This window comes from Triticum urartu, chromosome 2A, assembly GCF_056163025.1.
Source record: "Triticum urartu cultivar PI428250 chromosome 2A, HENAU_Tu73, whole genome shotgun sequence".
NCBI lineage: Eukaryota > Viridiplantae > Streptophyta > Magnoliopsida > Poales > Poaceae > Triticum > Triticum urartu.
In genome coordinates, this window is record NC_141874.1 from 512482314 (window position 1) to 512554402 (window position 72089).

Here is a 72089-nt window from a genome sequence, read left to right on the forward strand (position 1 = left end):
GAAATCCGAGATAGGATCCATGTATGAAAACGAAGTGTGGACTTTGACTGACTTGCCCGATGATCGGTGAGCCATAGAAAATAAATGGATCTTTAAGAAGAAGACAGACGCGGATGGTAATGTGACCATCTATAAAGCTCGGCTTGTCGCTAAGGGTTATCGAAAAGTTCAAGGGGTTGACTACGATGAGACTTTCTCACCAGTAGCGAAGCTGAAGTCCGTCCGAATCATGTTAGAAATTGCCGCATTCTATGATTATGAGATATGGCAAATGGACGTCAAAACGACATTCCTTAATGGTTTCCTTAAGGAAGAGTATATGATGTAGCCGGAAGGTTTTGTCGATCCTAAGAATGCTGACAAGGTGTGCAAGCTCCAACGCTCGATTTATGGGCTAGTGCAAGCATCTTGGAGTTGGAACATTCGTTTTGATGAGATGATCAAAGCGTTTGGGTTTACGCAGACTTATGGAGAAGCCTGCATTTACAAGAAAGTGAGTGGGAGCTCTGTAGCATTTATCATATTATATGTGGATGACATACTGTTGATGGGAAATGATATAGAATTCTTGGAAAGCATAAAGGCCTACTTGAACAAGTGTTTTTCAATGAAGGACCTTGGAGAAGTTGCTTATATATTAGGCATCAAGATCTATAGAGATAGATCGAGACGCCTCATTGGTCTTTCACAAAGTACGTACCTTGACAAGATATTGAAGAAGTTCAAAATGGATCAGTCAAAGAAGGGGTTCTTGCCTGTATTGCAAGGTACAAGATTGAGCATGGCTCAATGCCCGACCACGGCAGAAGATAGAGAAAAGATGAGTGTCGTCCCCTATGCCTCGGCCATAGGGTCTATCATGTATGCTATGCTGTGTACCAGACCTGATATAAACCTTGCCGTAAGTTTGGTAGGAAGGTACCAAAGTAATCCCGGCATGGAACACTGGACAGCGGTCAAGAATATCCTAAAGTACCTGAAAAGGACTAAGGATATGTTTCTCGTTTATGGAGGTGGCGAAGAGCTCGTCGTAAAGGGTTACGTCGATGCTAGCTTCGACACAGATCCGGATGACTCTAAGTCACAAACCGGATACGTGTATATTTTGAATGGTGGGGCAGTAAGCTGGTGCAGTTGCAAGCAAAGCGTTGTGGCGGGATCTACATGTGAAGCGGAGTACATGGCAGCCTCGGAGGCAGCGCAAGAAGCAGTCTGGGTGAAGGAGTTCATTACCGACCTAGGAGTCATACCCAATGTGTCGGGCCCGATGACTCTCTTCCGTGACAACACTGGAGCTATTGCCCTTGCCAAGGAGCCCAGGTTTCACAGGAAGACCAGGCATATCAAGCGTCGCTTCAACTCCATTCATGAAAGTGTTCAAAATGGAGACATAGAGATTTGTAAAGTACATACGGACCTGAATGTAGCAGATTCGTTGACTAAACCTCTCCCTAGAACAAAACATGATCAACACCAGAACTGCATGGGTGTTCGATTCATCACAATGTAACTAGAATATTGACTCTAGTGCAGGTGGGAGACTGATGGAAATATGCCCTAGAGGCAATAATAAAATGGTTATTATTATATTTCATTGTTCATGATAATTGTCTATTGTTCATGCTATAATTGTGTTATCCAGAAATCGTAATACATGTGTGAATACATATACCACAACACGTCCCTAGTGAGCCTCTAGTTGACTAGCTCGTTGATCAAAAGATAGTCATGGTTTCCTGACTATGGACATTGGATGTCATTGATAACGGGATCACATCATTAGGAGAATGATGTGATGGACAAGACCCAATCCTAAGCATAGCTCAAAGATCGTGTAGTTCGTTTGCTGTAGCTTTTCTGAATGTCAAGTATCATTTCCTTAGACCATGAGATTGTGCAACTCCCGGATACCGTAGGAGTGCCTTGGGTGTGCCAAACGTCACAACATAACTGGGTGACTATAAAGGTACATTACAGGTATCTCCGAAAGTGTCTGTTGGGTTGGCACGAATCGAGACTGGGATTTGTCACTCCGTATGATGGAGAGGTATCTCTGGGCCCACTCGGTAATGCATCATCATAATGAGCTCAATGTGATCAAGTGGTTGATCACGGGATCATGCATTATGGTACGAGTAAAGTGACTTGCCAGTAACGAGATTGAACAAGGTATTGGGATACCGACGATCGAGTCTCGGGCAAGTAACATACCGATTGACAAAGGGAATTGTATACTGATTGATTGAATCCTCGACATTGTGGTTCATCCGATGAGATCATCGTGGAGCATGTGGGAGCCAACATGGGTATCCAGATCCCTCTGTTGGTTATTGACCGGAGAGTCGTCTCGGTCATGTCTTCATGTCTCCCGAACCCGTAGGGTCTACACACTTAAGGTTCGGTGATGCTAGGGTTGTTAGGAAGACTTGTATGTGATTACCGAATGTTGTTCGGAGTCCCGGATGAGATCCCAGACATCACGAGGAGTTCCGGAATGGTCCGGAGGTAAAGATTTATATATGGGAAGTTGTCATACGGTCGCCGGAAAGGTTCGGGGGCATATCGGTATTGTACGGGGGCCACCGGAGGGGTTCCGGGGGTCCACCGAGAGGGGCCACCTCTTCCGGAGGGCCTTATGGGCTGTATGGAGAAGGGAACCAGCCCAAGTGGGCTGGGGCGCCACACCCCCTAGGGCCCATGCGCCTAGGGTTGGGGGAAAACCCTAAGGGGGGCGCCCCCTTGCTTGGGGGGCAAGCCCCCTCCTCTTGGTCGCCGCCCCCCTCTAGATCTCATCTAGAGGGGGGCGGCCCCCTTCCCCTATAAATAGAGGGGTGAGGGGAGGGCTGCAGACAACATCCAAGGCGTAGCCCCTCCCCTCCCCAACACCTCTCCTCCTCCATAAGAGCTTGGCGAAGCCCTGCCGGAGTACTTCAGCTTCACCACCACCACGCCGTCGTGCTGCTGTTGAAGCCCTCTTCCTCAACCTCTCCCTCCTCCTTGCTGGATCAAGGTGCGGGAGACGTCCTCGCTCCGTACGTGTGTTGAACACGGAGGTGTCGACCCCCCCTCATGTCGAAGTTATCAGGGAGGGGGTATATCGACCCCCCTGCATGAACAAAAAAATATTCTATGAATAAAAAAACAACATATTCTATGAACAAAAAAACATCATATTCCATCCACATCCATGCATACATATTAACAAACAAACATCTATATATGATCATCTATGAACAAAAAACATCATATTCAATGAAAAAATCATCATATATATGAACAAAAAAATTATGCAAAAGCAGGACAGATCATCATATATATACACACACACACACACATACATATCATCGTACACTATACATATAATCTCTAGAAAAAAATATCATATATATATCGAAAAGAAGGACAGAGAGGAGGAGGCCGGCCGGACCGCACGGGGGTGCGGCATGGTCGGGGCAGGCCGATGGCGCGGGGCGGCGTCATGGCAGGGGCATGGGGCGGCCGACGTCGAGGTAGGGCCGGGGCACGGGGCGGCCGACGACGTCGAGGCAGGGGGCACGGGGCGACGACAATGAGGAGCGGGCGTCAACGGAGATGGAGACCTCGGGGCTGCGACGGTAACGTCGGGGTAGGGGCGCGGCGTCGAGGAGCAGCAGCAGCCTGACGGCGTTGATGAGCTCGGCGTCGTCGGGGGGCAACTGGTAGATGAAAACTGAAATTTTCCAAGTGTTTGCTATATATACATGAAGCATTGGTCCCGGTTCGTGGCACAAACTGGGACCAATGCACTCCTTTAGTCCCGGTTGGTGCCACCAACCGGGACTAAAGGTCAATTTTCAGCAGCCCAAAGGGCGGGACTAAAGGGGGGCATTGGTCCCGGTTGGTACCACGAACCGGTACCAATGCACCCCTTTCGCCCCGGTTGGTGCTACCAACCGGGACCAGAGGCCTTATGCTGCCCGCGACCAAAAGTTTAGTCCCACCTCGCTAGTTGAGAGGGGCTTGGAGTGGTTTATAAGCCCCACTGTCGCTGCCCTCTCGAGCCCCTCTCAAATGCAGGCTTATAGGCCTAAACACATTGTATCTGCCTGTGGGCCTATTGGTCTTCTGCGACTGCGGGCCTAAATCCTAGCCCATGGTTGGGTTTCTAGTCGTGTTCAGGCCGTGGTGGCCCAGTAGGTGGCATTTTTATATTTTTCCAGTTTTTTGTTTTGTTTTTTGCTTTATTTATTTTCTTTTGTTTCTACTTACAGTTTTTCAGTGATTCCTTTTGCCGTTAGGTCACAAAAATTATAAACTTTCAATTAGTGCCATTAGTTTTCAAATTTGAATAGTTTAATTTGAATTTTTTTAAATTTGTGTGAATCACTAGTTTGTGAATAACTTTACTATAAAAATAGATTTTTTAGTGATTCTTTTTTCCTGCTATTTAATATTACTTTGTTTTATCATTACATTCAATTTGGTAATTTTAGGTTATTTTAAATATCTATTTTAATCAAAAACAAATTTTGTTATTTTAGTTTGCTATTAAAGTTTCTAACAAAAAATTTCTTTATGAAAATTCCTTTTGCTTTTAATGTTTTGAACAGAAAATACTTTGATAATTTTAGTTGCATAAATTTTATATAATTTTAGTTTCAAAAATACTAGAGGTTTATAAAAGCTTTTTAGTTGATTCCTTTTGCTATTTGAGTTTTATAAAAGATTTTTAGTTGATTATTTTTGCTATTGAAGAATATTATAGTTTTGTTTTAGTTGATCACAACAGAATATTTTAATTGATTATTTTTAGTTCATTCTTTTTGCTATTAGTTCATTCTTTGAGCTAAATGACCCTGAAATTGAAAAGCACTTCAAATGAACTGTGAAAAGATATAAAGTTGGCATGGTATCATAATTTCACCCACATAGCATGTGCTAAAAAGTTGAGAGGGTTACGACAAAAACAGGATGCACTTCGTGTACGAGATGGATAATCTCTTTCGAAGTATGAGGGTTTCGGACGAAAACTCATCTGTTACAAAGGGATTTCATTTTTTGAACTTATTTGAACTCCAGACTTTTTGTGTGTTCAAAATGCACCATTCAAAGCGACATCATCGATTTTCAACCCTTTCTGACTTCATTTGGTATTTCTCATGCATTTACTGATTTTTAAAGCTAAATGACCCTAAAATTGAAAAGCACTACAAATGAACTCTGAAAGGTTGAAAGTTGGCATGGTATCATCATTTTACCCGCATAGCATGTTATAAAAAGTTGAGAGGGTTACGGCAAAAACTGGATGCACTTCATGTACAAAATGGACAATCTCTTTCGAAGTATCAGGGTTTCACACGAAAACTCATCTGTTATGAAGGTATTTCATTTTTGAACTTGTTTGAACTCCAGACTTTTTGTGTGTTCAAAATGAACCATTCAAAGCCACATCATTAATTTTCAACCCATTCTGACTTCATTTGGTATTTCTCATGCATTTACTGATTTTTAAGCTAAATGACCCTGAAATTGAAAAGCGCTACAAATGAACTTTGAAAAGGTTCAAAGTTGGCATGGTATCATCATTTCACCCACATAGCATGTGCTAGAAAGTTGAGAGGGTTACATAAAAAATTGGATGCAGTTCGTGTAGAAGACGGACAATCTCTTTCGAAGTATCACAGTTCTAGACGAAAACTCATCTGTTACAAAGGTATTTCATTTTTTTGAACTTATTTGATCTCTAGACTTTTTTTGTGTTCAAAACGAACCATTCAAAGCCACATCATCAATTTTCAACCCTTTCTGACTTCATCTGGTATTTTTCATGCATTTACTGATTTTTAAGCTAAATGACCCTGAAATTGAAAAGCACTACAAATGAACTCTAAAAAGGTTGAAAGTTGGCATGGTATCATCATTTCAACCACATATCAGGTGCTAAAAAGTTGAGAGGGTTATGGCAAAAACCAGATGCACTTCATGTACAAAACGGACAATGTCTTTTGAAGTATCAGGGTTTCGGACGAAAACTCAGCTGTTACAAAAGGCATTTCATTTCTTCACATGTAACCGTAGTGATATTCTAGATCAACGGCATCATCATAATAGTTGTGGAGAGAAAGTCTTCACTTTTTCTTCACTTGTGTCCTTTGCTTATTGCGCCGTAACCATGGATAATCTTCATCGTTTAACAGGGTGCTTGGGTCAACCTTGACTTTGAAGGGAGGAATTTCATGAAAGTTTTCATAATCTTCAGACATGTCTGTCTTGCCCTCCAATTCCACGATGTATCTTTTTCCTGAAAGAACTATGTGGCGCTTTGGCTCATCGTATGATGTATTCGCTTCCTTATCTTTCCTTTTTCTCGGTTTGGTAGACATGTCCTTCACATAGAAAACCTGCGCCACATCATTGGCTAGGACGAATGGTTCATCTTTGTACCGAAGATTGTTCAGATATACTGTTGTCATTCCGTACTATGGGTCTACCTGTACCCCGCTTCCTGACAGATTGACCCATTTGCATTGAAACAAAGGGACCTTAAAATCGTGTCCATAGTCAAGTTCCCATATGTTCACTATGTAACCATAATATGTGTCCTTTCCCCTCTTGGTTGCTGCATCAAAGCGGACACCGCTATTTTGGTTGGTGCTCTTTTGATCTTGGGCGATCGTGTAAAACGTATTCCCATTTATCTCGTACCATTTGCAAGTCAATACAGTCGAAGATGGTACCCTGGCTAGCGAGTACAGCTCATTAGAAACAATGTTGTCACCCCTAAGACGTGTTTGCAACCAACTGCCGAAAGTCTTGGTGTGTTCACATGTAATCCAGTCATCACACTACTCCGGGTGTTTGGAGTGCAGAATGTTCTTGTGTTCATCGACATATGGGGTCACCAAGGTAGAATTCTGTAGAACTGTGTAGTGTGCTTGAGACCAAGAATGCCCGTCCCTACATATTATTGAGTCCCCTCCTAGCGTGACTTTTCCAGTCAGTCTCCCCTCATACCGCGATTGAGGGAGACCAATCGTCTTAAGGTCAGGAATGAAGTCAACACAAAACCCAATGACATCCTCTGTTTGATGGCCCATGGAGATGCTTCCTTCTGGCCTAGCGCTGTTACGGACATATTTCTTTAGGACTCCCATGAACCTCTCAAAGGGTAACATATTGTGTAGAAATACAGGGCCCAGAATGACAATCTCATCGAGTAGATGAACTAGGACGTGCGTCATGATATGAAGAAGGATAGTAGGAACACCAGCTCGAAACTAACAAGACATCACACCACATCACTCCTTAACATTGGTAGGATTTCTGGATCAATCACCTTCTGAGAGATTGCATTGAGGAATGCACATAGCTTCACAATGGCTAATCGAATGTTTTCCGGTAGAAGCCCCCTCAATGCAACCAGAAGCAGATGCGTCATAATCACGTGGCAGTCATGAGACTTTAGGTTCTGGAACTTTTTCTCTGGCATATTTATTATTCCCTTTATATTCGACGAGAAGCCAGACGGGACCTTCATACTAAGCAGGCATTCAAAGTATATTTCCTTCTCTTTTTTGGTAAGAGCGTAGCTGGCAGGACCTTCATACTGCTTTGGAGGCATGCCGTCTTTTTGGTGCACACGTTGTAGGTCCTCCCATGCCTCCAGTGTATCTTTTGTCTTCCCATACACGCCCAAGAAGCCTAGCAGGTTCACACAAAGATTCTTCGTCACGTGCATCACATCGATTGAAGAGCGGCCCTCTAGGTCTTTCCAGTAGGGTAGGTCCTAAAATATAGATTTCTTCTTCCACATGGGTGCGCGTCCCTCAACGTCATTCGAAACAGATAGTCCACCGGGACCCTTTCCAAAGATTACTTGTAAATCATTGACCATAGCAAGTATGTGATCATCGGTACGGATGGCGGGATTCTTCCGGTGATCCGCCTCGTCTTTGAAATTCTTGCCTTTCTTTCGACATTGATGGTTGGTCAGAAGAAATCGATGATGCCCTAGGTACACATTCTTCCTGCATTTGTCCAGGTATATACTTTTGGTGTCATCTAAACAGTGCGTGCATGCATGGTATCCCTTGTTTGTTTGTCCTGAAAGGTTACTAAGAGGCAGGCCAATCATTGATGGTTACAAACAGCAACACATGTAGGTCAAATTCCTGCTATTTGTGCTCATCCCACACACGTACACCATTTCCATTCCACAGCTGTCGTGGAATTGTCACGACAGATGTCCTAGAGTGAGGACTTAGTCGTGGAGCCATCGCGATGAGGTTAGCTTAAAGGGGTTAATCAGGACAAAGGACACAAGAATTTTATACTGGTTCGGCCCCTTACGGTGAAGGTAAAAGCCTAATCCAGTTAGAGGTGGTATTACTAGGGTTTCGATGAGCAGGGAGTGAATACGCTTGACCCGGCTCTTGATCTGTTGTTTTCTTGTCCTTAAACCGTCGCCGGGTTGTCCCTTTATATACACAGTTTGATGCCTAGACGGTTCACAGATTCCCAGCCGGCTCATACACAAGTCTGGCTCGGTATCTGTCGTGGAACTGTCACGGCAGATGTCCTTAGTGTCAGGACTTAGTCGCGAGGCCAACGCATCTATGTGTTAGCTTGAGAGGGGTTGAGCGGGACGAGAGACGCGATGTTTTACCTAGGTTCGGCCCCTCACGGTGGAGGTAAAAGCCTACATCCTGCTTCATTGATATTGATGATCATGATCACGGTTACAAGAGTGCTCTATCTCGAGAGCTATTGTCTAAACCTAACTTGTCCAACCTATGGAACTTGTGAATCTTGTCCCCTTTTGAAGAGCCCTGCCCCTCCTTATATATGTTGGAGGGGCGGATTACATGTAGAGTCCTATTAGGATTAGGACTAATCTATCTTAATACAAACCGGATACAAGTCCAGGTCTTAGCTCCTTGTAAGATAATGTTCCTCATGCCTTTCCTCTTAAACCGGCCCACCATTAACATAAACTGGCATGCTGGGCCTTGGGCCTTGTCATCCGTCCGGAACACGCGCCGGGTCACCAATGAGTCTTCAGGCTCGTGAATCGTCATACTAGTGAACCGCCAGACACGTAAACCGCCAGACATGTAAACCGCCAATCACGTAAACCGCCAATCCTCTGGAGGTTTACCAATGAAACACCTAGTCCGGCCGGGTTATACTTCCGGCCGGTTTACGCCACGGGGTATATCCCCGACAGTATCTACTCTTTCCTATCTTTCAATACAAGTCATCCTCCTATGGCGGTGTACATTTATAGGCCCTAGTCCGCCTTTGGGCTTTAGGCCTTCTTACTAAGTCTCCTTCGTAAGTTGCCATCTTCGATGTCTTCATGGGCTTCAATACTGATGAATCATCATGATCATAACCGGGCCCCTCCTGGGCGGTTTATACTCAATAGTTATATCCCCAACATTAGGCCCCAGGTTGATTTGAACTTGTTCATGTCAATCTTCAACACTTAGGAAAATTCCTTGTCCATCACCTTCGCGAAGACTTGTTACTCTCCGTGATGTCATCTTCTGAGATCATGATAAGTTGCCATGACGTCACCTATCATTAAATTATATACAAATCCAAAACTCATTTATGAACCTTTATCTTTAATGATTCTCCGACAATCGAGGTGTCGGCCCTGTCACATATCCAATTTTGAGCTCCTCCATTCCTGTGCATTCCACTTATCCAACTCACCTTATAAATAGGGCCAGGGGTCCCTTTCACTTTCCCCCCTTGCCTCTTCGTTTCCATCTTCCTTGCAACGTGATCTTCTCGAGCTCAGCCGCCGCCGTCGACCTTCTCCTATTCATCACCCTTGGCCGCTGCATGAACCTGATTCGGTCCAGATCTCGCTCGCCTGCCTTCGCCACTCCAGTAGCCTCGGTAAGTTCCTCCTCCTTCCCCCTCGTAGATCTCATTAGGGTCCGTACGAGTTCATATAGGTTCGGCGTTGTTCTTCACCATAGCCGTGGTATTTGATCCAAACTTGTTATCTTCCCTACGCGGTAGTGATTATAGCTCTTTTTTCCTTGTCAGAGCACCTCTTTTTGAGTAAAAAATCTAATCTGGCTCACACGAACTACCTCAGCACCAATATTTAGGCGTGAATATATTGTCATTTCCTATCATGCGGTAGATCCAAAATTATAAGACCAGTCTATGAAACCTATTTTTCACCACTTAGCAAATTTTCCGTTTTCAGATCTATTCTTTCAATATCTGTGTAGGAGGTTTAACTAAAATTATAACCCGCTAGGCACCATTAGTCCCCTCTTAAACCACCAATTGCTCATCTCTGTAACTTGATAACCTCGGTCTCCGGTTTAAACACTTATGCATACCTCAACACTTTTTGTCTCTTAACCTTTGACGGATTAACCTTGAATTTTTAAACCAGCACAAATCTTCTTTCAGATCGTTTGAATCAAATGGCCAAGTACTTTTATTCCTGTAACTGGGTTCAGTCCCGGGTTACAGAAGAAGAACTGAACGGATATGTTGCCACTGGCGCTTTAGCCAAAAAAGAAGACATCCACTGGAGAGTCCCTGGTCCTGAGAATCCACCTGAACCCAAGGAAGGGAAGTGATCATTTTTGTTGACCACCCGAGTCGAGGATTCAGCCCTCCCAGATCAAAATTCTTCCGCGATGTGCTTCATTTCCTTCAACTCCACCCTCAAGATATTGGACCTAACTCTGTTTCCAATATCTGCAATTTTCAAGTGTTTTGTGAAGCTTATCTGCAAGAGGAGCCCACAGTCAAATTGTTCAGAGATTTCTACTACTTAAACCGCCGTACCGAATTTGTGGACGGGCCCAATACTGAACTTGGCGGGGTTCCAATACAAAAGAGAAAAGATGTCAGCTTCCCTCATGCTAATCATCATAGCCATCCCAAAGACTGGAATCAAACTTGGTTCTATTGCCAAGATACATCTCCAGCTGGTGAGAATCCTCTGCCGGGTTATCGTGCTCACTGGCTTACCAGCATACATCCACTCCCCCAAAGACTCACCGGAATGAGCGAAGTATGCCCCACAGCTTTCAAAGCTCAGAGCCTTTATGGCGAACGGTTTACCATGCATTGACTCCGTCCGTTGCTGGGTGTCTTGGAGTGTTTTGCCCTTAAGCCATCGCCCCGGTTAATGTGTGAATATACAGGGAACGTAAAAGACCCTCAATGCCATATTGACATTCAGCTAACTGATGTTGAAATCACTGAAGCCGTCAAGAAAATGCTGAATGAACCGGTGGCCGAGTGCAGCAAAACAGGACTTAGTGCTTACTGTGCTTTCAATAAACCGCCAGCTGTAAGAACTGACCAACTCTTGTTTTAATCCATATTCTCAATACTCCGTGATGATCTTTTCAATTTTTGATAGGGTGATGATCCATTCTGGAAGAAGAAACCATTGGATAAACCAGCCAAAACAGCTCGTCCCAAGACCAAGGCCAAGAAACCTGCCAAAAAGAAGACTGCCGAGTTAAACCTTGATGATGACGATGATAACCCAGAGTCAGAGGTAGAACTTGACTCACTTGGCTCCTTTTTAATAGACCTCATTGCCAATGATTATTATCAGGATGATGCAGAATCCAGCCGTGCAAATGACGTAGAGGTAATTACTCTCTCATCCGGCTCAGAACCTTTGCCCACACAGAAAACCCGACAAGCAAGCCAGAAAGTAAGATTTTCTCACCCTCTTGCTTACTAGGATCCAAACTTTCTTTTGAAGAAACAACAACATGAAGCTCGCCACACAACTCGGCACAACGGCCATGTGGCGACTTCTTCCGGTTTACCGAACACACCGGTTTGTAAACGCTGCCCAGAGGTCTCTTATACTTCTGACCCATGTTATCCCAAGGCGAGTTATTTCCGACAGCCTCTTAATCCGTCTGATTCAAATTATCAAGGAACTTCCCATTCTTCCTCTAGCGAGTCAACAGGAACGCAGATTCCAACCCTTAAAACGGTTCCTGGGTGAGCATATTTAACTGACCCTTCATATCTTATACTTAATCTTTATACTTACCTGACCTACACTTATTATTTTTAGGGCCCAAGCCAGAGCCAGAAAAAGGGCCAAACCAAATAAACCGATGGAGGACAACATTCCAACTGATCCGGAAGAGACTCCGGAACAGTTTAACCCGAACACTGAGGCTATTCTGGATGACCAGCCTCCGCAAGACCATGAAAACTCAGCTGAGCATATGGAAGTTGATCCGATGATGCATATTGATAATCCGCCAAGCCCAACCAAAGCTGTTGATGACAAAACTGAAGATGTTATAGTCACTGGCGTTGGTTACACAGCTCCAGGCAATCCCACTGTTCTGTCAAAACATAGTGCCAAAGAAGAATTGTCTGCTGTTGACAAAGGCAAATGGAAGGCAGACTTGGAAAGCTATGCCCACCTCAGCACCCAAGATATTCATTCTAGGGTTTTAAACCATTTATACACAAGCCGTGACTATGAAGCCGTCTTATTGAACATGATGAAGGAGCGATATGAGGTAAATGCTGTTAACTATGCATATTCTTCCCTTATCCGCCAAGTTTATTGAACATAATAGAGTAGAATGGTCTGTAAACTTCTAAAAGCCATATAGAACAACTCCAATAGCCCCCAAAGGCCGATTTATATTGTCAATATGAACTGGGACTTGTAAAATAACAATTCTTCAATTTTGCTTGTATAGCCCCCAAGGGCCGGTTTATACTTTCAAGATGAACCGGGACTTTTGGAATAACAGCTCTTCAAATTTGCCTGTGTAGCCCCCAAGGGCCAACATAACAAATATGTTAAGTTGGGACTAATTATGCTGTAAGGCACAAATTCTTGTTTAGGACCGTTGTAAACCGATTAACCACCAGGCTGATAGTGAAAAGAAAAAATCCATAGTTTTAACTGGAGCAAATATGCATTAGCCCCCAAGTGCCAAGAATAATACTTGTGTTGAGCTTGGGACTTGTTAAATTTTTTGATAAGAAGCAATAGACATTAGCCCACAAGTGCCAAGGATGATACTTGTTATGTGCTTGGGACTTTGAATATGCACTTTTATCTCATAAACGACTTGTCTCTTGCAGGCTAATCTTAGCAAGAAGGAATCCCAAATCGCCGACTTTCAATAAAATATCAAATCTCAACAGGTAGAGACTTCCAAAGCCAAAGATGAGCTGACCAGTGCCTTAGCAACAATGGAAAAACTGAAGGAGGGCTTCGAGAACGAGCGGGCAGGTTGGGATACAGAAAAATCAACTCTGCTAAAGAAGGCTGAGGATGCTGAAGCGTCCCTTAAACCGGTAGCAGAAGAGCTGACTGGCTTAAAGCAGCAAATAAATGCCACGACTACTGCCATTTTTGGTAAGTAGCTTTGTCATGAGCGTTAAACATGTATTATCTAATGACACGCCGGTTTATAGATGTTTTTGTTGATGATGCAGGATCCCGCGTTGCTCATCTTGGCGCAGATATGCGGCAAAGACTGAAAGCTGCCTATACACTTATAGAGCAATTATATACCGACGCGCAACGGATTATCTACATAGCTTCTTATAACAAACCGCCGCCAACCTTGATCAAGGAAACATTGGAAAAGCTGGCGATAATGCCTGCATGGTTTAAAGAGCTAAAGAAATCATCTGCCAGGGTGGGTGCTCTTACTGCGCTAACTCGGGCCAAAGCATGGATATCTGATCTTGATCCGGCCAATTTGGCAAACGGCTACCCAAGCAAAAAGGAGGACGGATCATACTTTGATGCTGATGATCTCGGAACCCTAACGAGGGAAATGCGCCCGTTGGCTAGCAAATTGGGTGAAGAGACCAATCTTTCACATTATCAGTCGATTTATGATGCCAACAACAAGAGAGTTAAAGCGCCAACTCATGATGTTCTAGATCTTATTCCTCCAATCCGTAAGCATACCTATGCCCCTGATGTTGACCCCTCCACACTCATAAGTGATGAAGCTGTATTCAAAGCCTTAACTGGGATCGATTGGACAACCATTGACTTCCAGCCACTGGGTAGAGAAGAGGAAGATGAACCGACACGGGATGATCCACAATCGTCAAGTCAGCCAGGCCAAGATTCATAAACCGGGGCTGGTTTTATCATCTGGTTTCTCCAAGACTTAAAAAAATTATTCTTTTGGGCACCAAGCGCCTTGTAATAGGCTAGTTTGAAACTCTTATTCTGCTATGCCATCGTGCATATTTGCTGTGCATGACACTGTTCATCTGCCATGTTAAGATATGCCATGTATGCTTTATGATATTAGCATTTTTGAATCTGTTCCTGCATACAACAGGTGAAAAGTGTCCTGGTGGTTTACCGCTGGACGGGTTATAATGCCTGATATAAACCAGAGGAAACTATCACAGTTTATAACCAAGGCCGGACTGAATGACAACCATATATGATTGAAAATATGTCATACCTGTGATATTTGATCACACTGTTGGTTTACCAAGCCAGTGCAGTAAGGGTGATAACCCAAAACTTGAGCACTGGTAATTATCAGAGATTGCCGGTTTACAAGCAAAGCCGGGCTGGGTTAATAAACACCGGATATTATCTTATCTCAAATTGGCGACTTATAGTCAAAAACCAGGCCGGGTTAAAAACACAGGATAATATCTCATATTCGCGACTTATAGTCAAAAGCCAGGCCGGGTTAATAAACACCGGTGAATTATAAGCATAAAGTTTAATAAGCCTCATCAAATAAACCTCAAAAACAATATGTCGAAATAAAAAAACCAATGAAAACGAGGCTTTTCATGGGCTGCCAGGCCAAAAAACGAGGCTTTTCATGGGCTGCTAGGCCACTGAGTTAAACCATTTTACAAACCTTATAAGATGGACCTCACATAATCAATCGTCGTTTTAACTTTGACAAGTTCAGAGTCTGCATAAGATTGACTTGTCAAACGTTCAACGGGTCATTCCAGGATTACCTGGGCGGAGTGGCTTACTTAAAAAGGTAGGATAACCCGGGTTTTTAGGTGAATACACTTGGCTTCCAAGCCTGGCTTTTAAGCCTATTACAAGGGTTATAAAAACTCTTTGTTCTTTAGAACAAAAGAGCCCCCAAGTAATATTGTGAGTTGTGCTCAAGGGGCACCTATATTTGAGTTGTGCTTTTGCAACCGACTCTCTTTGGTCCCTGTTAACCTGGGTATAAGCCCCCAAGCTTTTTTTGTGGCCAATAAGCCGGATAAATGGGTAATTAGAACTTCACAACATAAAGCAAAAGCCCCCAAGTGACCAAAAACTCATTATTTAAAAGAAAAAATGACAGAGGCCTTGTTTTAACAGGGATGCTGGTTTATTATATTAATCATAATATATACAAAAAATATGTACATCAGAAGAGCCAGTGGCTCAAGTGTAGTAAGGCCGAAGATGAGCAATATTCCGCGGCCGGCGGGTCTCTTCATCCGACGTGCGTGAGTCCTTGTGGTCTCGAACATCGATAAGGTAATGTGACCCGTTGTTCAGATTCTTGCTGACCACAAAGGGTCCTTCCCAAGGTGGGGATAACTTATGCATATCAGTCTGATCCTAGATAAGCCGAAGCACCAGATCGCCTTCTTGGAAAGTTCTGGTTTTCACCCGGTGGCTGTGATAACGGCGCAGATCTTGCTGGTAAATCGCCGAACGAGCCGCTGCGATATCACGCTCCTCATCCAATAGGTCAAGTGCTTCCTGACTTGCCTTTTCATTGTCAGCTTCAACATAAGCCGCCACACGAGGTGAGTCATGACGGATGTCACTAGGGAGAACCGCCTCTGCTCCATAAACCATGAAGAAAGATGTGTATCCCGTAGATCTGTTAGGGGTGGTATTAATGCTCCATAACACGGAAGGTAACTCCTCCACCCAACAACCCAGCGTCTCTGCAGGGGAACCATAAGCCGGGGCTTGATTCCTTTCAAGATCTCTTGATTAGCTCTCTCAGCTTGACCATTAGATTGGGGGTGAGACACTAACGACACATCAAGTCGGATGTGCTCACGTTGACAAAATTCTTCCATAGCACCCTTAGAGAGATTAGTGCCATTGTTTGTTATGATGTTGTGTGGAAAGCCAAAACAGAAGATCACCTTCATGAATTGAACCACCGTCGCTGCATCACACTTACTGACTGGCTCTGCTTCTACCCACTTAGTGAACTTATCAACCGCCACCAAAAGGTGGGTCTTCTTATCCTTGGATCTTTTGAAAGGTCCAACCATATCAAGCCCCCAAACTACAAACGACCAAGTAATTGGAATCATCCTCAATTCTTGAGCCGACACATGAGCTCGTCATGAAAATTTATGACATCCATCACACCTACTGACCAGGTCCTCCACATCAGCATGAGCTGTTAGCCAATAAAAACCATGACAAAAAGCTTTAGCCACGAGAGATTTTGAATCGGCATGATGACCACAGTCTCCTTCATGAATCTCACGCAGGATCTCACAACCCTCCTCTGGAGAAACACAATGTTGAAACGCCCCTGTAACACTTCGATGATGTAGCTCTCCATTAACAATTGTCATTGACTTAGACCGCCGGGTTATCTGTCTGGCTAAGGTTTCATCCTCGGGTAACTCGCCCCAGGTCATATAAGCCAAATAAGGGATTGTCCAATCCGGAATTACATGAAGAGCAGCCACCAACTGAGCTTCCGGGTCAGGAATAACCAAATCCTCCTCTGTAGGTAACTTGATCGACGGGTTATGCAAAACGTCAAGAAAGACATTAGGCGGCAGCGGTTTATGTTGAGAACCCAACTGGCTTAAAGCATCCGCCACTACATTTTTCCTTCGATCAACATGCTCAACTTGATAACCCTTGAAGTGACCAGCAATAACGTCCACCTCTCGTCGATAAGCCGCCATGAGTGGATCCTTGGAATCCCAAGTACCAGAGACTTGCTGAGCCACCAAATCTGAGTCGCCAAAGCACCTAACCCGGCTTAAGTTCATCTCCTTAGCCATCCAAAGACCGTGGAGCAAAAGGCCTCATATTCAGCTGCATTGTTAGTGCAAGGAAACATCAAACGGAGAACATAACATAATTTATCACCTCGAGGGGAAGCTAGCACAACTCCAGCCCCCGAGCCCTCCAATTGCATGGACCCATCAAAGTGAATAGTCCAATATGTGTTATCTGGCTTTTCCTCAGGCATCTACAGCTCTGTCCAGTCATTGATGAAATCCACCAACGCCTGAGACTTGATGGCCGTGCGAGGCATATATTTCAAACCATGAGTACCAAGCTCAATAGCCCACTTGGCTACCCGACATGTGGCTTCTCTGTTTTGAATAATGTCCCCTAAAGGAGAAGAACTATCTACAGTGATGGGATGACCCAGAAAATATTGCTTAAGCTTCCGGCTGGCCATGAACACCCCATATACAAGCTTCTGCTAGTGCAGATATCTTTGCTTGGAATCAATAAGCACCTCACTGATGTAGTAAACCGACCTTTGAACCAGATATTCCTTGCATGCCTCCTTGCGTTCCACCACAATAGCTACACTAACAGCCCGGGCATTGGCAACCACGTATAACAACAATGGCTCTTTATCGACAGGAGCAACCAGAACAGGTGGTTCAGCCAGCTGCTTCTTCAAGTCCTCAAACGCCGCATTAGCAGCATCACTCCAGACAAAATTATCTGTCCTTTTCATCATCTGATATAGGGGGATGGCCTTCTCTCCCAACCGGCTTATGAACCGGCTTAACACCGCAATACGACCCGCCAGACGTTGCACATCATTGACACACGTCGGTTTAGCCAGAGAAGTGATGGCCTTGATCTTCTCCGGATTAGCTTCAATGCCCCTGTTAGACACCAGAAAACCCAAGAGCTTGCCTGCTGGTACACCAAAAACACACTTGGCTAGGTTAAGCATCATTTCATAAACCTGGAGATTATCAAAGGTTTCCTTCTCTCTGGATTTTACCACAATATCATCCACATAAGCATTAACATTGCGCCCGATTTGATCATGAAGGCAATTCTGCACACACCTCTGATAAGTTGCATGGGCACTCTTGAGCCCAAAAGGCATAGACACATAGCAGAAGGTTCCAAATGGAGTTATGAAAGCTGTCTTCTCTTGGTCCTTAACTACCATCTTGATCTGATGATAACCAGAATAAGCATCCAAAAAACTCAAACGCTCACAACCCGCCGTAGCATCAATAATCTGATCAATACGAGGGAGAGCAAAAGGATCAGCCGGACAAGCCTTGTTTAAATCCAGGTAATCTACACACATACGCCAAGTGCCATTCTTTTTAAGCACCAGCACCGGGTTAGCCAACCACTCAGGATGAAACACCTCGATGATAAACCCAGCCGCCAAGAGCCGGACTACCTCTTCACCAATGGCCTTACACCTCTCTTCCTTGAAGCGACGAAGAAACTGCTTGACCGGTTTAAACTTGGGGTCAATATTAAGAGTGTGCTCAACGAGTTCCCTCGGTACACCTGTCATGTCTGAAGGTTTCCTTGCAAAGATGTCCCCGTTCTCACGGATGAACTCGATGAGTGCGTTTTCCTATTTCGGATCCAGGTTAGCACTGATAGTGAACTGCTTGGATGAATCGCCAGGAACAAAATCAACCATCTTGGTATCATCTGCCGATTTAAACTTCAAGACTGGATCATGCTCTGTAGTTGGCTTTTTCAAAGAGGTCATAGCCGCCGGATCAACATTGTCCTTATAGAATTTTAACTCCTCCATCGCACAAACCGACAAGCTATCTTTCGGCTCCCTTGCACTGTAATAGTCCCCTTGTGACCCGGCATCTTGAGCCGCAGATAAACATAACAAGGACGTGCCATGAACTTGGCATAAGCCGGCCGCCCAAACAGAGCATGATATGGACTGTGAATCTTGACTACTTCAAAGGTCAATGTCTCTGACCTAGAGTCTTGATCATCTCCAAAAACAACTTCCAGAGCTATCTTTCCGACCGGGTACGCCGATTTACCAGGCACCACACCATGGAAAACAGTGTTTGACGGTTTAAGATTTTTATCCATCAACCCCATGCGACAGAAGGTTTCATAGTACAGGATATTGATGCTGCTCCCTCCGTCCATGAGTACCTTGGGAAATTTATACCCTCTGACCTGAGGTGCGACCACCAAAGCCAGGTGACCCGGATTATCAACCCAGGGTGGGTGATCTGCCTGACTCCACTCAATGGGCTACTCAGACCAGCACAAATAACGGAGAACTGCCGGTTCAACAACGTTCACCGCCCTCTTATGAAGCTTCTGATCCCGTTTGCATAAACTTGTGGTGAAGACGTGGTACTTCCCACTATTCAACTACTTCAGATTACTCTGATAACCAGACTATTGCTGCTGTTGACTCCCCTGATTACTCTGCTGATTGTAACCACCCTGGTTGCTGTGATTACCTTGATTTCCTTGGAAGACAGAGTTAGAGCCGCCACCGCCATAACCCGGCCCATGAGAGTCGGATCCTGAACCGCCACCTGGCCCATGACTGTCTTGAAAAAGATTGGAATTCTTGTACTCCTTCATAATGTAACAATCCTTCCAAAGGTGCCCAGATGGTCTCTCTAGCGTACCATGTCTTGGGCAGGGCTGATTTAACTGTTCAAGATTGACACTGGATCCTCCGGTCCGTGGGGGCGGTTTACCCTCACGTCGCTAGCCATTATTCTGTGCATTGGTATTAGCCACAAAGTCAAAGCTATTATCAGCTTTGCGCTTACCGTTGCCTCCCTGGTTCACCGGGTTATGCTGCTGCCCCTTGGTGTTGCTGCTCTTCATTCCCTTTCCTAACTTTTCGTTATCAGACTCGGGGTCCTTAGTACTATCAGAGTCAGCATACTTAACCAGAGCCGCCATGAGTGTCCCCATGTCATTACAGTGGCGCTTGAGCCGCCCTAGTTTCTGCTTTAAGGGCGTGAAACGACAATTATTCTCCAACATCAACACCGCGGAGTCGGCATTGATGCAATCCGACGAGTGCAGGATTGTTGATACCCGGCGCACCCAATGGGTTATAGACTCACCTTCTTCTTGGACACAGGAGGCTAAATCCACAATTGACATAGGCTGCTTACATGTTTCCTTGAAGTTCAGGATGAACCGAGCCTTTAACTCGGCCCATGACCCGATGGAATTGGCAGGGAGCCCCTTCAACCAAGTGCGTGTCGTTCCCTCCAACATCAGGGGGAAATATTTAGCACATGCAGCCTCGCTGACATCTAGCAATTCCATGGCCATCTCATAACTCTCAATCCATGCCTCCGGACTTAAATCGGCTGTATAGTTAGGCACCTTGCGAGGACCCTTGAAATCCTTGGGCAGACGCTCATTACGTAGGTCCGGTACTAAGCATGGCACGCCCAAATTTCTAAAGGTCACACCTAGCTCCACAGAAGTGGTTGGACGAACCGGAGTAGGTTGACGGGCCGCATACTGTGCTGCCAGCTCGGCCTCTCGACATGCTCTTCCTTGATCCACTACGTTCTGAGCATTAGCACCTCCGCCCGCCGGGTTATGTCCACGAGGCGGGTTATGGTTCCGTCCACTGCTTGACGCAGCCAGTTCGTCAATATGTCTGCTGTAACTCCGGCTCGGGTGAGGGGTGGAGTGAATCATGTCCCGACTGTAAGAATAAGCCTGTTGTTGAGTCAGTGCTGTCTGAAGAAGCTCTCTAGCCCCTCCGTGTTTCAACCGCCATTGGCGACTCACCATCAACCGGGAGAGCCGCCAATCGTGACGCTGCAGCGATCATGTTATCCAAAGGGTTAGAATAATGACCCGGTGGCGTCGGCACGTGCTGCGGCGGGTTATTGTTCTGACGAGGCGGGTCCGTCGTGCGTGGCTGAACCAGCATACCCATCCCAGGTCCTTCGACCCGATTTACCACTGCCGGGTTACTGGTTCTTGCTCCTGGCATGTTAAAGAGATTTCTTGCCTCATAAACCGACGACAGACGAGTTTGATGTCTCCTCCTCATGACTTCGTTTGAAGCGTTCTGATCTAGCATGAGCCGATAAGACTGTAACTGAATTCGTTGTGCCCGAGCATCCAAAGCGGCCCGCTGTTCGGCCATCCTAGCATTTTTTGCGTTTAGCTCCTCCTTGGCCTATGCTATCTCATCACGCAACTTCACGACCGCCGCATTATCCTGATCTTGATCTGCCGGGTTAACCACAGTTGTTAACAACGCTGTCAGCTTATCCAGTAAATCGGTTAAGACCTGAGCCGGCGGGCGCTCAAGGCCTCCTGCCCCGGCAGCCGCTGCCGCTGCTGACCCAGAAATCAGCTCTGCTGCAGTCGATGAGTGTTGTACAGGCTGTGTGCCGGGCATGAAGATTGCAACCCGGTTCGGCGGCTCGTAGGGGTCCGGAATACTGTCGCCATCGGAACAGCCCCCAAGCCAGCCGTCTTGCAGTTGATACAATGACTCGGTCTCACCGGTGGATGACTCGCCATCAGTGTAAACGATGGTCTCACCACCAGAGGCTGATCTATCCTCAGATTCTGCTCCATGGATAAATCCCACAAAGGCACGATTCATGGCGGGCCGAACCCGGGCATGCCTCGCACGCTGAGCCGTCTTGATGATGTCGGTGCAGATGTCCGGCTGAGGGGCCAGTTCGCTGATCTTGCCGATGAAGACATGAATTCCGCCTAAGGGGACCCGGTACCCGTACTCAATTGAGCTGGCCGTGGGGCCCCAACCTGTGTCGTCGATGTAGAGCTTGCCGTGGCGACTCTTGGTCATCGGGCCCACGGTGTATCCCTTCATCCCTTCGAATTTGCCCTCTAAGAACTTGAAACCATCGTGCGATAGCCCCACGGTGGGCGCCAACTATCGTGGAATTGTCACGGCAGATGTCCTAGTGTGAGGACTTAGTCGTGGAGCCATCGCGACGAGGTTAGCTTAAAGGGGTTAATCAGGACAAAGGACACGAGGATTTTATACTGGTTCGGCCCCTTACGTTGAAGGTAAAAGCCTAATCCAGTTAGAGGTGGTATTGCTAGGGTTTCAATGAGCAGGGAGCGAATACGCTTGACCCATCTCTCGATCTGTTGTTTTCTTGTCCTTAAACCGTCGCCGGGTCAGCCCTTTATATACACAGGTTGACGCCCAGGCGGTTCACAGATTCCTAACCGTCTCATACAGAAGTCCAGCTCGGTATCTACTCTTTCCTATATTTCAATACAAGTCATCCTCCTATGGCGGTTTACATTTATGGGCCCTAATCCGCCTTTGGGCTTTAGGCCTTCTTACTAAGTCTCCTTCATAAGTCGCCATCTTCTATGTCTTCATGGGCTTCAATACTAATGAATCATCATGATCATAACCCGGCCCCTCATGGGTGGTTTATACTCAATAGTTATATCCCCAACAACAACTATAAAAGTTCTTTAACTAATGGCCTTAGGTACACATCAATGTCGTTGCCGGGTTGCTTAGGGCCTTGGATCAGAACTGGCATCATAATGAACTTCCGCTTCATGCACAACCAAGGAGGAAGGTTATAGATACATAGAGTCACGGGCCAGGTGATGTGGTTGCTGCTCTGCTCCCCAAAAGGATTAATGCCATCCGTGCTTAAACCAAACAATACATTCCTTGCGTCACCTGCAAAGTCCTCCCAGTACTTTCTCTCGATTTTTCTCCACTGCGACCCGTCAGCGGGTGCTCTCAACTTTCCGTCTTTCTTACGGTCCTCTCCGTGCCATCGCATCAACTTGGCATGCTCTTTGTTTTTGAATAAACATTTCAACCGTGGTATTGTAGGAGCATACCGTATCACCTTGGCAGGAACCCTCTTACAGGGGTGCTCACCGTCAACATCAGCAAGATCATCTCGTCTAATCTTATACCGCAATGCACCGCATACCGGGCATGCGTTCAAATCCTCATACGCACTGATGACCCACAAGTATAGGGGATCTATCGTAGTCCTTTCTATAAGTAAGAGTGTCGAACCTAACAAGGAGCAGAAGGAAATGACAAGCGGTTTTCAGTAAGGTATTCTTTGCAAGCACTGAAATTATTGGTAACAGATAGTTTTGTGATAAGGTAATTTGTAACGGGTAACAAGTAATAAAAGTAAATAAGGTGCAGCAAGATGCCCCAATCTTTTTCGTAGCAAAGGACAAGCCTGGAAAAACTCTTATATAAAGGAAAACGCTCCCGAGGACACATGGGAATTATCGTCAAGCTAGTTTTCATCACGCTCACATGATTCGCGTTTGATACTTTGATAATTTGATATGTGGGTGGACTGGTGCTTGGGTACTGCCCTTACTTGGACAAGAATCCCACTTATGATTAACCCCTCTTGCAAGCATCCGCAACTACAAAAGAAGTATTAAGGTAAACCTAACCATAGCATGAAACATGTGGATCCAAATCAGCCCCTTACGAAGCAACGCATAAACTAGGGTTTAAGCTTCTGTCACTCTAGCAACCCATCATCTACTTATTACTTCCCAATGCCTTCCCCTAGGCCCAAATAATGGTGAAGTGTCATGTAGTCGATGTTCACATGACACCACTAGAGGAGAGACAACATACATCTCATCAAAATATCGAATGAATACCAAATTCACATGACTAATTATAGCAAGACTTCTCCCATGTCCTTAGGAACAAACGTAACTACTCACAAATCATATTCATTTTCATAATTAGAGGGGTATTAATATGCATAAAGGATATGAACATACGATCTTGCACCAAATAAACCAACTAGCATCAACTACAAGGAGTAATCAACACTACTAGCAATTGGGACAAAGATTGGATACTAGAGATGTACTAGGGTTTGAGAGGAGATGGTGCTGGTGAAGATGTTGGTGGAGATTGACCCCCTCTCGATGAGAGGGTCGATGGTGATGATGATGGTGAAGATATCTCCCTCCCGAGGGGATGTTTCCCTGGCAGAACAGTTCCGCCGGAGCCCTAGATTGGTTCCGCCAAGGTTCCGCCTCGTGGCGGCAACGCTTCGTCCCGAAAGCTTTCTTATGATTTTTTTCCAGGGTGAAAGACTTCATATAGCCAAAGATGGGCACCGGAGGCTTGCTAGGGGGCCCACGAGATAGGAGGGCGCGGCCAGGGGGTAGGGCGCGACCCCACCCTCGTGGATGGTGGGTGGCCCCCCTCTGGTGCTTTATTCGTCCAATATTTTTTATATATTCCAAAACTGACTTCCATGGAGTTTTAGGACTTTTGGAGTTGTGCAGAATAGGTCTATAATATTTTCTCCTTTTCCAGCCCAGAATTCCAGCTGCCGGCATTCTCCCTCTCCGTGCAAACCTAGTAAAATAAGAGAGAATAGGCATAAGTATTGTGACATAATGTTTAATAACAGCCCATAATGCAATAAATATCAATATAAAAGCATGATGCAAAATGGACGTATCAACTCCCCCAAGCTTAGACATCTCTTGTCCTCAAGCGGAAGCCGATATAGAAAAATATGTTGACATGTTTAGAGATAGAGGTGTCGATAAAATAAAATACGGACATGAGGGCATCATGATCATTCTTAGAACAACAACATATATATATTGTCATATGATTTCTTATGCTAAAGTAACAATCTATTCACAATGGGAAGTATGAATTAGAAACTTCGTTGAAAACTAACAAACTATAATCTCAGTCATTGAAGCAATTGCAATTTATCATAACATCGGAAAGAGTCAATATAAGAGCTTTTCAGCAAGTCCACATACTCAACTATCATTTAGTCTTTCACAATTGCTAACACTCACGCAGTACTTATGAGTATGAAGCTTTAATTGGACACAGAGAAAGATAGGGGCTTATAGTTTTGCCTCCCAACCTTTAACCTCAATGGTAATGTCAATAATAATAGTTTATGAAAACCCACATCCAATTAGCTATATATATTAGGACCTTTCCAACACGCAATGCTTGCCAAAGGATAAAATGTAAAAAGGAAAGGTGAAGATCACCATGACTCTTGTATAAAGTATAAGACAAAAATAAAAGATAGGCCCTTCGCAGAGGGAAGTGGAGGTTGTCATGTGTTTTTATGGTTGGATGCACGAAATCTTAATGCAAAAGAACGTCACTTTATATTGCCACTTGTGATATGGACCTTTATTATGCAGTCCGTCGCTTTTATTTCTTCCACATCACAAGGTCGTATAAAGCTTATTTTCTCCAAACTAATAGATCATACATATTTAGAGAGAAATTTTTATTGCTTGCAACAATGACAACTTACTTGAAGGATCTTACTCAATCCATAGGTAGATATGGTAGACTCTCATGGCAAAACTGGGTTTAAGGATATTTGTAAGCACAAGTAGTATCTCTACTTGGTGCAAAGAATTTGGCTAGCATGAGGGGGAAAGGCAATCTCAACATGTTGGATGATCCATGACAATATAATTTATTTCGGATGTAAGAAAACATAACCCATTACGTTGTCTTCCTTGTCCAACATCAACTTTTTAGCATGTCATATTTTAATGAGTGCTCACAATCATAAAAGATGTCCAAGATAGTATATTTATATGTGAAAACCTCTCTTTCTTTATTACTTCCTATTAATTGCAACGATGACCAAAACTATGTTTGTCAACTCTCAACAACTTTTATTCATCATACTTTTTATATGTGAAGTCATTACTCTCCATAAGATCAATATGATATCTTTATTTCTTTTTATTCTTACTTTTATTCCCTCATATCATAGCAAGATAGCCAAGCCCTTGACTCAGAACTAATCTTTATTATATATAGCTCACGGACTCGATTACATAGAAGGATAATAAAGCAAAACCCAAAACTAGATCATACTAAACTTTATTCTACTAGATCAAGATATAACCAAAAGGATCGAACTAAGAAAAACGGTAAAGATAGGAGTGTGATGGTGATACGATACCGGGGCACTCCCCCAAGCATGGCAGTTGCCAAGGGGAGTGCCCATACCCATGTATTTATGTCTATTTCTTCGGAGGTGGTGATGTGATATTCTTGGCGATGAGGCCCCTCAGGATGCGATTCCCTTCCTCGAGCTTATTAACTTGTTGCTTGAGGTCCATTATTTCCTTATGGAGCTTTCCCGTGACAGCTAAAGCTCCTTTCACCCCTGGATGTTGCATAGCTGCGGGAGAAAAAGTAACACTCTTTTTCATATTTTCATAAGAAAGAAATCTAACATTGGAAGGGATGACCAAGTTTGGAATAGCTGAGCTCTGTAGCTCCCCCTGTTGGAAATATGCCCTAGAGGCAATAATAAAAGGATTATTATTATATTTCCTTGTTCATGATAATTGTCTTTTATTCATGCTATAATTGTGTTATCCGGAAATCGTAATACATGTGTGAATACATAGACACCAACATGTCCCTAGTAAGCCTCTAGTTGACTAGCTCGTTGATCAATAGATAGTCATGGTTTCCTGACTATGGACATTGAATGTCATTGATAACGAGATCACATCATTAGGAGAATGATGTGATGGACAAGACCCAATCCTAAACTTAGCACAAGATCGTATAGTTCGTTTGCTAGAGTTTTTCCAATGTCAAGTATCTTTTCCTTAGACCATGAGATCGTGTAACTCCCGGATGCCGTAGGAGTGCTTTGGGTGTACCAAACGTCACAACGTAACTGGGTGACTATAAAGGTATACTATGGGTATCTCCGAAAGTGTCTGTTGGGTTGACACGGATCAAGACTGGGATTTGTCACTCCATATAACAGAGAGGTATCTCTGGGCGCACTCGGTAATGCATCATCATAATGAGCTCAAAGTGACCAAGTGTCTGGTCATGAGATCATGCATTACGGTATGAGTAAAGTGACTTGCTGGTAACGAGATTGAATGAGGTATTGGGATACCGACGATCGAATCTCGGGCAAGTAACGTACCGATTGACAAAGGGAATTGTATACGGGGTTGCTTGAATCCTCGACATCGTGGTTCATCCGATGAGATCATCGAGGAGCATGTGGGAGCCAACATGGGTATCTAGATCCCACTGTTGGTTATTGACCGGAGAGCCATCTCGGTCATGTCTACATGTCTCCCGAACCCGTAGGGTCTACACACTTAAGGTTCGGTGATGCTAGGGTTGTAGAGATATAATATGCAGTAACCCGAAAGTTGTTCGGAGTCCCGGATGAGATCCCGGACGTCACGAGGAGTTCCGGAATGGTCCGGAGGTGAAGAATTATATATAGGAAGTGCAGTTTCAGCCATCGGGAGAGTTTCGGGGGTCACCGGTATTGTACCAGGACCACCGGAAGGGTCCCGGGGGTCCACCGGGTGGGGCCACCCATCCCGGAGGGCCCCATGGGCTGAAGTGGGGAGGGGAACCAGCCCATAGTGGGCTGGTGTGCCCCCCTTGGCCCATCCCCTGCGCCTAGGGTTGGAGACCCTAGGGTGGGGGGGGGGGCGCCCCACTTGCCTTGGGGGGTACTCCACCCCCTGGCCGCCACCCCCCTTGGGAGATCTGATCTCCAGGGCCGGTGCCCCCCCTAGGGGGCCTATATAAAAGGGGGGAGGGAGGGGCAGCCGCACCCTTGAGTCTTGGCGCCTCCCTCTCCCCTGCTACACCTCTCCCTCTCACAGTAGAACGACGAAGCCCTGCTGCGGTGACCCCTGCATCCACCACCACGCCGTCGTGCTGCTGGATCTTCATCAACCTCTCCTTCCCCCTTGCTGGATCAAGAAGGAGGAGACGTCACGCTGACCGTACGTGTGTTGAACACGGAGGTGCCGTCCGTTCGGCACTAGGATCTCTGGTGATTTGGATCACGTCGAGTACGACTTCCTCATCCCCGTTCTTTGAACGCTTCTGCGCGTGATCTACAAAGGTATGTAGATGCAATCCAATCACTCGTTGCTAGATGAACTCATAGATGGATCTTGGTGAAACCGTAGGAAATTTTTTGTTTTCTGCAACGTTCCCCAACAGTGGCATCATGAGCTAGGTCTATGCGTAGTTCTTTTTGCACGAGTAGAACACAATTTGTTGTGGGCGTAGATGTTGTCAACTTTCTTGCCGCTACTAGTCTTATTTTGCTTCAACGGTATTGTGGGATGAAGCGGCCCGGACCAACCTTACACGTACGCTTACGTGAGACCGGTTCCACCGACTGACATGCACTAGTTGCACAAGGTGGCTGGCGGGTGTCTGTCTCTCCCACTTTAGTTGGAGCGGATTCGATGAAAAGGGTCCTTATGAAGGGTAAATAGAAGTTGACAAATCACGTTGTGGCTTTCACGTAGGTAAGAAAACGTTCTTGCTAGAACCCTATTGCAGCCACATAATACTTGCAACAACAATTAGAGGACGTCTAACTTGTTTTTGCAGCAAGTGTTTTGTGATGTGATATGGCCAAAGTTGTGATGAATGATGAATGATATATATGTGATGTATGAGATGTTCATGCTATTGTAATAGGAATCACGACTTGCATGTTAATGAGTATGACAACCGGTAGGAGCCATAGGAGTTGTCTTTAATTTTTTGTATGACCTGCGTGTCATTGGGAAACGCCATGTAAATTACTTTACTTTATTGCTAAACGTGTTAGCCATAGTAGTAGAAGTAATAGTTGGCGAGCAACTTCATGGAGACACGATGATGGAGATCATGATGATGGAGATCATGGTGTCATGCCGGTGACAAGATGATCATGGAGCCCCAAGATGGAGATCAAAGGAGCTATGTGATATTGGCCATATCATGTCACTATTATTATTTGATTGCATGTGATGTTTATCATGTTTTTGCATCTTGTTTACTTAGAACGACGGTAGTAAATAAGATGATCCCTCATAATAATTTCAAGAAAGTGTTCCCCCTAACTGTGCACCGTTGCGACAGTTCGTTGTTTCGAAGCACCACGTGATGATCGAGTGTGATAGATTCCAACGTTCACATACAACGGGTGTAAGACAGATTTACACATGCAAATACTTAGGTTGACTTGACGAGCCTAGCATGTACAGACATGGCCTCGGAACACAGAAGACCGAAAGGTCGAGCATGAGTCGTATAGAAGATACGATCAACATGAAAATGTTCACCGATGTTGGCTAGTCCATCTCACGTGATGATTGGACACAGACTAGTTAACTCGGATCATATTATACTTAGATGACTGGAGGGATGTCTATCTGAGTGGGAGTTCATTGAACAATTTGACTTAGATGAACTTAATTATCATGAACTTAGTCTAAAATCTTTACAACATGTATTGTAGATCAAATGGCCAACATTGTCCTCAACTTCAATGCGTTCCTAGAGAAAACCAAGCTGAAAGACGATGGCAGCAACTATACGGACTGGGTCCGGAACCTGAGGATCATCCTCATAGCTGCCAAGAAAGATTATGTCCTAGAAGCACCGCTAGGTGACGCACCTGTTCTCCCTGCAGAACAAGACGTTATGAATGCTTGGCAGACACGTACCAATGATTACTCCCTCGTTCAGTGCGGCATGCTTTACAGCTTAGAACCGGGGCTCCAAAAGCATTTTGAGAGACACGGAGCATATGAGATGTTCGAAGAGCTGAAAATGGTTTTTCAAGCTCATGCCCGGGTCGAGAGATATGAAGTCTCCGACAAGTTCTTCAGCTGTAAGATGGAGGAAAATAGTTCTGTCAGTGAGCACATACTCACTATGTCAGGGTTACATAACCGCTTGACTCAGCTGGGAGTTAATCTCCCGGATGACGCGGTCATTGACAGAATCCTTCAGTCGCTTCCACCAAGCTATAAGAGCTTTGTGATGAACTTCAATATGTAGGGGATGGAAAAGACCATTCCTGAAGTATTTGCAATGCTGAAATCAGCAGAGGTAGAAGTCAAAAAGGAACATCAAGTGTTGACGGTGAATAAAACCACTAAGTTCAAGAAAGGCAAGGGTAAGAAAAACTTCAAGAAGGACGGCAAGGGAGTTGCCGCGCTCGGCAAGCAAGCTGCCGGGAAGAAGCCAAAGAATGGACCCAAGCCCGAGACTGAGTGCTTTTATTGCAAGGAAAGTGGTCACTGGAAGCGAAACTGCCCCAAATACTTAGCGGACAAGAAGGCCGGCAAAACAAAAGGTATATGTGATATACATGTAATTGATGTGTACCTTACCAGTACTCGTAGTAGCTCCTGGGTATTTGATACCGGTGCAGTTGCTCACATTTGTAACTCAAAGCAGGAGTTGCGGAATAAGCAGAGACTGGCGAAGGACGAGGTGACGATGCGCGTCGGGAATGGTTCCAAGGTCGATGTGATCGCCGTCGGCACACTACCTCTACATTTACCTATGGGATTAGTTTTGAACCTCAATAATTGTTATTTAGTACCAAGTTTGAGCATGAACATTGTATCAGGATCTCGTTTAATACGAGATGGCTACTCATTTAAATCCGAGAATAATGGTTGTTCTATTTATATGAGAGATATGTTTTAGGGTCATGCTCCGATGGTGAATGGTTTATTCTTAATGAATCTCGAGCGTAATGCTACACATATTCATAGTGTGAGTACCAAAAGATGTAAGGTTGATAATGATAGTCCCACATACTTGTGGCACTGCCGCCTTGGTCACATAGGTGTCAAACGCATGAAGAAGCTCCATGCAGATGGACTTTTAGTGTATCTTGATTACGAATCATTTGACACATGAGAACCATGCCTCATGGGTAAAATGACCAAGACTCCGTTCTCAGGAACAATGGAGCAAGCAACCAACTTACTGGAAATCATACATACTGATGTGTGCGGTCCAATGAGTGTTGAGGCTCGCGGTGGTTATCGTTATGTTCTCACCCTCACTGATGACTTGAGTAGATATGGGTATGTCTACTTGATGAAACACAAGTCTAAGACCTTTGAAAGGTTCAAGGAATTTCAGAGTGAGGTTGAGAATCAACGTGACAGGAAAATCAAGTTCCTGCGATCAGATCGTGGAGGAGAATACTTGAGTCACGAATTTGGCACACACTTCAGAAAATATGGAATAGTTTCACAACTCACGCCGCCTGGAACACCTCAGCGTAATGGTGTGTCCGAACGTCGTAATCGCACTCTATTAGATATGGTGCGATCTATGATGTCTCTTACCGATTTACCGCTATCTTTTTGGGGCTATGCTTTAGAGACTGCCGCATTCACTTTAAATAGGGCTCCGTCAAAATCCGTTGAGACGACACCGTTTGAGTTATGGTTTGGGAAGAAACCTAAGCTGTCGTTTCTAAAAGTTTGGGGATGCGATGCTTATGTCAAGAAACTTCAACCTGAAAAGCTCGAACCCAAGTCGGAAAAATGCGTCTTCATAGGATACCCTAAAGAAACTATTGGGTATACCTTCTACCTCAGATCCGAAGGCAAGATCTTTGTTGCCAAGAATGGATCCTTTCTAGAGAAGGAGTTTCTCTCAAAAGAAGTAAGTGGGAGGAAAGTAGAACTTGATGAAGTATTACCTCTTGAACCGGAAAATGGCGCAACTCAAGAAAATGTTCCTGAGGTGCCTGCACCGACTAGAGAGGAAGTTGATGATGATGATCATGAAACTTCAGATCAAGTTGCTACTGAACTTCGTAGGTCCACAAGGACACGTTCCGCACCAGAGTGGTACGGCAACCCTATCTTGGAAATCATGTTGTTAGACAACAGTGAACCTTCGAACTATGAAGAAGCGATGGCGGGCCCGGATTCCAACAAATGGCTGGAAGCCATGAAATCCGAGATAGGATCCATGTATGAAAATGAAGTATGGACTTTAACTGACTTGCCCGTTGAGTGGCGAGCCATAGAAAATAAATGGATCTTTAAGAAGAAGACAGACGCGGATGGTAATGTGACCATCTATAAAGCTCGGCTTGTCGCTAAGGGTTATCGACAAGTTCAAGGGGTTGACTACGATGAGACTTTCTCACCGGTAGCGAAGCTGAAGTCCGTCCGAATCATGTTAGCAATTGCCGCATTTTATGATTATGAGATATGGCAAATGGACGTCAAAACGGCATTCCTTAATGGTTTCCTTAAGGAAGAATTGTATATGATGCAGCCGGAAGGTTTTGTCGATCCTAAGAATGCTGACAAGGTGTGCAAGCTCCAACGCTCGATTTATGGGCTGGTGCAAGCATCTCGGAGTTGGAACATTCGCTTTGATGAGATGATCAAAGCGTTTGGGTTTATGCATACTTATGGAGAAGCCTGCGTTTACAAGAAAGTGAGTGGGAGCTCTGTAGCATTTCTCATATTATATGTAGATGACATACTTTTGATGGGAAATGGTATAGAGCTTTTGGACAGCATTAAGGCCTACTTGAATAAGAGTTTTTCAATGAAGGACCTTGGAGAAGCTGCTTATATATTAGGCATCAAGATCTATAGAGATAGATCAAGACGCCTCATAGGTCTTTCACAAAGCACATACCTTGATAAGATATTGAAGAAGTTCAATATGGATCAGTCTAAAAAGGGGTTCTTGCCTGTGTTACAAGGTGTGAAATTGAGCTCAGCTCAATGTCCGAACACGGCAGAAGATATAGACGAGATGAGTGTCATCCCCTATGCCTCAGCCATAGGTTCTATTATGTATGCCATGCTATGTACCAGACCTGATGTAAACCTTGTCGTAAGTTTGGTAGGTAGGTACCAAAGTAATCCCGGCAAGGAACACTGGACAGCGGTCAAGAATATCCTGAAGTACCTGAAAAGGACTAAGGAAATGTTTCTCATTTATGGAGGTGACGAAGAGCTCGTCGTAAAGGGTTACGTCGACGCTAGCTTTGACACAGATTTGGATGACTCTAAGTCACAAACCGGATACGTGTATATTTTGAATGGTGGGGCAGTAAGCTGGTGCAGTTGCAAGCAGAGCGTCGTGGCGGGATCTACATGTGAAGCGGAGTACATGGCAGCCTCGGAGGCAGCGCATGAAGCAATTTGGGTGAAGGAGTTCATCATCGACCTAGGAGTCATACCCAATGCGTCGGGGCCGATCAAACTCTTCTGTGACAACACTGGAGCTATTGCACTTGCCAAGGAGCCCAGGTTTCACAAGAAGACAAGGCACATCAAGCGTCGCTTCAACTCCATTTGTGAAAATGTTCAAGATGGAGACATAGATATTTGTAAGGTACATACGGACCTGAATGTAGCAGATCCGTTGACTAAACCTCTCCCTAGAGCAAAACATGATCAACACCAGAATTCCATGGGTGTTCGATTCATCACAATGTAACTAGATTATTGACTCTAGTGCAAGTGGGAGACTGTTGGAAATATGCCCTAGAGGCAATAATAAAAGGATTATTATTATATTTCCTTGTTCATGATAATTGTCTTTTATTCATGCTATAATTGTGTTATCCGGAAATCGTAATACATGTGTGAATACATAGACACCAACATGTCCCTAGTAAGCCTCTAGTTGACTAGCTCGTTGATCAATAGATAGTCATGGTTTCCTGACTATGGACATTGAATGTCATTGATAACGAGATCACATCATTAGGAGAATGATGTGATGGACAAGACCCAATCCTAAACTTAGCACAAGATCGTATAGTTCGTTTGCTAGAGTTTTTCCAATGTTAAGTATCTTTTCCTTAGACCATGAGATCGTGTAACTCCCGGATGCCGTAGGAGTGCTATGGGTGTACCAAACGTCACAACGTAACTGGGTGACTATAAAGGTATACTACGGGTATCTCCAAAAGTGTCTGTTGGGTTGACACGGATCAAGACTGGGATTTGTCATTCCGTATAACGGAGAGGTATGTCTGGGCCCACTCGGTAATGCATCATCATAATGAGCTCAAAGTGACCAAGTGTCTGGTCACGGGATCATGCATTACGGTACGAGTAAAGTGAGTTGCCGGTAACGAGATTGAACGAGGTATTGGGATACCGACGATCAAATCTCGGGCAAGTAACGTACCGATTGACAAAGGGAATTGTATACGGGGTTGCTTGAATCCTCGACATCGTGCTTCATCCGATGAGATCATCGAGGAGCATGTGGGAGCCAACATGGGTATCCAGATCCCGCTATTGGTTATTGACCGGAGAGCCATCTCGGTCATGTCTACATGTCTCCCGAACCCGTAGGGTCTACACACTTAAGGTTCGGTGACGCTAGGGTTGTAGAGATATAATATGCAGTAACCCGAAAGTTGTTCGGCGTCCCGGATGAGATCCCGAACGTCACGAGGAGTTCCGGAATGGTCCGGAGGTGAAGAATTATATATAGGAAGTGCAGTTTCGGCCATCGGGAGAGTTTCGGGGGTCACCGGTATTGTACCGGGACCACCGGAAGGGTCCCGGGGGTCCACCGGGTGGGGCCACCCATCCCGGAGGGCCCCATGGGCTGAAGTGGGGAGGGGAACCAACCCATAGTGGGCTGGTGCGCCCCCTTGGCCCACCCCCCACGCCTAGGGTTGGAAACCCTAGGGTGGGGGGCGCCCCACTTGCCTTGGGGGGTACTCTACCCCCCTGGCCGCCGCCCCCCTTGGGAGATCTGATCTCCAGGGCCGGCCCCCCCCCTAAGGGAGCCTATATAAAGGGGGGGAGGGAGGGGCAGCCGCACCCTTGAGTCTTGGCGCCTCCCTGTCCCCTGCTACACCTCTCCCTCTCACAGTAGAATGGCGAAGCCCTGCTGCGGTGACCCCTGCATCCACCACCACGCCGTCGTGCTGCTGGATCTTCATCAACCTCTCCTTCCCCCTTGCTGGATCAAGAAGGAGGAGACGTCATGCTGACCGTACATGTGTTGAACACGGAAGTGCCGTCCGTTCGGCACTAGGATCTCCGGTGATTTGGATCACGTCGAGTACGACTTCCTCATCCCCGTTCTTTGAACGCTTCCACGCGTGACCTACAAAGGTATGTAGATGCAATCCGATCACTCGTTGCTAGATGAACTCATAGATGGATCTTGGTGAAACCGTAGGAAATTTTTTGTTTTCGGCAACGTTCCCCAACACCCCCATCGTGAATCCGGTTCGGAAATGGGAAGTAACTTCTTGATCCTCTTCCATGGCATCTATCCTTTTCAAGTCGGCATCCATCTCTTCCTCCATTGATGGCCCAAAGTGGTCAGCATCACTGTTTTCTCCTGGTCCCGGTGTCAGATGAGACACCTAGCTCTCCCCGACTGACTCTTGAGAAGACATCTTGCTCTGATCTGCGGTAGAGACAACTCAAAACAAAAACAGGAGATAATTGCGTGGTACGGTGGTCAAAACCTTCGGGAGATTATATAATGAATTTTTACGGACCAAAAGGAGTATCGTGCATGAAAACGGAGTCCGGAGGGCACATGAGGTGCCCATGAGGCAGGAGGCGCGCCCAGGGGGGTAGGGCGTGCCCTCCACCCTCGTGGACGCCTCGTGTCCTTTCCGGACTGCTTCTTATTTTCTTATTTTCTTAAATATTCCAAAACGGAGAAAATTGCTATTAGAACTGTTTTGGAGTCGGTTTACTTACCGTACCAGATACCTCTTCCTTTTCGGAGGCTGAAACCTTCTGGAAGGTGTCCCTTATATACTCCTCCCGGGTTATGGTTTCAATAACATTAGTCTCAACACTTATAGGATTACCTGAGATATAATGTTTGATTCTTTGACCGTTCACCACCCTCGGATTTGTGCCTTCGAAGTTGTTGATTTTTATGGCACCGGAACAATTGACCTCCTCGATAACGTAAGGACCTTCCCATTTAGAGAGGAGTTTTCCTGCAAAAAATCTTAAACGAGAGTTGTATAGTAGAACATAATAACCTACATTAAACTCACGTTCTTGTATCCTTTTGTCATGCCATCTTTTAACTTTTTCTTTAAACAGTTTGTCATTCTCATATGCCTGGGTTCTCCATTCATCAAGTGAGCTAATGTCAAATAGCCTCTTCTCACCAGCAAATTTGAAGTCATAATTGAGCTCTTTAATGTCCCAATATGCCTTATGTTCTAGTTCGAGAGGTAAGTGACATGCTTTTCCATAAACCATCTTATACGGAGACATACCCATAGGATTTTTATATGCAGTTCTATAGGCCCATAATGCATCATCAAGTTTCTTTGACCAATTCTTTCTAGATCTATTAACAGTCTTTTGCAAAACTAATTTAAGCTCTCTATTACTCAGTTCTACTTGACCACTAGATTGTGGGTGATATGGGGATGCAATTCTATGATTAACATCATACTTAGCAAGCATTTTACGAAATGCACCATGAATAAAATGTGAACCACCATCAGTCATTAAATATCTAGGGACTCCAAACCTCGAAAAAATAACTTCTTTAAGCATCTTAATAGAGGTGTTATGATCAACACTATGATGTCTACTACACAACCTTCTTCTTGTAGACGTTGTTGGGCCTCCAAGTGTAGAGGTTTGTAGGACAGTAGCAAATTTCCCTCAAGTGGATGACCTAAGGTTTATCAATCCGTGGGAGGCGTAGGATGAAGATGGTCTCTCTCAAACAACCCTGCAACCAAATAACAAAGAGTCTCTTGTGTCCCCAACACACCCAATACAATGGTAAATTGTATAGGTGCACTAGTTCGGCGAAGAGATTGTGATACAAGTGCAATATGGATGGTAGATATAGGTTTTTGTAATCTGAAAATATAAAAACAGCAAGGTCACTAATGATAAAAGTGAGCGAAAACGGTATTGCAATGCGTTGAAACAAGGCTTAGGGTTCATACTTTCACTAGTGCAAGTTCTCTCAACAATAATAACATAATTGGATCATATAACAATCCCTCAACATGCAACAAAGAGTCACTCCAAAGTCACTAATAGCGGAAAACAAACGAAGAGATTATTGTAGGGTACGAAACCACCCCAAAGTTATTCTTTCTGATCGATCTATTCAAGAGTCCGTAGTAAAATAACATGAAGCTGTTCTTTCCGTTCAGTCTATCCTAGAGTTCGTACTAGAATAACACCTTAGGACACAAATCAACCAAAACCCTAATGTCACCTAGATACTCCAATGTCACCTCAAGTATCCGTGGGTATGGTTATACGATATGCATCGCACAATCTCAAATTCATCTATTCAACCAACACAAAGAACTTCAAAGAGTGCCCCAAAGTTTCTACCGGAGAGTCAAGACGAAAACGTGTGCCAACCCCTATGCATAAGTTCACGAGGTCACAGAACTCGCAAGTTGATCACCAAAACATACATCAAGTGGATCACATGAATATCCCATTGTCACCACAGATAAGCACATGCAAGACATACATCAAGTGTTCTCAAATCCTTAAAGACTCAATCCGATAAGATAACTTCAAAGGGAAAACTCAATCCATTACAAGAGAGTAGAGGGGAAGAAACATCATAAGATCCAACTATAATAGCAAAGCTCGCGATACATCAAGATCATGCCATATCAAGAACATGAGAGAGAGAGATCAAACACATAGCTACTGGTACATACCCTCAGCCCCGAGGGTGAACTACTCCCTCCTCGTCATGGAGAGTGCCGGGATGGTGAAGATGGCCACCGGAGAGGGATTCCGCCCTCCGGCAAGGTGCCGAAACGGGTCTAGATTGGTTTTCAGTGGCTACAGAGGCTTGCGGCGACAGAACTCCCGATCTAGGTTTCTTTTTGGAAGTTTCAGTATATATAAGAGGTTTTGGCGTCGAGAACAAGTCAGGGGGGTCTCCGGGCTGTCCACGAGGTAGGGAGGCGCGCCTAGGGGGGTGGGCGCGCCCCCACCCTCGTGGGTAGCCCGGGACTCTTCTGGCCCAACTCTTTTACTCCATGGCCTTCTTCTGGTCCAAAAATAAGTTTCGTGAAGTTTCAGGTCAATTGGACTCCGTTTGATTTTCCTTTTCTGTAAAACTCAAAAACAAGGAAAAAAACAGAAACTGGCACTGGGCTCTAGGTTAATAGGTTAGTCCCAAAAATCATATAAAATAGCATATAAATGCATATAAAACATCCAAGGTTGATAATATAATAGCATGGAACAATAAAAAATTATAGACACGTTGGAGACGTATCAAGCATCCCCAAGCTTAATTCATGCTCGTCCTCGAGTAGGTAAATGATAAAAACAGAATTTTTGATGTGAAATGCTACCTAACATATTTATCCATGTAATTCTTTTTATTGTGGCAAGAATATTCAGATCCATAAGATTCAAGACAAAAGTTTAATATTGACATAAAAATAATAATACTTCAAGCATACTAACTAAGCAATTATGTCTTCTCAAAATAACATGGCCAAAGAAAGCTTATCCCTACAAAATCATATAGTTTGGCTATGCTTCATTTTCATCACACAAAAATGCTCTCATCATGCACAACCCCGATGACAAGCCAAGCAATTGTTTCATACTTTAGTAATCTTAAACTTTTTTCAACTTTCACGCAATACATGAGCGTGAGCCATGGACATGGCACTATGGGTGGAATAGAATATAATGATGGGGGTTGTGTGGAGAAGACAAAAAAGGAGAAAGTCTCACATTGACGCGGCTAATCAACGGGCTATGGAGATGCCCATCAATTGATGTCAATGCAAGGAGTAGGGATTGCCATGCAACAGATGCACTAGAGCTATAAATGTATGAAAGCTCAACAAAAGAAACTAAGTGGGTGTGTGCTACCTCTTGAGCACTGTGTTGGTTTTCCCTTGAAGAGGAAAGGGTGATGCAACAAAGTAGCGTAAGTATTTCCCTCAGTTTTTGAGAACCAAGGTATCAATCCAGTAGGAGGCTACGCGCGAGTCCCTCGCACCTACACAAAACAAATAAATCCTCACAACCAACGCGATAAGGGGTTGCCAATCCCTACACGGTCACTTACGAGAGTGAGATCTGATAGATATGATAAGATAATATTTTTGGTATTTTTATAATAAATATGCAAAGCAAAATAAAAGCAAAGTGAAAAAAGCAAAGGAAATAACTAAGTGTTGGAAGATTAATATGATGAAGATGGACCCGGGGGCCATAGGTTTCATTAGTAGCTTCTCTCAAGAGCATAAGTATTTTACGGTGGGTAAACAAATTACTGTTGAGCAATTTACAGAATTGAGCATAGTTATGAGAATATCTAGGTATGATCATGTATATAGGCATCACATCCGAGACAAGTAGACCGAGTCCTGCCTGCATCTACTACTATTACTCCACACATCGACTGCTATCCAGCATGCATCTAGAGTATTAAGTTCAAGAGAACAGAGTAACGCTTTAAGCAAGATGACATGATGTAGAGGGATAAATTCATGCAATATGATAAAAAAACCCATCTTGTTATCCTCGATGACAACAATACAATACATGCCTTGCTGCCCCTACTGTTTCTGGGAAAGGACACCACAAGATTGAACCCAAAGCTAAGCACTTCTCCCATTGCAAGAAAGATCAATCTAGTAGGCCAAACCAAACTGATAATTTGAAGAGACTTGCAAAGATAACCAATCATACATAAAAGAATTCAGAGAAGATTCAAATATTGTTCATAGATAAACTTGATCATAAACCCACAATTCATCGGTCTCAACAAACACACCGCAAAAGAAGATTACATCGAATAGATCTCCACAAGAGAGGGGGAGAACTTTGTATTGAGATCCAAAAAGAGAGAAGAATCCATCTAGCTAATAACTATGGACCCGAAGGTCTGAGGTAAACTACTCACACTTCATCGGAGAGGCTATGGTGTTGATGTAGAATCCCTCCGTGATCGATGCCCCCTCTGGCGGAGCTCCGGAACAGGCCCCAAGATGGGATCTCATGGATACAGAAAGTTACGGCAGTGGAATTAGGGTTGTGGCTCCCTATTTGATTGTTTGGGGGTACGTAGGTATATATAGGAGGATGGAGTACGTCGGTGGAGCAGCAGGGGGCCCACGAGGGTGGAGGGCGCGCCTGGGGGGTAGGCGCGCCCCCTACCTCGTGGCTTTCCTGTTGGTTGCTTGACGTAGGGTCCATGTCTCCTGGATCTTGTTCGTTACAAAAATCACGCTCCCGAAGGTTTCGTTCTGTTTGGACTCCGTTTGATATTCCTTTTCTTCGAAACCCTAAAATAGGCAAAAAACAGCAAATCTGGGCTGGGCCTTCGGTTAATAGGTTAGTCCCAAAAATAATATTAAAGTGGTCAATAAAGCCCAATAATGTCCAAAACAGAAGATAATATAGCATGGAGCAATCAAAAATTATATATACGTTGGAGACGTATCAAGCATCCCCAAGCTTAATTCCTGCTCGTCCTCGAGTAGGTAAATGATAAAAACAGAATTTTTGATGTGGAATGCTACTTGGAATAATTTCAGTGTAATTCTTCTTAATTGTGGCATGAATATTCAGATCCGAAAGATTCAAGATAAAAGTTTAATATTGACATAAAAATAATAATACTTCAAGCATACTAGCTAAGCAATTATGTCTTCTCAAAATAACATGGCCAAAGAAAGTTATCCCTACAAAATCATATAGTCTGGCTATGCTCTATCTTCACCACACAAAGTATTTAAATCATGCACAACCCCGATGACAAGCCAAGCAATTGTTTCATACTTTTAGTGTTCTCAAACTTTTTCAATTTTCACGCAATACATGAGAGTGAGCCATGGACATAACACTATTGGTGGAATAGAATGGTGGTTGTGGAGAAGACAAAAATGGAGAAGATAGTCTCACATCAACTAGGCGTATCAACGGGCTATGGAGATGCCCATCAATAGATATCAATGTGAGTGAGTAGGGATTGCCATGCAACGGATGCACTAGAGCTATAAGTATATGAAAGCTCAAAAAAAACTAAGTGGGTGTGCATCCAACTTGCTTGCTCACGAAGACCTAGGGCATTTTGAGGAAGCCCATCATTGGAATATACAAGCCAAGTTCTATAATGTAAAATTCCCACTAGTATATGAAAGTGACAACATAGGAGACTCTCTATCATGAAGATCATGGTGCTACTTTGAAGCACAAGTGTGGTAAAAGGATAGTAGCATTGTCCCTTCTCTCTTTTTCTCTCATATTTTTTTGGGCCGTTTCCCTTTTTTATGGCCTCTTTGTTTTTTGCTCGGAGTCTCATCCCGACTTGTGGGGGAATCATAGTCTCCATCATCATTTCCTCACTTGGGACAATGCTCTAAAAATGATGATCATCACACTTTTATTTACTTACAACTCAACAATTACAACTCGATACTTAGAACAAAATATGACTCTATGTGAATGCCTCCGGCGGTGTACCGGGATATGCAATGAATCAAGAGTGACATGTATGAAAGAATTATGAACGGTGGCATTGCCACAAATACAATGTCAATTACATGATCATGCAAAGCAATATGACAATGATGAAGTGTGTCACAATAAATGGAACGGTGGAAAGTTGCATGGCAATATATCTCGGAATGGGTAAGGAAATGCCATGTTAGGTAGGTATGGTGGCTGTTTTGAGGAAGGTATATGGTGGGTGTATGATACCGGCGAAAAGTGCGGGGTATTAGAGAGGCTAGCAATGGTGGAAGGAAGAAAAGTGCATATGATCCATGGATTCAACATTAGTCATAAAGAACACATATACTTATTGCAAAAATCTACAAGTTATCAAAGCAAAATATTACACGCATGCTCCTAGGGGGATAGATTGGTAGGAAAAGACCATCGCTCGTCCCCGACCGCCACTCATAAGGAAGACAATCAATAAATAAATCATGCTCCGAATTCATCACATAACGGTTCACCATACGTGCATGCTACGGGAATCACAAACTTCAACACAAGCATTTCTCAAATTCACAACTACTCAACTAGCACAACTCTAATATCACCATCTCCATATCTCAAAACAATTATCAAGTTTCAAACTTCACTTAGTATTCAACACACTCATAAGAAAGTTTACTAATCTTGTATACCTAGCATATTAGGATTATTTAAGCAAATTACCATGCTATTTAAGACTCTCAAAATAATCTAAGTGAAGCATGAGAGATCAATAGTTTCTATAAAACAAATCCACCGACGTGCTCTAAAAGATATAAGTGAAGTACTAGAGCAAAACTATATAACTCAAAAGATATAAGTGAAGCACATAGAGTATTCTAATAATTTCCGAATCATGTGTGTCTCTCTCAAAAGGTGTGTACATAAAATATGATTGTGGAAAACTAACAAATAAAGACTCAAATCATACAAGACGCTCCAAGCAAAACACATATCATGTGGTGAATACAAATATAGCTCCAAGTAAAGTTACCGATAGAAGTAGACGAAAGAGGGGATGCTTTCCAGGGCATCCCCAAGCTTTGTCTTTTAGGTGTCCTTAGATTATCTTGGGGGTGCCATGGGAATCCCCAAGCTTAGTCTCTTGCCACTCCTTGTTCCATAATCCATCAAATGTTTACCCAAAAATTGAAAACTTCACAACACAAAACTTAAAGTAGAAAATCTCATGAGCTCCGTTAGCGAAAGAAAACAAAACACCACTTCAAGGTACTGTAATTAACTCATTATTTATTTATATTGGTGTTAAACTTACTGTATTCCAACTTCTCTATGGTTTATAAACTATTTTACTAGCCATAGATTCATCAAAATAAGCAAACAACACACGAAAAACAGAATCTGTCAAAAACAGAACAGTCTGTAGTAATCTGTAGCTAGCGGGAGATCTGGAACCCCAAAAATTCTAAAATAAATTTCTGGACGTGAGGAATTTATCTATTAATCATATGCAAAAATAATTAACTAAATAGAACTTTCCAAATAAAAATGGCATCAGTTCTCGTGAGCGCTAAAATTTCTGTTTTTTACAGCAAGATTAACAAGACTTTCCCCAAGTCTTCCCAACGGTTCTACTTGACACAAACACTAACTAACCACAAAAAAACACAACAAAAACAGAGGCTAGATAAATTATTTATTACTAAACAGGAGCAAAAAGCAAGTAATAAAAATAAAATTGGGTTGCCTCCCAACAAGCGCTATCGTTTAACGCCCGTAGCTAGGCATAAAAAGCAAGGATAGATCCAGGTATTGCCATCTTTGATAGGCAATCCATAAGTGGCTCTCATAATAGGTTCATAAGGTAATTTGATTTTCTTTCTAGGAAAGTTTTCCATGCCTTTCCTTAATGGAAATTGGAATCTAATATTTCCTTCCTTCATATCAATAATTGCACCAATCGTTCTAAGGAAAGGTCTGCCAAGAATGATAAGACATGAAGGATTGCAATCTATGTCAAGAACAATAAAAATCTACGGGCACATAATTCCTATTTGCAACAATAATAACATCATTAATTCTTCCCATAGGTTTCTTAATAGTGGAATCCGCAAGGTGCAAGTTTAGAGAGCAATCATCGAAATCACGGAAACCTAGCAAATCACATAAAGTCTTTGGAATCGTGGAACACCAGCACCCAAATCACACAAAGCATAGCATTCATGATATTTAATTTTAATTTTAATAGTTGGTTCCCACTCATCATAAAGTTTTCTAGGGATAGAAACTTCCAACTCAAGTTTTTCTTCATAAAATTGCATCAAAGCATCAACGATATGTTTGGTAAAAGCTTTATTTTGACTATAAGCATGGGGAGAATTTAGCACGGATTGCAACAAGGAAATACAATCTATCAAAGAGCAGCTATCATAATTAAATTCCTTGAAATCCAAAATAGTAGGTTCGTTAACATCTAGAGTTTTGATCTCTTCAATCCCACTTTTATCAAATTTAGCATCAAGATCTAAAAACTCTGAATTTTTGGAACGCATTCTAGGTAAAGGTGGATCATAATCAGTCCCATCATTATCAAGATTCATATTGCAAAACAAAGATTTAATAGGGGACACATCAATAACTTTTAGATCTTCATCTTTATTATCATGGAAACTAGAAGAACACGCTCTTATAAGGAATCTTTCTTAGCACGCATCCTAGCGGTTCTTTCTTTGCACTCATCAATGGAAATTCTCATGGCTTAGAGAGGCTCATTGATATCATGCTTAGGTGGAATAGATCTAAGTTTCAAAGAATCAACATCAAGGGAAATTCTATCAACGTTCCTAGCCAACTCATCAATCTTAAGCAATTTTTCTTCAATCAAAGCATTGAAATTCTTTTGCGAAGTAATAAATTCTTTAATATTAGATTCAAAATCAGAGGGCATCTTATTATAATTTCCATAAGAATTGTTGAGGATACGGCCTAGGGTTAAAGTTTCCTCCATACGCGTTGTTACCAAAATTATTCCTACCAACAACATTCACATCCATAGATTCATTATTATTCTCAATCAAAGTAGACAAAGGCATATCATTAGGATCAGAAGAAACACTTTTATTAGAAAATAATTTCATAAGTTCATCCATCTTTCCACTCAAAACATAATTTCTTCTATAGCATGCACTTTCTTATTAGTAGATCTTTCAGTGTGCCATTGAGAATAATTAACCATAATATTATCTAGGAGTTTAGTAGCTTCTCCTAAAGTGATTTCCATAAAAGTGCCTCCTGCGGCCGAATCTAAAAGATTTCTAGAAGCAAAATTCAATCCGGCATAGAAATTTTGTATAATCATCCACAATTTCAAACCATGTGTTGGGCAATTACGTATCATTAATTTCATCCTCTACCAAGCTTGTGCAACATGTTCATGATCAAGTTGCTTAAAATTCATAATATCGTTTCTAAGAGAGATAGTAACGCCCGGATAATTAAAACTATAGTAATCCAAAGTTAATGGTGCCACGTCACCACTCTTATTGTTGCTAATCCTCGGTTGATCCAAATCGCAATCCAAATTCAAGTTCAAAGTAAATTCCAAAATTCAAGTTTCTTAAACACGCAAAATAAAATGTTCAAAGTGTGGCAAATATTCCATAAGTAATTATGGTTGTGAACGAATTTTTTTGTAAAGTGTTTTAGTGCACTAAAATTAAATAGAGATGTATAAAGAAAATAATAAAAGGAAAAAAATCCCTCCTCACCCTGGGCCGCTTGGCCACCAGACACACCAGGTTGGCCTAGCCAACCCAACTCTCCCTCCCCGGTTGTCTCCCATGTTCCCGCGACCGCATCACTACAGGGGCGCGGTCGCCGCCGAACCCCCTCATCGACAGCGCCGCGGGAGGAGGATAAGGCCGCCAACGACCCCTCGGCCTCGTCATCGTCCCCCAGATCTTTCCCCCTCGCAGATGCACTCCCACTCCACCCTCCTCTCCCTCTTGCTCCGCCTCCCTCCTCAGCTCCCCCTTCTTCCTGCTCTCCGCCATGGACGCGTCGGCGGCGTAGCCGTCTCCGATGGCCTCCTCGTTGCCAGAGGCCACGCCAGAAGCACCGCCTTCGTCGCCTACTTCGACTACGTGGACGAGCTCGGGCCGGAATCCAACGGGGCAACCGCTGCCTCCCCGTCCTCCAACTCCCTCCGCTTCGGTCGCCGACGTCGCCTTCGACTCCGGTCACTCCTCCTGCTACTAAACCATCACCGGCCTCCTTGTGCCACGAGGTGAGCCGCCCGTCGAAACCCTCCCTCTGTTTCCCTCACTCCGAACACCATAGGTCGCCGTCCCACCTCCCCTGCCCAGAGCTGCACCGTCACGCCCGGCGCACGCGCTCGTCCCGGCTCTAACCGCGCTCGCCGCGCGTCCCGGGCGCCTTTGGCCCCCTCCCCACGACCCATGCGCCTGCTCCGGCGCGTCCCTGCCAGGACATGGCCGCGCTTCTGCCGGCCAGTTGCGCCCTGCGGCCGCCCGCCCACTGGTGGCTGCGGCCCCGCTCCGCCGCCGCCGCCCCGCATCGGCCGCCTTGCGCTCACCGCCCGCGCCCTCTGGTCGTGGCCGCGCCCCGGCCGCCCCGTTCGCGAGCTCACCGGCCGCGGAATCGCCTTGTGCGTGCGTCGCGTGCTCGCGCACGCCCTCCCGCGCCGCTTGCTGCTTGCTGCTGCGCTGCTCGATGCCGCTGCTGCTGCCGCTTTGCTAGTGCCCGCGCGTGGCCTCGCCGCCGTTGCCTAGTGCCTGCACCGCGCCGTTGCACTCTGCTACCGCTTTGCTTCAAGTAACGTTCAGTTACTGTAGCTATTGCTAGCTTTACAAATATCACATTGACTAACCCTATAGACAACCCCTAAACTGCAGCAAAAAAACTACTAACATGCCAAAAACAAATATGAGTAGATAGTATAGTTGACAAACTTCATTTTATCCCACTGGACCAAATCCTTTCGATGCGTGGATTAATTCCTACAAAAATCACAAAGTTCAACGTTCAGTTAACTGAAAAACTGAAAATAAGCTTGATTTTCGTAGCTACTTTAGAGCTGTTGATGATCAAGCTAATGAATTCCAATATGGATAAAAGTGATACGAACATGTAGATAGCAGAAAAATGCTCAAAATTGATATAAGGCACTAACCCATAGAATGTACAGCACAATAGCTATCGTCTCCGGGAAACCGCTAAGTGATGTTTAAAAACTGACGAATTCTCAGACTTAGCCAAAATTTCAATAAATCCTGAATATAGCTTATCTTTGAAAAATCATATAAATTAATCTGTATCTCGGATGAAAAAGTTTTATAAATAAATCCTGAATATAGCTTATCGATGTCCAGGCTCCGACACCGCACATCATCCCCTTAGTTGTACAACTCTGCCGAGTTACCATCGAGTGCCGAGGGTGGAACCTCTTACATCACTCCTGATGAGATCTCTGTAGTGTAGCTATACGTCGAGGTCATCGAGGGTGATTTCCTCCTTAACCACTTCCAGTACCGCTCTGTCGTGCAACCCCTCAAGTGTGAACCTCGAGGGTGGATCCACTTACGTTCACCTTGATGATAACATCGAGTGGGATTCACCGGGGGTGATTCCTTGGGTTTTCCCCTTGGTGTTAGACACACAGTTACTATGGTTACTATGACTTTACACTGAGCCATGTTACTAAAGACGGGTCGACCCTGAGGGGTACCCGCGCGAGTTTAATTGCGAGTGATGTCGAGTCGGGTTGACCTGGAATGTGCCCACGAGATACTTACGAGGCATGGCCGGGCATTCTTAGCCCTTGCCGCAAGTACTCGAGACGGGGTGACGGGGTCACATCGATCGTGAGTCTCTGCTCGTTACCGCGCGTTCCTAATCCACTACGATTTGGATATTTGATCCGAGGGGCCTCTGGCCTGATAGCACTAACCATCACGTGTGCATTGTATGGGCGTTCTGTGTCGTATACATCAGCCGAAGCTTAATAGATGTCAGCGACTGAGCGGCGCGCGCCGGGTTGGACCGGTAAGCACCTACCTTTTTGAAGGAGGTAGCTAGGTCTGCTCACCGGCCGCCCACGCAACGTGCAGGAGTTCCCGGGGAGATGGCCCATGACCCCTGGGGGCATAGGTTTAGTCCGGCTTGCTGGCCTCTCTATTAAGCCTAGGCCGGGTTGCGGCGTATTGTTTGGCTGAGGCCGGGCATGACCCAGGAAAGTGTGTCTGGCCGGAGTTAATCGAGCGTGGTGGGTAAGTTGGTGCACCCCTGCAGGGAACAAAACATCTATCAATAGCCTGTCCTACAGTAATGGACACTTGGAGTTGTATCCCGATCGATACAACTAGAACTGGATACTTGAGATGAGACATGGAGATGAGACTTGGATATGAGATGATAACTGGATAGTATGGCTCTGGGATTGCTTTCTCGCAGGGAGTCGAGAAAGGATCTCTGGCCGAGGTTGATAACACTACTGCTACTTTACTTTATGCTACTCTACTCCCCCTGTTGCTGCAAGATGGTGGTTTCCAGAAGATGCTAGTCTTCGATAGGCTAGGCTTTCCCCTTCTCTTCTGGCATTCTGCAGTTCAGTCCACATACACAGCCCATTTCATTGATACCAATGCATATGTAGTGTAGATCCTTGCTTGCGAGTACTTTGGATGAGTACTCACGGTTGCTTTGCTACTTCTTCCCCCCTACCCGATTGTTGCGACCAGATGACGGATCCCAGGAGCCAGACGACGCCACTGATGACTACTACTACCCGGAGGATGCCAACTACTAAGTGAAGACCGTAGACGACTAGGAGTAGTTAGGAGGCTCCCAGGCAGGAGGCCTTGCCTTTTCGATCGATGTTGTTTTTATGCTAGCCTTCTTAAGGCAAACTTGTTTAACTCATGTCTGTACTTAGATTATGTTGCTTCCACTGACTCTTGTGTTTTCGAGCTTATGTATTCGAGCCCTCGAGGCCCCTGGCTTGTAATATAAAGCTTGTATTATTTTAATTTGAGTGTAGAGTTGTGTTGTGATATCTTCCTGTGAGTCCTCGATCTTGATCGTACACCGTGTATGATTAGTGTACGATTGAATCGAGGGCATCACAGAGATGATCTTAGCGGTAGGAAAATACTTAGAGATAAAAGCATCCTTACACGTATTCCAAGAATCAATACTATTTTTAGGCAAAGACGAAAACCAAGCTTTAGCACGATCTCTAAGCGAAAAAGGAAATAGCTTCAATTTAACAATATCATTGTCCACATCTTTCTTGTTTTGCATATCACACAAATCAACGAAGCTATTTAGATGGGTAGCGGCATCTTCACTAGGAAGGCCGAAAAATAGATCTTTCATGACAAGATTCACCAAGGCAACATTAATTTCACAAGATTCAGCATCGGTAAGAGGAGCAATCGGAGTGCTAATAAAATCATTGTTGTTGGTATTGGTAAAGTCACACAATTTAGTGTTATCTTGAGCAATCGTGACAAGCAAGCAATCCAACACATAAGCAAACGAGGAACATGCAAAAAGGGGCAAATAGAGATAGAGAGGGAGGATAGAGAGAGAGAGGGCGAATAAAACAGCAAGGGTGAAGTGGGGGAGAGGAAAACGAGAGGCAAATGGCAAATAATGTAATGTGGGAGATAAGGGTTTGTGATGGGTACTTGGTAGGTTGACTTTTGCGTAGACCTCCCCGACAACGGCGCCAGAAATCCTTCTTGCTACCTCTTGAGCACTGCGTTGGTTTTCCCTTGAAGAGGAAAGGGTGATGCAGCAAAGTAGCGTAAGTATTTACCTCAGTTTTTGAGAACCAAGGTATCAATCCAGTAGGAGGCTACGCGCGAGTCCCTCACACCTACACAAAACAAATAAATCCTCGCAACCAACGCGATAAGGGGTTGTCAATCCCTACACGGTCACTTACGAGAGTGAGATTTGATAGATATGATAAGATACTATTTTTGGTATTTTAATGATAAAGATGCAAAGTAAAATAAAAGCAAAGTAAAAAAGCAAAGGAAATAACTAAGTGTTGGAAGATTAATATGATGAAGATAAACCCAGGGGCCATAGGTTTCACTAGTGGCTTCTCTCAAGAGCATAAGTATTTTATGGTGGGTGAACAAATTACTGTTGAGCAATTGACAGAATTGAGCATAGTTATGAGAATATCTAGGTATGATCATGTATATAGGCATCACGTCCGAGACAAGTAGACCGAGTCCTGCCTGCATCTACTACTATTACTCCATACATCGACCGCTATCCAGCATGCATCTAGAGTATTAAGTTCAAGAGAATAGAGTAACACTTTAAGCAAGATGACATGATGTAGAGGGATAAATTCATGCAATATGATAAAAAAACCATCTTGTTATCCTCGATGGCAACAATACAATACATGCCTTGCTGCCCCTACTGTCACTGGGAAAGGACACCGCAAGATTGAACCCAAAGCTAATCACTTCTCTCATTGCAAGAAAGATCAATCTAGTAGGCCAAACCAAACTGATAATTCGAAGAGACTTGCAAGGATAACCAATCATACATAAAAGAATTCAGAGAAGATTCATATATTGTTCATAGATAAACTTGATCATAAACCCACAATTCATCGGTCTCAACAAACACGCCGCAAAAGAAGATTACATCGAATAGATCTCCACAAGAGAGGGGGATAACTTTGTATTGAGATTCAAAAAGAGAGAAGAATCCATCTAGCTAATAACTATGGACCTGAAGGTCTGAGGTAAACTACTCACACTTCATCGGAGAGGCTATGGTGTTGATGTAGAAGCCCTCCGTGATCGATGCCCCCTCCGGCGTAGCTCCGGAACAGGCCCCGAGATGGGATCTCGTGGATACAGAAAGTTACGGCAGTGGAATTAGGGTTTTGGCTCCATATTTGATCGTTTGGGGGTACGTAGGTATATATAGGAGGAAGGAGTACGTCGGCGGAGCAACAGGGGGCCCACGAGGATGGAGGGCGCGCCTGGGGGGGGGGGGTAGGCGCGCCCCCTACCTCATGGCTTCCATGTTGGTTGCTTGACGTAGGGTCCAAGTCTCCTGGATCTTGTTCGTTCCAAAAATCACGTTCCCGAAGGTTTCATTCCGTTTGGACTCCATTTGATATTCCTTTTCTTCGAAATCCTAAAATAGGCAAAAAATAGCAATTCTGGGCTGGGCCTCCGGTTAATAGGTTAGTCCCAAAAATAATATAAAAGTGGATAATAAAGCCCAATAATGTCCAAAACAGAAGATAATATAGCATGGAGCAATCAAAAATTATAGATACGTTGGAGACGTATCAGTGTGCATCCAACTTGTTTGCTCACGAAGACCTAGGGCATTTGAGGAAGCCCATTGTTGGAATATACAAGCCAAGTTCTATAATGAAAAATTCCCACTAGTATAAGAAAGTGTCAAAACAAGAGACTCTCTATCATAAAGATCATGGTGCTACTTTGAAGCACAAGTGTGGAAAAAGAGGATAGTAGCATTGTCCCCTTTTATTTCTTTTTTTATTTGGCCTTTCTTTTTTTCTCCTTTTTTGGCCTTTCTTCTTTTTTTTCGGGACAATGCTCTATTAATGATGATCATCACACTTCTATTTATTTACAACTCAAAGATTACAACTCGATACTAGAACAAAGTATGACTCTATATGAATGCCTCCGGCAGTGTACCGGGATGGGCAATGAATCAAGAGTGACATGTATGATATATTATGCATGGTGGCTTTGCCACAAATACGATGTCAACTACATGATCATGCAAGGCAATATGATAATGATGATGTGTGTCATGATGAACAGAACAGTGGAAAGTTGCATGGCAATATATCTCAGTGGCTATGGAAATGCCATAATAGGTAGGTATGGTGGCTGTTTTGAGGAAGATATAAGGAGGTTTATGTGTGATAGAGCATAGCATATCACGGGGTTTGGATGCACCAGCGAATTTTGCACCAACTCTCGAGGTGAGAAAGGGCAATGCACGGTACCGAAGAGACTAGCAATGATGGAAGGGTGAGAGTGCGTATAATCCATGGACTCAACATTAGTCATAAAGAACTCATATAATTATTGCAAAAATCTACATGTCATAAAAAACCAAGCATTACGCGCATGCTCCTAGGGGATATATTGGTAGGAAAAGACCATCGCTCGTCCCCGACCGCCACTCATAAGGAAGGCAATCAAATAACACCTCATGTTTCAAATTTGTTACACAACGGTTACAATACGTGCATGCTATCGGACTTGCAAACCTCAACACAAGTATTTCTCAAATTCACAATTACTCAACTAGCACGACTATAATATTACCATCTTCATATCTCAAAACAATTATCAAGTATCAAACTTCTCATAGTATTCAAAGCACTTATATGGAAGTTTTTATTATACCCATCTTGGATGCCCATCATATTAGGACTAGTTTCATAACCAAAGCAAACTACCATGCTGTTCTAAATACTCTAAAAATAATATAAGTGAAGCACAAGAGTTCATCTGTTTCTTCAAAATAAAACCACCGCCGTGCTCTAAAAGGATATAAGTGAAGTGCTAGAGCAAACGACAAACTACTCCGAAAGATATAAGTGAAGATCAATGAATAGTTGAATAATTATGTAACTATGTGAAAACTCTCTAACATTTAAGAATTCCATATCTTGGTATTTTATTCAAACAGCAAGCAAAAAAAAAGAAAATAAAATGACGCTCCAAGCAAAACACATATCATGTGGTGAATAAAAATATAGCTCCAAGTAAAGTTACCGATGAATGAAGACGAAAGAGGGGATGCCTTCCGGGGCATCCCCAAGCTTAGGCTCTTGGTTGTCCTTAAATATTACCTTGGGGTGCCTTTGGCATCCCCAAGCTTAGGCTCTTGCCACTCCTTATTCCATAGTCCAGCGAATCTTTACCCAAAACTTGAAAACTTCACAACACAAAACTTAACAGAAAACTCGTAAGCTCCGTTAGTATAAGAAAATAAATCACCACTTAGGTACTGTTGTGAACTCATTCTAAATTCATATTGGTGTAATATCTACTGTATTCCAACTTCTGTATGGTTCATACCGTCCGCTACTACTCATAGATTCATCAAAATAAGCAAACAACACATAGAAAACAGAATCTTTCAAAAACAGAACAGTCTGCAGTAATCTATAACAAACGTATACTTCTGTGACCCCAAAAATTCTGAAATAAATTGTTGTACGTGAGGAATTTGTCTATTAATCATCTGCAAAAATAATCAACTTAATCGTACTCTCCAGTAAAAAATGGCAGCAAATCTTGTGAGCGCTAAAGTTTCTGTTTTATACAGCAAGATCACAAAAACTTCACCCAAGTCTTCCCAAAGGTTCTACTTGGCACAAACACTAATTAAAACATAAAACCACATATAAACATAGGCTAGATGAATTATCTATTACTAAACAGGAACAAAAAGCAAGGAACAAAAATAAAAATTGGGTTGCCTCCCAACAAGCGCTATCGTTTAACGCCCCTAGCTAGGCATGAGGATTTCAATGATGCTCACATAAAGGATAAGAATTGAAACATAAAGAGAGCATCATGAAGGATATGACTAGCACATTTAATTCTAACCCATTTCCTATGCATAGGGATTTTGTGAACAAACAACTTATGGGAACAAGAATCAACTTGTATAGGAAGGTAAAACAAGCAAATCTTCAAGATTTTCAACACATAGAGAGGAAACTTGATATTATTGCAATTCCTACAAGCATATAATCCTCCCTCATAATAATTACATGTAGGATCATAAGAAAATTCAACAATATAGCTATCACAAAACATATTCTTTACACGATCCACATGTATGCAAAGTTGACAATCTTCCAAAATAGTGGGATTAACATTAACTAAAGTCATGACCTCTCCAAACCCACTTTCATAATTATCAAAATAAGATTCAACACCCTCCAAAATAGTGGGATCATTACTTCCTAAAGTTGACACTCTTCCAAACCCGCTTTCACCAATATAATCATCATAAATAGGAGGCATGCTATGATCAAAATAAATTTGCTCATCAAAACTTGGAGGACAAAGAATATCATCTTCATCAAACATAGCATCCCCAAGCTTGTGAAGATACCCCGAACAAGCCCCTCAAAGGATTACTTTCCATAGTGAAAGTGCAACTATCCCTGGGTGGTTTTGGTAATTCCTAACAACATATAGTTCATTGAGCTAATGCTATTTCAAGATAAAAATTTCAGGAAAGCTCAATGATTGGCATGTCATGGATGAGAAAAGTGGATCCCTCAAAATTCTAAGGATAAAGAATTGGCTGAAGCTCCAAGCTCAGGACTCTACATTTTTCATTTTAAGTGGTCCAAGATCACATTGAGTCCATAGGAAAAGCCAATACTATTAAGAGGGGATGAGGAGTTGCCTAATGGATTACTTGCTCAAAGTGCTTAGTGATATGCTCCAAAAGCCCTCAACTACTTTCTCACATCCACATATGTTCCAAACCAAAAGTCAAACTCGGCCCACCGAATCTTTCTATCCGGCGCCACCGAGTTCAGTTGACATAGCCACTGCCAGAAACCCTAGTCTTTTCGGTCTCACCGATAGGGATCTTGGTCTCACCGAGATGAGATTGTAATCTCTCTGTTTCCCTTCGTAATGTTTCGGTCAAACCAAGATGAGCGATCGGTCCCATCGAGATTGCAATGCAAACTCTTTGTTTCCCTTTCATAACACTTCGGTCAAACCGAGATGAGCGAATCGGTCCCACCGAGTTTGCCTGACCAACTCTCTGTTAGTACATTACCAAAATCGGTCTCACCGAGTTTGTGTAATCGGTCTCACCGAGATTACGTTATGCCCTAACCCTAATGATATTGGTCCCATCGAGTTGACAAGTCGGTCCCACCGAAAACCCCAACGGTCACATTTTGAACTAAATCGGTCTGACCGAGTTGTATGATTCGGTCCCACTGAGTTTGGTGATTTGTGCAATGGTTAGATTTTGTGTGGAGGCTATTTATACCCCTCCACCCACTCTTCATTGAAAGAGAGAGCCATCAGAACATGCCTACACTTCCAACATATATTTTCTGAGAGAGAACCACCTACACTTGTGTTGAGGTCAAGATATTCCACTCCAGCCACATAAATCTTGATCTCTAGCCTTCCCCAAGTTGCTTTCCACTCAAATCATCTTTCCACCAAATCCAAATCCTGTGATAGAGAGTTGAGTGTTGGGGAGACTATCATTTGAAGCACAAGAGAAAGGAGTTCATCATCAACACACCATTTGTTACCTCTCGGAGAGTGGTGTCTCCTAGATTGGTTAGGTGTCACTTGGGAGCCTCCATCAAGATTGTGGAGTTGAACCAAGGAGTTTGTAAGGGCAAGGAGATCGCCTACTTCGTGAAGATATACCTGAGTGAGGCAAGTCCTTTGTGGGCGACGACCATGGTGGAATAGACAAGGTTGCTTCTTCGTGGACCCTTCATGGGTGGAGCCCTCCGTGGACTCGTGCAATCATTACCCTTCGTGGGTTGAAGTCTCCATCAACGTGGATGTACGATAGCACCACCTATCGGAACCACGCCAAAAATCTCCGTGTCTCCAATTATGTTTACACACTCCAAACTTCTCCCTTTATCTTCATATGCAATTGTTTTACTTTATGCTGCTATACTCTTAGAATTGCATGTGTAGGTTGTTTGCTTGACTTGTGCTAAGTTGCTAAAATCTTCCAAGAATTAAAATTGGGAAAAGGCTAGATTTTTATTTGGTCAAGTAGTCTAATCACCCCCCTCTGGACATACTTTCGATCCTACAAGTGGTATCAGAGCTTTGGTCTCCATTTGCTTTGATCTCCATAGCTTTTGGTGGTCATAGCCTTGGTTTCACAACCAAGGAGAGTATAGCGTCTAGCGAGGGAAATTACCACCATAGAGGTCCTTACTTTGATGGTACAAATTTTGCTAGTTGGAAGCATAAGATGAAAATGCATATTCTTGGACATAACCCCGCTGAGGGAGTCCTGGATTAGGGGGTGTCCGGATGGCCGGACTATACCTTCAGCCGGACTCCTGGGCTATGAAGATACAAGATTGAAGACTTCGTCCCGTGTCCGGAAGGGACTTTCCATGGCGTGGAAGGCAAGCTTGGCGATATGGATGTGTAGATCTCCTACCATTGTAACCGACTTTGTGTAACCCTAACCCTCTCCGATGTCTATATAAACCGGAGGGTTTTAGTCCGTAGGACAACATACAGAACAACAATCATACCATAGGCTAGCTTCTAGGGTTTAGCCTCTACGATCTCGTGGTAGATCTACTCTTGTACTACCCATATCATCAATATTAATCAAGCAGGACGTAGGGTTTAACCTCCATCAAGAGGGCCCGAACCTGGGTAAAACTTCGTGTCCCTTGCCTCCTGTTACCTTCCGGCCTAGACGCACAGTTCGGGACCCCCTACCCGAGATCCGCCGGTTTTGACACCGACATTGGTGCTTTCATTGAGAGTTCCTCTGTGTCGTCGCCGTTAGGTTTGATGGCTCCTACGATCATCAATAGCGATGCAGTCCAGGGTGAGACCTTCCTCCCCGGACAGATCTTCGTCTTCGGCGGCTTCGCACTGCGGGCCAATTCACTTGGCCATCTGGAGCAGATCGAAAGCTATGCCCCTGGCCGTCAGGTCAGATTTGGAAGTTTAAACTACACGGCTGACATCCACGGGGACTTGATCCTCGACGGATTCGAGCCACTGCCGAGCGCGCCGCACTGTCACAACGAGCATGATCTAGCTCTGTCGCCGAACAATGCCCTGGAGGCCGCACCCGCATCGGCTTCGACCCTTAATTCGGAGCCAACTGCGCCGATCGAGGATGGGTGGTTGGACGCCGCCTCGAGGGCTGCGATCCCAATGGCGATCGAGCCGAACACCAGCCCCGCACTCCGCGAGACTCGTGACTCCAAGGAGCCGGACTCCTCTCCGGACTCTGAACCCTCCGCGCCCCTACCAATTGAATCCGATTGCGCGCCGATCATGGAGTTTACTGCCGCGGACATCTTTCAGCACTCGCCTTTCGGCGATATTCTAAAGACACTAAAGTCTCTCTCTTTATCAGGAGAGCCCTGGCCGGACTACGGTCAGCAAGGTTGGGATACAGACGATGAAGAAATTCAAAGCCCACCCACCACCCACTTTGTAGCCACTGTCGACGATTTAACCAACATGCTTGATTTCGACTCCGAAGACATCGACAGTATGGACGCCGATGCAGGAGACGATGAAGAACTAGTGCCTATTGGGCCCTAGAAAGCCACCTCGTCATATGACATATACATGGTGTACACCCCAAAAGAAGGCGATGGCGATGGAACGGCGGAGGATGATCCCTCCAAGAAACAGCCTAAGCGTCGGCGTCAGCGGCGCCGCTCAAAATCCCGCCAAAGCAAATACGGTGATCCCAGCACGGGAGATAATAATACTCCGGAGAGTGCCGAAGAAAACCCCCTCCAGCAAGATTCAGCACAGGAGGATGGAGAAGCCAGCCCTCATGAGAGAGCGGCAGACAGAGAGGTCGAGGACGATAATTATACACCTCCCTCCGAAGACGAGGCAAGCCTCGACGACGACGAATTCGTCGTGCCAGAGGATCCCCTCGAGCAAGAGCGTTTTCAACATAGGCTTATGGCCACGACAAGAAGCCTCAAGAAAAAACAGCAACAGCTTAGAGCTGATCAAGATTTGCTAGTCGACAGATGGACTGAAGTCCTTGCGGCCGAAGAGCATAAACTCAAACGCCCCTCCAAGAGCTACCCAAAGCGCAGGTTGCTACCCCGATTAGAGGAGGAAGCACTTAAACCTACATCACCAGCACTTGATACGGCCGACCGGCCACCTCGTGGCCGCGACAGAGAGGCCTCTCGGCTCTCCACTCAAGCCGCACCCCGTACCAAGGCACGGGAAAATGCGCCAGACCTGCGAGATATGTTGGAGGAAAAGGCAAGGCAAACAAGATTGATCTACGGATCGCGTGGGCGCCCCACGACTCGAGACGGTAACCGTCACGCCGGACACAAATCCGGTAGGGCCGAACACAGTAGACAAAGCTCATTAGAGCTACGTCGTGATATAGCCCAGTACAGAGGCGCCGCACACCCACTATGCTTCACAGACGAAGTAATGGATCATCAAATCCCCGAGGGTTTCAAACCCGTAAACATCGAATCATATGATGGCACAACAGATCCTGCGGTATGGATCGAGGATTATCTCCTTCATATCCACATGGCCCGCGGCGATGATCTCCACGCCATCAAATACCTCCCACTCAAGCTTAAAGGACCAGCTCGGCATTGGCTTAACAGCTTGCCAGCAGGATCAATAGGTTGTTGGGAGGACCTGGAAGCCGCATTCCCTGACAATTTCCAGGGCACTTATGTGCGACCACCAGACACCGATGACCTAAGCCACGTAATTCAGCAGCCAGAGGAATCGGCCAGGCAATTCTGGACATGGTTCCTAACAAAGAAAAATCAAATAGTCGACTGTCCGGACGCAGAGGCCCTAGCAGCCTTCAAGCACAATATCCGTGACGAGTGGCTTGCCCGGCACCTTGGACAGGAAAAGCCGAAATCTATGGCAGCACTCACGACACTCATGACCCGCTTTTGCGCGGGAGAAGATAGCTGGCTTGCTCGTAGCAACAATATAACCAAGAACCCTGGTAATTCGGATACCAGGGACAGTAGTGGCAGGTCGCGTCGCAACAAGCAGAAGCGCCGCATTAATGGCGACAATGCTGAGGATACGACAGTTAATGCCGGATTCAGAGGCTATAAATCCGGTCAGCGAAAAAAGCCATTCAAAAGAAATCCTAGGGGCCCGTCCAGTTTGGACCGAATACTCGACCGCTTGTGCCTGATACATGGCACCCCCGAAAAGCCGGCCAATCACACCAACAGGGATTGTTGGGTGTTCAAGCAGGCAGGCAAGTTAAATGCCGAAAATAAAGACACATGGCTGCATAGTGATGACGACGAAGAGCCCCGGCCGCCGAACAACAGTGGACAGAAGGGTTTCCCCCCACAAGTGCGGACGGTGAACATGATATACGCAACCCACATCCCCAAGAGGGAGCGGAAGCGCGCGTTAAGGGACGTATATGAGGTAGAGCCAGTCGCCCCAAAGTTCAACCCATGGTCCTCCTGCCCGATCACCTTTGATCGAAGGGACCATCCCACTAGCACCCGTCATGGAGGATTCACCGCATTGGTTCTTGTAACGCCCTCGATGCGGCTATATCTCCCATGTGTCGAAGCACGACTTAGAGGCATAACCGCATTGAAAGCAATGTCGCAAGTGAGGTAATCTTCACACAACCCATGTAATACAATAGGGGAAAAAGATACATAGTTGGCTTACAATCGCCACTTCACACAATTACATGAATAAAGCATTACATCATCCAAATACAATCAAGGTCCGATTACGGAACCAAAATAAAAGAAGACTACCCCAAATGCTACACAGATCCCCGATCGTCCCGACTGGGCTCCACTACTGATCAACTAAAACGAATCAACACAAAGGACAAGATCTTCATCGAGCTCCTCCTTGAGCTTGGTTGCGTCATCTGCACGGTTCAACGGCACTTGCAAACTGGTTTTGGAAGTAATCTGTGAGACACGGGGACTCAGCAATCTCGCACCCTCGCGATCAAGACTATTTAAGCTTATGGGTAAGGTAAAGGTATGAGGTGGAGCTGCAGCAAGCGACTAGCATATACGGTGGCTAACATACGCAAATGAGAGCGAGAAGAGAAGGCAAAGCACGATCGAGAAAACTATGATCAAGAAGTGATCCTAGAACAACCTACGTCAAGCATAACTCCAACACTGTGTTCACTTTCCGGACTCCGCCGGAAAGAGACCATCACGGTTACACACGCGGTTGATGTATTTTAATTAAGGTCAACTTCAGGTTTTCTACAACTGAACATTAACAAATTCCCATCTGCCCATAACCGCGGGCACGGCTTTCGAAAGTTCAAATCCCTGCAGGGGTGTCCCAACTTAGCCCATCACAAGCTCTCACGGTCAACGAAGGATATTTCTTCTAGCGGGAAGACCCGATCAGACTCAGAATCCCAGTTACAAGACATTTCGACAGGTAAAACAAGACCAGCAAAGCCGCCCGATGCGCCGACAAATCCCGATAGGAGCTGCACATAGCTCGTTCTCAGGGCACACCGGATAGGTCAAGCTACGAGTAAAACCAACCCTCGAGTTGCCCCGAGGTGGCCCTGCAGGCTGCCCATTTTGGACCAACACTCAGAGGAGCACTGGCCTGGGGGGGTTTAAAATAAAGATGACCCTTGAGTCCGTGAAACCCAAGGAAAAAAAGGCTAGGTGGCGAATGGTAAAACCAATGTTGGGCATTGCTGGAGGATTTTTATTCAAGGTGAACTGTCAAGGGGTTCCCATTATAACCCAACCGTGTAAGGAACGCAAAATCCAGGAACATAACACCGATATGACAGAAACTAGGGCGGCAAGAGTGGAACAAAACACCAGGCATAAGGCCGAGCCTTCCACCCTTTACCAAGTATATAGATGCATTAATTAAATAATAGATATTGTGATATCCCAACAAGTAAACATGTTCCAACAAGGAACAACATCTCCATGTTCCAAAAAGGAACAAACTTCAATCTTCACCTGCAACTAACAACGCTATAAGAGGGGCTGAGCAAACCGGTAACATAGACAAACAACGGTTTGCTAGGACAAGGTGGGTTAGAGGCTTGGTTTAACAACATGGGAGGCATGATAAGCAAGTGGTAGGTATCGCAGCATAGGCATAGCAAAAGAGCGAGCAAGTAGCAAGCAAAGATAGAAGTGATTTCGAGGGTATGGTCATCTTGCCTGAGATCCCGCAAGGAAGAAGAACGAGTCCATGAAGAAGACAAACAGACGTAGTTGAACGAATCCTCACAAACGCGACGTTATCGGAACCAACCCGAAGAAGCAACACCGGAAAGAAGCACACAACATAGTAAACAATCATCACATAAGCATGGCACGATGCACAAACAAGTATGATGCATGTCCGGTTTTAATGAAGCATGGCATGGCAAAGTGCAACAAACAACACTACAAATTAAGTGGAGCTCAATATTCAATGGAGTTGCATATTGAAGAAAACACCGCATGACTTATTTAGTTCTCTCTCGTTTATGTACTCAACAATATTAAATGTTCATTAACATGGCAAGAGGTGAAGCATAATGAAACTATCTAACTAGGCAAGTTTAAATGAGGCCGGAACCACAAAACAACAAGTCCGGAAACTCCTCATGTGCATATTTTGGTTATGGTACTGTTCTACCCTAAAAACAATTTTAGGGTTGTTAAACATGCAAATAAAGGCCACCAAGTTAAACTAGGCATTTTTCTACCCCATTTACATATAAAGTTTGTTACAAACCGAGCTACGGTTAAATAGTTATGAATTAAAGCATTTTAGCATGGCATATGAACAAAATTAGACAAACAGCATTTTAAACATTTCAAACATGCATGAAAGTGGCATTATATGAAACTAGATGAAATTCTAAACATTTTACATATAAAGTTTGTTTTAAACCGATGCACGGTTAATTAGTTAGGATATGCATGAAGTGCAAGGGTGTTTCTGCAAAACTGGTAGTCTCTGGAAAAATCGTTAAATCGCAGATCTGGGAAAAAAAGGCTATGGGCCGAAACTGCACATGGGTCAACAGTGCAAAAGGAGAGGGGCGGCTCACCCATGGGCCTTGGCCCGGTCGGTGGTGAGGGACACAGGCAGGCCGGCTTGCGGCTGGGCCATGAAGAGGAGACCGGTGGAGGCAGATCCAGGCCTCGGGTGCTGCGGTGGCCCACGCGGAGCTGGGCCGTCCCTTGCGCTGGAGCTGGGCCGTTCGGGGCAGTCTAGAGAAGGCCGGGCCTTGCTGGAGTGACCGGCTATGCATCGACATGGTCAACGCGAGTGAGACGCTCGATGTGGAGCAGGGGAAACAGAGGCCGGCGACGCCATAGACTTGGCGTTTGCTGGAGGTTAGCGAGGGCTCGACGCAAGAGACGACAGCGACGATGTTCGTTCCAGGGAGCCAACGCGGGGCTCCGGTGACGCGAGAAAAGGCGAGGGAGGCCGGAGTAGCGGGAAGCAGATGAATCCACGTCGGATCCAGGCGGGGAGGAAGGCAAGGGCGCAACGTCCATCAGGAGGCTTCCATGGCGCTGGAGTTGCCGCGGTCTCGAGGAAGAAACAGAGGAGACCGCGGGACAAAGGTTCGACCTCCTCCGTCCGGTGCAGAAATGAGCAGAGGCCGACGCTACAGGGATCCAGGGCGGCGCGGCCGATCCAGGGCATGGGCGCCATGGCGGTCGACGGGGATGGATGGATCCGCCTGTTTCCGGGCCAGATCCGGCCAACGGGGCGTCGACGGAGCTCCGGCAAGGGTTGACCAAGGCGGCGGCGTCCTGCAGCTGATGTGGCGTGGGGATTAGAGAGGAACCAGGGAAAACGGGGTGAGGACGAGGAGAGGCCCGGCGCTGTTGACCTCCTGGTCGGAGAGTTGGTCACGGCCTCCGGCGACCCTGGTCTCCGGCAAGCGACGGGGTGGACACGGACTTCTGCTGCCGCGGCTTGCAGTTTGTTGGGCGAGGAGATCGTGGAACGGAGCGTGATGGTTGGTCGGACACGGAAAACAGAGAAAAAACAGTGTGGTGGCGGTGGCTAGGAGGATCCCTAGGGATTAGGGATTGGTCCGATGATTGCACTGATATTTATAGTAAGTGGGTGTGGGTAGGGCTATCTCGTCCCTTCGATCGTAATCGGACGATCTCGGATAAAATAGTTAGGGAGTCCAAATAAGAAAACGGAGACGTTTTGTAGATGTTTGGGGATGATCTAAGTCCAACGGTGGCAACTGTCCGGGTCGGGTCCGGGACAATTTTCAGACGCGCGCGCGAGGAGGTCGATGCACCGTGCAAGGAGGGGTTTCGGGGCCTGGCGGTTGACAGCGGACTGTGCAGAAAGCTTTGGAATGAGAGAAGAGAAGAGAGAGAGACCCGGCGACTGTTTTCGGAGACTGAAAACGTCCGACGTGTGCCCGGCTATAATGCCGCTATAGTTTAACGGTTGGGCTATCAGACGAACTCCGAATGCAATGAAACTTGGCAGGCGACCTACTAACAACAAAACAACACCGCATGCCAACTTTCACCCCATTCCGAGAACATTTTCCGGCCACTTATAAAATACCATTTCGGACATGCCTCGGGCGCGTGCAAGTGTGTCTGGGCTCAGAACGGACAACGGAAGGAACGAGGAGACCGGGACGGATGTAAGTTTTGAAAACATGAAGATGCAATGCACATGATGACATGATATGAAATGCATGACACGCGAGCAAAGACAAGGCAACAACAACGAATAACTGGAGGACACCTGGCACATCGGACTCGGGGTGTTACAGTTCTAGACCCAATCATTGACGGATTTCATCTCACTAGAGTCCTTATGGATGGCGGCAGCAGCCTGAACCTGCTTTACTAGGATACAGTGCGGAAAATGGGCATAGATTCCTCGAGGATTAAGCCCACCAAAACGACCTTTAAAGTCGTAATACCAGGTGTAGAGGCCAACTATACAGGCTCAGTCACAGTTGAAGTGGTCTTCGGATCTCCGGATAATTTCCGAAGCGAGGAGTTAATCTTCGACATAGTCCCATTCCGCAGTGGCTATCACGCACTGCTTGGGCGAACCGCATTCGCCAAGTTCAATGCGGTACCACACTACGCATACCTTAAGCTCAAGATGCCAGGCCCTTGAGGAGTAATTACGATCAATGGAAACACCGAACGCTCTCTCCGAACGGAGGAGCACACGGCGGCCCTTACAGCAGAAGTACAAAGCAGCCTCTCCAGGCAGTTCCCCAGTCCGGCCATTAAACGTCCGGACACCATCCAGCGCGCCTGGCGTAACCTACAACAAGACCGCCCGGCACGTTCCGAGCAGGCGTAGCAATGCGGCCCCAACCCTAGCCCTCGCAAAAATGCGACACCAGTACTTCGTGTACATAACTACGCTCTAGAAATACCATGGGTACAGGGGGAGGGGCACCATCACGGCACGCCCGAAACACGGCTTAAACCGCACCAGGGGCTGCCGATTTTTTAATTTTCTCTTCCTTTCAGGACTCCACTCTTTGGAAGGCCTGTTCGGCAGTTCAATTGCCGCACAAACGATGCAAGAACCAGGGAAGCAGACAAGCCATGCCTCATTACGGAACTCCCAGGTGGTCTCTATCACGAGCAGTAGACCTGTTTCGCATACCATTCCGCAGCCTGCCCCTAGAACGGACATGTTAAATAGTCCAACCTTTTGCTTATCGCATTATTTGTATCGTTCTGCTTTGATCGCAGCCCTTTTTAATAAACAATGCATAGCTTTTGTCTATTTTTGCATTACTCTTTTTTTACAAATACATGTTCCTTAACGACATGTTGCACCCGTACACTTTGGTACAGCCAAAATACACCAGGGGCTTTAGTACCCCTTAATATGGTGTGAGAAGTCCGAACACTTTAACAAGTGCGGCACCCCGAACTTATAGCATTATATGCATCGGCTCCGAATCATGTCTGGGGTCAATAGTTGGGTTTGCCCGGCTCCTATGTTTTGGTGCCTTATGTTCCGCTGTGTCGGCTAAGGTAGCACTAGGAGAACTACTGCGATTGTGCCCCAGTTGAGCTGGGTCGAGCACCTCAGTAGAGAAAGATAAAACTGACTGTCATGATGAAGCGAGAGCTGGTCGCTGTTCGAGAGGTTTTTCGAGTCCCTAAAGACTTATGCCGCTTAGAGCGAGGAGTCGGCTCTGTCCGGCCAAGGCGTGGATAGCGCCCCGAACTTGGTCTTCCGAATACCAGGGGCTTCGCCGAAATTTAAAATTATAGAATTCTATGGCTAAGTGAGAGTGTTCACGCATTATAGTCCGATTGCCTTGTTCGTTGTGCTGAGCGCCTCCCTCGAAGGACCCAAACATGGGAAAAAGAGCGCTTAGGTTTATCCCCGAACACCCTAGCACTAGCGGCAGGGAGCAGAAGCCGACGACTCGCCATCTCTCAGAATTGATAAACAGCCGCACAGAAGGTAATATTTTAAATTCCAACAGCATTGCTTAGCGCATATGAACAAGTTTTCAGCACACAGGACAAAACGAGCGAGTTTTACTCAAAAATTACATCCCTGGAACATTCATCCGCCACAAGGCGGGCACCCTTCAGAACATCCGTATAATAATTCTCGGGCTTGCGATGCTCTTTCCCTGGCGGTGGCCCGTCCTTCACAAGCTTCTCAGCATCCAGCTTGCCCCAGTGCACCTTAGCATGGGCAAGGGCCCTACGGGCACCTTCAATGCAGACGGAGCGATTGATGACTTCGAGCCTTGGACAGGCCCCCACCAGCCGCCGCACCAGCCCGAAATAGCTCCCAGGCAGAGCCTCTCCAGGCCACAGCCGAACTATGAGGCCCTTCATGGCCTATTCGGCCGCCTTGTGGAGCTCGACCAGTTGCTTCAGCTGGTCGCTCAGGGGCACGGGGTGTCCGGCCTCAGCATACTGAGACCAGAACACCTTCTCTGTCGAGCTTCCCTCCTCGGCTTGATAGAATGCGGCGGCATCAGACATGCTACGGGGAAGATCTACGAATGCTCCTCGAGAGCTCCGGATTCGGGTAAGTAACAAGTAACTCACGCTTATGTGTTTGCTTTGCATAAAGAATGCCTTACCCGCTGCTATCTTTTTCACCGCATCCAACTCCTGGAGGGTCTTTTGGGATTCGGCCTTGGCAGACTTGGCATTTTCAATGGCCATTGCGAGCTCAGACGCTTGCGTCTTTGAGTCAAGCTCCAAACTCTCATGTTTTCTCATGAGAGCCTGGAGCTCTTGCTGCACCTTGCCAACCTGGGCCTCATACTTCTCCCGCTCGGTGCGCTCCGTGGTCGCCCTCTTCTCGGCCTCGACCAGCGCTTGCTTAAGGGTCGCCACCTCCGATGTGGCCCCTACAATAGCCTCGATAATCCTGTCATTTTTTGCAATTGCACCTTTTTTATATATTTAAACAAGGTATTTCTTACCTTCCTTGTCCTCAAGCTGCTTCTTGGCACGCCCGAGCTCTTGCTCGGACTGCTCGAGGTTCTGCTTTAGCGTGTCCACTTCTGCAGTTAGTGGCGGACGCCAGCAGAGAAGCCTGCATATGCATATTGACTCCTTTTTGTTAGACTCCTGCGAATTTTATTTGATCCTCTCTTCGGCTTTTCTTCCCGAACGCCAAATAGAGCATCAGGGGCTACTGTCTATGCGGTAATATTATTTACACATTCTTTACTTACCTCAAAGCCTGTTAAAAGGCTAGTACAAGCTTCAGTCAGTCCGCTCTTGGCGGACTGAACCTTCTGGACCACCGCACTCATAATGGTGCGGTGCTCCTCATCGATGGAGGCGCCTTTGAGCACCTCCAACAGATTGTCCGGCGCCTCCGGTTGGACGGGGGTCACTGGCACCATGGGCTTGCTCCTCTTGGAAGGAGGTCGCCCGCCGGACTCTGGAACCTTTGAAGGTTCCGGAGCGGTGTCCGGCCTAGAGCCGGACTTGGAGCCCTGGGGGGTTTTATCCCCTTTACTCCTGGAGTCCGGGAGGTCGCCTTGCGGCGCCTCCAGGACCACCTCCTCCTGGCTTGGAGCCTGTTGGGACAACACTTCGGCGTCGTCCGTAGGGCGGGGGGAGGAAGCCGTCGGAAGCGAATTCACATCCGACGAGTCCAGTGAACCGCTCGACGACGCGTCAAGCCGGTCTTTGGGTGGGCTGCATAAACATATTCGACATAAGGGAAAGTTGTGCAATAAAGGAATACTATGAATTACTCTGGTATCCGGATACTTACGATTTCTCCAGGGGCTTGGCCCTGAGTGGCCACTCCTCTCCGCCGTCATCGGCGTCGGTGGAGTAATCCAGAGGAAGGGTTTTCCCCTTCTTGGACCCTTCGGCCTCCCCAGTGAGGGCGGCCTTCCTTTTCTTCTCTCCCCCCGCTGGAGGGGGAGAGGTCTCTTCTTCCTCCTCCTCGTCTTCATGGGAGGAATGCGCCTTGGAGCCGTCGGATGATGAACCCGACACCTCCCGGCGCCGGGCACTTTTTCGAGTCCCCGTGGCCTTCTTCGTGGCCTTCTTCTCCGGCACCACATAGGGTGCCGGAACCAACAACTTCGCCAAGCGGGCATCGGCTGGGTCTTCGGGCAAAGGAGCCGGACAGTCGATCTGTCCGGACTTCGCCTGCCAAACCTGTCAAAGGTAAGGGAGCTTAGATCCCGCATAGAGTTAAACTATGAAAAACTAATACCCTGTAAAAGGCACAAATAACTTACCGCGCTGGCGTGACGCTGCATGCTGAATCCGCGATCCTCGGTAGCAGATGCGGGAGCCTCGGCGCCCTTGAAAAGCACCTTCCAGACATCTTCGTACATCGTGTCGAAGAGCCTGCTCAGAGTTCGGTGCTGCGCCGGGTTGAACTCCCACAGATTGAAGGCCCGTTGTTGACACGGGAGGATCCGGCGGATGAGCATGACCTAGACTACGTTGACAAGCTTGAGCTGCTTGTCCACCAGGGTTTGGATGCATGTTTGCAGTCCAGTCACCTCTCCTTTGCTGCCCCACGACAGGCCCGTCTCTTTCCAGGACGTGAGCCACGTTGGGGTCCGAACCGGAACTCGGGGGCTGCGACCCACTCAGGGTCGCGCGGCTCGGTGATGTAAGACCACCCCGATTGCCACCCCTTCAGGGTCTCCACAAAGGAGCCCTCGAGCCATAAGACGTTGGGCATCTTTCCCACTATGGCGCCTCCGCACTCCGCCTGGTTGCCGCGCACCACCTTCGGCTTGACATTGAAAGTCTTGAGCCATAGGCCGAAATGGGGGCGGATGCAGAGGAAAGCCTCGCACACGACGATAAATGCCGAGATGTTGAGGATGAAATTTGGGGCCAGATCATGGAAATCCAGGCCGTAGTAGAACATGAGTTCCTGGACGAATGGGTGGATAGGAAAGCCCAGTCCGCGGAGGAAGTGGGGAAGGAACACTACCCTCTCATGGGGCCTTGGGGTGGGGAGGAGCTGCCCCTCTTCGGGAAGCCGGTACACGATGTCATTAGACAAGTATCTGGCCTTCCTCGGTTTTTTGATGTGTCCCTCCGTGATGGAGGAGACCACCCACTTGCCTCCTGCTCCGGACATGGCTGGAGAAGGTTGAGGTGGGGAGTGCGGACTTGGGCGCTGGAGCTCGAGTGCGCGAAAATGGATAGGCAAAGGAGGAAGAAGGCGTAGGTGAAAAGGTGGATCCTTATCCCCTTATATGGGTGGACGCAACTACGTGTCCCCACCAACCTGGTAAAACTCACTTATCTCCAAGCGCCGTAATCAATGGCGCGGTTGGGTTACCCACGCCCGTATTGATGAGAATCCCGGAATAAGGGGACACGATCTCTGCTTTAACAAGACGTGCCAAGGAAACCGCCTCGCATGACGCGCTGAGGTGGGATAATAAAACGATTCGAATAAAGGCTTGGCCGTGGTGCGTCACACTATGGAATACGTCAGCACATTAGATTTGTGTAAATATTATTCTCTCTAAGGCAATATGTGGAAACTTATTTTGCAGAGTCGGACACTGTCTTTGTGCTCAAAATCTTCTATGAAGTACTTGGAGGAGGAACCCGCCTTGCAATGCCGAAGACAATCTGCGCGCCGGACTCGTCATCATTGAAGCCTGGTTCAGGGGCTAATGAGGGAGTCCTGGATTAGGGGGTGTCTGGATGGCCGGACTATACCTTCAGCCGGACTCCTGGGCTATGAAGATACAAGATTGAAGACTTCGTCCCATGTCCGGAAGGGACTTTCCTTGGCGTGGAAGGCAAGCTTGGCAATAAGGATGTGTAGATCTCCTACCATTGTAACTGACTTTGTGTAACCCTAACCCTCTCCGGTGTCTATATAAACCGGAGGGTTTTAGTCCGTAGGACAACATACAGAACAACAATCATACCATAGGCTAGCTTCTAGGGTTTAGCCTCTCCGATCTCGTGTTAGATCTACTCTTGTACTACCCATATCATCAATATTAATCAAGCAGGACGTAGGGATTTACCTCCATCAAGAGGGCCCGAACCTGGGTAAAACTTCGTGTCCCTTACCTCCTGTTACCATCCCGCCTAGACGCACAGTTCGGGACCCCCTACCCGAGATCCGCCGGTTTTGACACCGACACCCACCGTTTGGGCTATTGTGTGTATTGGCTTGCAAGGTGAATTTTTGATGGGAGAGAACCAACCGTGAATCTACCGCGGAAGAGTTGAAGATGCTACAATACAATGCTCAAGCTTGTGATATTCTCTTCAATGGATTATGCCCCGAAGAATTCAACAAAATCAGCCGTCTTGAGAATGCAAAGGAAATTTGGATACTTAGATTGATATGCCCGAAGGTACCAAATCTTTCAAGGAATCCAAATTGGACGTGCTTCAAAGTCATCTTGACAAGTTCAAAATGAAGGATGGTGAAGGCGTCGCTGAAATGTACTCTAGGCTTGCTCTCATCACAAATGAGATTGCCGGCTTAGGAAGTGAAGAGATGACCGATAGATTCATCATCAAGAAGATCCTAAGAGCCTTGGATGGAAAATATGATATCGTGTGCATATTGATCCAAATGATGCCCAATTACAAAGATCTCGAGCCAACGGAAGTTATTGGAAGAATTGTTGCTCATGAGATGTCACTCAAGGATAAGAAAGAGATTCACAACAAGTCAAGTGGTGCTTACAAAGCCTCGTGTGATGCTCCCACATCATCAAGTGAGAAGCAAACCTTCAATGAAGAATTGAGTCTAATGGTGAAGAACTTCAACAAGTTCTACAAGAGTAGAAGCAAGGAAAGAAGTTCCAAGTCAAGGTCCTACAATGACAAAAGATCTTCTAGTCGTGAGCGAAATTGCTATAATTGTGGAAGACCCGGACACTATTCCAATGAGTGTACGGCTCCCTACAAAAGAAGAAGTAGAAGAGAAGAATCACCGTCAAGAGAAAGAAGGAGTAGAGATGATCGTTATGAACGAAGGCCCTCTCGGAGAAGCAAGGACTCGGAAAGGAAGGACAAGTCATCAAGGAGCTACACAAAAAGAAGACAACAAGCTCATGTTAGTGAATGGGTATCCGGTTCCGACTCTGACATCACTCCAAAAGAAGTTATCACTCCGACTCCGAATATACTCAAGATGAAGGTGTTGCCAGACTAGCACTTGTGACAACCAACTCCTTTGACATATTTGACTCACCAAATGAAGGAATTGGGAGATGCTTCATGTCTAAAGGTCCCAAGGTAACACACCCCGAGTATGTTGATTTCAATAGTGATGAAGATGATTTGCTAGGAGATGATGATTTACCTGTTGACAACTCTAGTTATGAAAACTATGATGAACTTGCTATTAATCATGCTAAGCAAGATAAAACGAATGACGATGATAAGAAGGAGATTGAGCGTCTAACTAAAGAACTAAACACTCTTAAGTTAGCTCATGAAACTACCTTGGAAGATCATCGAGAACTTTTAAAGACTCATGACAAGCTACCCTTTGAAAAGCTCAACCTTGAGCAATAACATGAGTTTTTAAAGGCAATCAATGATGATCTTTGCAAGAAAAGTTCTTCTTACATTGCCAAGCGTTTACTCTTGTCTACTTACATGCCACAAGTTAAATCTAGTAACAAGAACAAGAAAGATTCTTCATCTAGTAGTAACAACAATCATGCTAAATCCAATGTTGTTGCTTCTAGTAGCTCTCTTGATTCCACTAATGATTCTCTTAGCCAAGTTACACTTGAGCAAGAAAATAGCTTATTGAAGGGAATTATAGGGAAAGGTGTTTACAAGAGCCTTGTCGAAAGTAAGCAATTTGAGGAAATTGTACGCAAGCAAGGAAGACACCGGAAGAATCAAGGTGTTGGTTTTGAACGAAAGTTCAATGCCAATGGAGTTGAGTGGGAAGAAGATCAATACCCCAAGACGAAGTTTGTTCCTCAACAAGAGAAGTATGATCCTACTTCTTTCAAAGGAACACAATCTCAAGATGATCTTCCACCACAAGGCCACAAGCTAAAAGGCAAGGACAAGCTTCAAGAGGAGATTGATGCATTTGAAGAAGCACCCAAAGCGTTGGTCAAGTGGGTTCCCAAGACTACATCAAGTTCTACTTCATCAAGTATGACTAAAACTCCAAGGATTCCCATCAAGATGGTGTGGATCCCGAAGAAGAAGAACTAGAGAGTTCTTGAGGGTGACTCCGCCAACATACTTCACTCATATCATTTTGGCGAGAATAAGTGCAAACAACTTTCATATCTTGCACTAGTTCAAGGAGTCACAAACCCTCTTGTTGGTAAGACAAGGGACAAGGTAACCTAATGCTTCCATGGACATCATCTTGTGTACACATCACTCTATGTCTATGGATATCCTTGTTTGTTCCTTGTGGGACTAACCCATGTAGGTACTGAAAGTGCAACTCACTCCAAAGGATTGCTCCGAATGATCTACATCAACATTGAGCATCCACATCTTCAACACCTACATGAAGTCATCATCGACAAACCCCAAGGTTAGTTGATCTCTCTTAGGGGGGATATCACATCTAGGGGGAGCTTTACTCTAATCAATTGAGCTAAAGCAACTCTAATGGTGTGAACACAACAATGCTTTATGTAAAAGTGGCAACCCCACTTGCGCTTAAACGATGAGTATGACCTACGATCAAATGTTCTCATTTGACTCCTAAGTCAATATACTCATATATAGATGACCTAGTAATCGCCAAATTGCTTGTTAGATGCTAGAGTGTTTGTGCATGCTTTGTAACATATTTCTTTTGCCATCTTATTGTGTGAGCATGATGGATGCATATTTTACTCATTTGAGGACATCCATTTGCTGCTTTGGTTGTTTGGTCTTTTCTCTTTTGCCAAATGGATGGACAAGAATGCCTAAGAACTCCCTCTAGCTATCTATGCTCTTCTTGTCTCAAACTCTATTCATGCTACATCACAAAGTTTGACCAAGAAAGATTCGAACCACTCTATGTGAGGAGCACTCGGAGTTCCTGATTCGTCATAGACTTAAACTTCCAAAACCTCTTTGTGCATTTCGGTCTGACCGATTCATCCTTTCTGGTCCTACCGAGATCACTTAGTTGATCTAGGTTTTCAATCTCGGTGAAACCGATTAGAACCTTTTGGTCACACCGAGTTGCAGTAACTGCCTGCAGTTTTGCATCTCGGTGCCACCGAGTCGTTCCACTCGGTCACACCGACAGGGTCAGGTTATATATACCGACGTGCCAAATTTTGGAATTTTTTCCAAAACCCCTTCGCCCGCGCATAACCTACTCTGCCACTTCGGGTCTCCGGATCGTCTTCTCGTCGCCAGCGACCTCCTGCTGCTGGTCTCCGCCGCCATCAACGGCAATTTGCCCCGCCATTGCCGCCGTAGCAAGTTTGCCGCCGAACTAGGGTACGAACTTGATCTTTGTGCTAATCCATAACTCTGATTCTTAGCACATTGCTTTACCATGATTCTTGCCACGAATGTAATCATCCCGTCCAGCGAAAACGTCCTGTAGATTAGTTTTGATTTGAAAAT

At 45.3% G+C, this 72089-nt stretch overlaps 1 long non-coding RNA gene across 1 annotated transcript; it reads left to right on the top strand.

Annotated features, from left to right (window-relative positions):
- The first annotated feature begins 45078 nt into the window (after positions 1-45078).
- On the top strand, positions 45079-48291 carry LOC147985679 (uncharacterized). The gene is made up of 2 exons (XR_015616819.1): positions 45079-45530; positions 48004-48291. It is a non-coding gene; the product is annotated as an uncharacterized LOC147985679 (long non-coding RNA).
- Positions 48292-72089: the final 23798 nt, after the last annotated feature.